The 68,943-nt window shown below is 58.3% G+C and overlaps 1 protein-coding gene and 1 long non-coding RNA gene across 5 annotated transcripts; one reads left to right on the top strand and one right to left on the bottom strand.

Moving 5' to 3' along the window:
- Positions 1-8,365: 8,365 nt before the first annotated feature.
- Positions 8,366-19,622, top strand: LOC136115878 (uncharacterized). 2 transcript variants are annotated; one of them, XM_071803282.1, is made up of 17 exons: positions 8,366-8,503; positions 14,043-14,122; positions 14,317-14,442; positions 14,560-14,639; positions 14,733-14,847; positions 15,172-15,261; positions 15,656-15,760; positions 16,207-16,356; positions 16,545-16,699; positions 17,008-17,152; positions 17,250-17,387; positions 17,567-17,743; positions 18,161-18,316; positions 18,483-18,584; positions 18,942-19,044; positions 19,281-19,340; positions 19,427-19,622. In XM_071803282.1, the coding sequence occupies exons 3-17, from the start codon at positions 14,344-14,346 to the stop codon at positions 19,558-19,560; spliced, it is 1,809 nt and encodes a 602-aa protein (XP_071659383.1). In that variant the 5' UTR covers positions 8,366-8,503; positions 14,043-14,122; positions 14,317-14,343; the 3' UTR covers positions 19,561-19,622. The 2 variants fall into 2 exon arrangements, with proteins under 2 accessions (XP_071659383.1, XP_065718165.1); XM_065862093.2 differs by lacking the exon at positions 8,366-8,503 and adding an exon at positions 13,216-13,554.
- Positions 19,623-27,664: 8,042 nt separating this feature from the next.
- On the bottom strand, positions 27,665-30,481 carry LOC139826896 (uncharacterized). 3 transcript variants are annotated; one of them, XR_011737005.1, is made up of 4 exons: positions 30,355-30,481; positions 29,815-29,936; positions 29,095-29,367; positions 28,490-28,746 (listed from the first exon to the last, which is right to left on the bottom strand). It is a non-coding gene; the product is annotated as an uncharacterized lncRNA (long non-coding RNA). The 3 variants fall into 3 exon arrangements; XR_011737006.1 differs by lacking the exons at positions 28,490-28,746; positions 30,355-30,481 and adding an exon at positions 27,665-27,732 and having other exon boundaries at positions 29,815-30,151; XR_011737004.1 differs by lacking the exon at positions 30,355-30,481 and having other exon boundaries at positions 29,815-30,150.
- Between the last annotated feature and the right edge of the window lie 38,462 nt (positions 30,482-68,943).

The raw sequence follows: 68,943 nt of genomic DNA, 5'->3' as shown, positions 1-68,943 counted from the left end.
GGATGTCACAATGAACCCTAGGGACAAAGGGGGTCCCCAGGATGTCACAATGGGCCCTGGGGATAAAGGGGACTCCCCAGGATGTCACAATAGGCCCTGGGGACAAAGGGGGTCCCCAGGATGTCACAACGGGCCCTGGGTACAAGGGGGGTCCCACCCTGTCACAATGAGCACTGGGGACAAAGGGGGTCCCCAGGATGTCACAATGGGCACTGGAGACAAAGGGGGGGTCTCCACGGTGCCACAATGGGCCCTGGGGACAAGAGGGTCCCCACGGTTTCACAATGGGCCCTGGGGACAAGGGGGATCCCCGCCCTGTCAAAATGGGCCCTGGGGCCAAAGGGATCCCCAGGATGTCACAATGGGCCCTGGGGACTGCGGGGGGTACTAGGATGTCACAATGGGTCTTGGGGACAAAGGGGGTACCCAGGATGTCACAATGGGCCCTGGGGACAATGGGGGGTCCCTTGAAGGTCACAATGGGCCCATGGGACAAAGAGGGTGCCCACGGTGTCACAGTGGGCCCTGGCGACAAAGGGGGATCCCCAGGATGTCACAGTGGGCCCCGGGGACAAAGTAAAATCCTGGAATGTCACAATGGTCCCCAGTGACAAAGGCGCTCCCCATGGTGCCACAATGGGCCCTGGGGACAAAGTGGGTCCCCAGGATTTCACAATGAGCACTGGGGACAAAGGGGGGTCCCAGGATGTCACAATGGGCCCTGGGGACAAGGGGGGGTTCCCATGGAGTCACAATGGGTCCTGGGGACAACGAGGCGTCCTGGGACGTCACAATGGGACTTGGGGACAAAGGGGGTCTTCCACAGTCTCACAATGGGCCCTAGAGACAAGGGGAGATCCCCAGGATGACACAATAGGCCCTGGGGACAAAGAGGAGTCCCCCTGAATGTCACAATGGGCCCTGGGGACAAGGGGGGACCCCATGGTATCACAATAAGCCCTGGGGACAAAGTGGGGTCCTGGGATGTCACAACTGGCCCCAGTGACAAAGGGTGTCCCCATGGTGCCACAATGGGCCCTGGGGACAAAGAGGGTCCCCAGGATGTCACAATGGGCTTTGGGGACAAGGCGGGGTCCCCAGGATGTCACAATGGGGTCTTGGGACAAAGGGGGTCCCCAGGATGTCACAATGGTCCCTGAGACAATGGGGGGTCCTGGGACGTCACAATGGGCCCTGGGAACAAAGGGGGTCCCAGGGTGTCACAATAAGCCATGGGGACAAGGGGGGTCCCCAGGATGTCACAATGGGCACTGGGGACAAAGGGGGGTCCCCACGGTGCCATGATGGGCCCTGGCGACAAGGGGGTCCCCAGGATGTCACAATGGGCCCATGGGACAAAGGGGGTACCCATGGTGTCACAATGGGCCCTGGGGACAACTTGGGGTCCTGGGATGTCACAATGGGCCCCGGTGACAAAGGGGGTCCCCGTGGTGCCACAACGTGCCCCTGGGACAAAGGGGGTCCCCAGAATGTCATAATGGGCACTGGGGACAAGGGGGGTCCCCAGGATGTCACAAGTGGCCCTGGGGATAAAGGGGGTCCCCATGGTGCCACAATGTGCCCCTGGGACAAAGGGGTCCCCAGGATGTCACAATAAGCCCTGGGGACAAGGGGGGTCCCCAGGATGTCAGAATGGGCCCTGGGGACAACGCGGGGTCCTGGGATGTCACAATGGGCCACGGAGACAAAGGCGATCCCCATGGTGTCACAATGGGCCCTGGGGACAAGGGGGTCCCCAGGATGTCACAATGGGCTCATGGGATAAAGGGGGTACCCACGGTGTCACTATAGGCCCTGGGGACAACGGGGGGTCCCCACGGTGCCACGATGGGCCCTGGGGACAAGGGGGTCCCCAGGATGTTCACAATGGGCCCTGGAGACAATGGGGTGTCCCCAGGATGTCACAATGGGCCCTGGGGACAAAGAGGGTCCCCAGGATGTCACAATCGGCCCTGGGCACAAAGGGGGGTGCACATGGTGTCAAAATGGGCCCTGGGGACAAAGGGCATCCCCAGGATGTCACAGTGGGCCCTGGGGACAAAGTGGTCCCCATGGTATCAGAATGGGCCCTGGGGACAAAGAGGGGTGCCCTGAATGTCACAATGGGCCCTGAGGACAAAGGGGGGTCCCCAGGATGTCGCAATGGGCCTTGGGGACAATGGGGGGTCCTAGGATGTCACAATGGGCCCGAGTGACAAATGGGGACTCCATGGTGTCACAATGGGCCCTGAGGACAATGGGGGTTCCTGGAACGTCACAATGGGCCCTGGGGAGAAAGGGAGGTCCCCAGGATGTCACAATGGGCCCTGGAGACAATTGGGGGTTTTGGGATGTCACGATGGGCTCTGACGACAAGGGGAGGTGCCCATGGTGTCACAATGGGTCCTCAGTGACAAGGGGGGTCCCTATAGTGTCACAATGGGCTCTGCAGACAATGGGGGGTCCTGGGATGTCACAATGGGCACCAGTGACAAAGGGGGTCCTCATGGTGCCACAATGGGCCCTGGGGAGTAAGTGGGGTCCTGGGATGTCACAATGGGTCCTGGGGACAAAGGGTGATCCTTTGATGTCACAAGGGGCCCTGGAGGCAAGGGGGTCCCCAGGATGTTACAATGGGCCCTGGGCACAAAGGGGGGTCCCCATAGTGTCACAATGGGTCCCCAGTGACAAGGGGGTCCCCACGGTGCCACGATGGGCCCTGGGGACAAGAGGGGGTCCCCATGGTGTCACAATGGACCCTGGGGTCAAAGGGGGTTCCCAGGACATCACAATGGGCTCTGGGGACAATGGGGATCCTGGGACATCACAATGAGCCCTGGGGACAAGGGGGGGTCCTGGGACGTCACAATGGGTCCTGGGGACAAAGCGGTTCCCCAGGATGTCACAATGGGCCCCGGGGACAAAGCAGGGTCCTGGGACGTCACAATGGGCCCTGGAGACAAAGGGATTCCCCAGGATGTCACAATGGGCCCTGGGGACAAAGGGGGTCCCCACAGTGTCACAATGGTCCCTGGGGACAAAGGAGATCCCCACAGTGTCACAATGGGCCCAGGGGACAAAAGGGGGACCCCAGGATGTCACAATGGGCCCAGGGGACAATGGGGGGTCCTGGGACGTTATAATGGGCCCTCGGGAAAAAGGGGGTCCACATGGTGCCACAATGGGCCCTGGGGACAACGGGGGTCCCAGGATGCCACAATGGACACTGGGGACAAGGGGGTCCCCAGGATGTCACAATGGGCCCTGGGGACAACGGTGGCTCCTGGGATGTCACAATGGGCCCTGGGGACACAGGTGGTCCCCAGGATGTCACAATGGGCCCTGGGGACAAAGTGGGGTCCTAAGATGTCACAATGGGCACTGGGGACAAAGGGGGTCCCCATGGTGCCACAATGGGCCTTGGGGACAATGGGGTCTCCCCAGGATGTCACAATGGGCCTTGGGGACAAAGGGGTGTCCCCTGAATGTGCATAATGGGCCCTGGGGACAAAGGGTGGTCGCCGGGATGTCTCAGTGGGCCCTGGGGACAATGGGGGGTCCTGGGATGTCACAATGGGCCCCAGTGACAAATGGGGTCTCCACGGTGTCACAATGGGCCCTGGGGATAAAGGGGGGTCTCCAGGATGTGACAATGGGCCCAAGTGATGAGTCCCCACAGTGCCACTATGGGCCCTGGAGACAAGGGGGGTCCCCAGGATGTCACGATGGGGCCTGGGGACAACGAGGGGTCCTGGGACGTCACAATGAGCCCTGGGGAAAAAGGGTGGTCCCCATGATGTCACAATGGGCACTGGAGACAGTGGGGGGTCCTGGGATGTCACAATGGGCCCTGGGGACAAAGTAAGGTCCTCGGCTCTCACAATGAGCCCTGAGGACAAGGGGGGTCCCCAGAATTTCACAATGAGCACTGGGGACAAAGTGGGGTCCTGGGATGTCAAAATGGGCCCTGGGGACAAAGGGGGTCCCTTTATTGTCACAATGGGCCCTGGGGACAAGGGGGGTCCCTTAATTGTCACAATGGGCCCTGGGGACAAAGTGGGGTCCTGGAATGTCACAATGGGCCCAGAGGACAAAGGGGGTCCCCATGGTGCCACAGTGGGCCCTGGGGACAAAGGGGGTCCTGAGACGTCACAATGGGCCCTGGGGAAAAGGCGGGGTCCCCACGGTGTCACAATGGGCCCTGGGGACAATGGGGGGTCCTGGGATGTCACAATGGGCCCCAGTGACAAAGGGGGTCCCCATGGTGCGACAACGAGCTCTGGGGATAAAGGGGGTCTCCAGGATGTCACAATGGGCCCTGGGGACAAAGGAAGTCCCCAGAATGCCACAATGGGTCCTGGAAAGAAGTGGGGTCCCCACCGTGTCACAATGGGCCTTGGGGACAAAGGGGGGTCCCCAGGATGTCACAATGGGCCCCGGGGACAAAGGGGTCCCCAGGATGTCACAATGGGTACTGGGGACAAAGGCGGGGTCCCCATGGTGTCACAATGGACCCAAGTGACAGGACGAGTCCCCACGGTACCACTATGGGCCCTGGAGACCAGGGGGTTCCCCGGATTTCACAATGGGCCCTGGGGACAAGGGGGGTCCCCAGGATGTCACAATGGGCACTGGGGACAACGAGGGGTCCTGGGACGTCACAATGGGCCCTGGGGACAAAGGGGGTGTCCATGGTGCCACAATGGGCCCTGGGGACTAGGGGGGGGGGGGTCCCCTCGGTGCCACGATGGGCCCTGGGGACAAGGGGGTTTCCAGGATGTCACAATGGGCCCTGAGGACAAATTGGGGTTCTGGGATGTCACAATGGGCCCTGGGGACAAAGGGGGTCCCCAGAATGTCACAATGGGCCCTGGGGACATTTGGGGTCCCCAGAATGTCACAATGGGCCCTGGGGACAATGGGGGATCCTGAGACGTCACAATGGGCCCTGGGGACAAAGTGGGTCCCCATGGTGTCACAACACCCTGGGGACAATGCAGGGTCCCCAGGATGTCACAATGGCCCCTGGGGACATTAGGGGTCCCCACAGTTTCACGATCTTAACCCTTGACACCCCCCAGCTACTGGGTCCTTAGGGTTACTCCCGGGTCCCTCCTGAACTGAATCCCCGCCCGAACTCCTGGGTCTGATAGAGGGCACGAACATTTTAAGGGTTAACAAAACATAATTGGGTGCCCACTAACGAGCCAACACTTTAGGGTTGAGCCACACGAGCCCTTAGTTCAGAGCTTTAGGTGAACTCATGGTAAGGAAACCAGAACCCAGCAGTGCCAGGATCAGGAGTTTTACGGCACCAGCTGTGAACTCGAGGGGACGAGAGAACCGAGATTTACAGCAAAAAGGGGGTGCCAGGCTGGGTTCAACCGACCTGGAGCTTGGGTCCCAGTCCATTCAACACAAGGAGCCAAACCTGAGGAAGCTGAAGGAGCCTTCATCCAAAGACCCCTCCTCCAGAGCACCAGGTGGCGCCGCGCAGGCGAACAGGGGGCGTCCAGGCGGAGACTACGGCAGTGATGAGCGGGAAAGGTTCTGGATGTGTGCGGGCGCTCTGGGGTCGTTGGGACACGAGCACCTCGCTGTATTTAAACGCAGCTCCTGCCGCTCGGAGCGGCGCACGAGGGGTGGAACCATCGCTCCCCTTGCGCCCGACGGCGAAACGAACGCAGCTGCTCTGGAGCCCTGCGGGGTGTGAAGGTTCATGGCTCCGGAGGCTGTAAAGTTGTTTCTGCGCCTCCGTTCCCCTCATGGCCCCCCCATTCCCTTCACACCGACCCTCAATCCACCCCCCACCCGACCCCCAGCTCCCCCCAAACCCCGACCCCCAGCTCCCCCCCACCGACCCCCAAATGCCCCCCCGACCCCCAATTCCTCCCCACACTCGCCCCCAATGCCCCCTCACACCGACCCCCAAGGCCGCCCCCGCACACCAACCCCCCAATTCCCCCCTCAAACACCGATCCCCAATGCCCCCCCCCCGGACCCTAATTCCCCCTCGCACCGACCCCCAACGCCCCCCACACCAATCCCTAATGCCCCTCACATCGACCCCCAAATCCTCCCCACACTGACCCCTCAAATCCTCCCCAGAACGAGCCCCAACTTTTCCCCCACACCGAGCCCCAATTCCCCCCACAATGACCCCCAATGCCCCCCCCACGCCAGACCCCAATTCCCCCCCACACCGACCCCCAATTCCCCCCACACTGATCCCCAATGCCCCCCCCCACACCGACCCTGATTCCTCCCCACACTGACCCCCAATGCCCCCTCACACCGACCCCCAAGGCCCCCCCTGCACTGATCCTCCCCACACCGACCCCCCAATTCCCCCCTCAATCATCGACCCCCAATCCCCCCCACTGGACCCTAATTCCCCCTTGCACCGACCCCCAACGCCCCCCACACACCGACCCCCAGTTCCTGCCCCCCACACCAACCCCTAATGCCCCTCACATCGACCCCCAAATCCTCCCCACACTGACCCCTCAAATCCTCCCCAGACCAACCCCCAACTTCCCCCCCCACCGACCCCCAATTCCCCCTCACACCGAGCCCCCAAGCCCCCCCCACCGACCCCCAATTCCCCCCACACTGACCCCCAATGTCCCGCTCACACCAACCCCCCGTTTCTCCCCCACAACAGACCCCAGTTCCTCCCCCACACCGCCCCCCAATTCCCCCTCACACACCGACCCCAAATCCCCACCCCCACACTGCCCCCCAAATCCCCCCCTCACACCAACACCCAATGCCCCCCCTCACACCGACCCCCAATGTCCCCCCCCCGATCCCCCGATGCCCCTCACACCGACCCCAATTCCTCCCCCCACACCGACCCCCAATGCCCCTCACGCCGACCCCCAGTTCCCCTCACAACCTCCACCAAAACGGCGGCGCCTCCCTCTCCTCCCTCCCGCCTTTTCCCGCCACACACTCCCGGCACGTGACGCCGGCGAGGGGGCGTGGCGGGGGAGGGGCGTGGCCGGTGGGGAGGGGCGTGGCCGGTGGGGATGGGGCGTGGCCGCGGCGCCGGCGGGCGGGAAGCGCCGTGGCGGGAAACGCCGGGTGAGGAGATCGCGTCCCCTCGGGTCCCTCGTGTCCCTTCATGTCCCCTCGTGTCCCATCGGGTCCCCTCGCGTCCCTCGGGTCCCCTCATCGTCCCCTCGTGTCCCCTCATCGTCCCCTCGTGTCCCCTCATCTCCTCAGCAGCCCCGCTGGAGCCCCCCCGTCCCTCCCCTCCAGGAGAGACCCCGGGGCTGGGGCGGATCCGCCATCAATCCCCCCACAGACTTTTTCCCTCTTTCCTCCCCCTTTTCCCTCTTTTCCCTCTTTCCCCCTTTATCCCTGTTTCCCCCCTTTTTCCCCTTTTTCCCTCTTCCCCCTCTTTTCCCCCTTTTTCTCCCTTTTTCCCTCTTTCCGCCCTTTTTCCCTCTTTCCCCCTTTATCCCTCTTTTCCCTCTTCCCCCCCTTTTCCCTCTTTCCCCTTTATCCCTCTTTGCCCCCTTTTTCCCCTCTTTTTCCTCTTTCCCCCTCTTTCCCTCTTTTCCCTCTTCCCCCTTTTTCCCTTTCCCCCCTTTTTCCCTCTTTTTCCTCTTTCCCCCCTTTTCTCCCCTTTTCCCTCTTCCCTCTTTTCCCTTCTTTCCCCCCTTTCCCTCTTCCCCCCTTTATCCCTGTTTCTCCCCTTTTTCCTCTTTCCTCGCTTTTTCCCCCTTTTCCCTCTTTCCCCCCTTTTCCCCTCTTTCCCCCGTTTTTCCCTCTTTTCCCTTTCCCCCCTTTTCCCTCTTCCCCGTTTCCCTCTCCCGTTTTCCCGTCCCTCCTCCCATTCCCGTGCAGCCCAACCCCTTCCCCCCTTTTCCCCAGAGCAGTTTTCATACAGATCCCCCCTTTCCCCCCAGCCCCGAACCCCCGGGGGTTTCTCAGCATCAGCAGCCACTTCACTCCCCCCAATTTAACTCTTTGTGTCCCTTTTCCAGGCTCTTTGGGAGCCCGGGTGTCCCGGGGCCGCTCTGGTTTTTGCTCCGGGGTGTTTGGAGCCCGGTGACCATGGACCTGTTTCCCTTGGGCGACGAGCTGCGTGGCTTTGCCCAGAGCCCCGGGCTGCTCTGCGGGGAAGCGCTGGACCTGAGCCTGGAGCCCAGTCTGAGCCTGGAGCCCGACCTGGAGCCCAACCTGAGCCTGGAGCCCGACCTGAGCCTGGAGCCCAACCTGAGCCTGGAGCCTGACCTGGAGCCCAAACTGAGCCTGGAGCCTGACCTGGAGCCCAACCTGAGCCTGGAGCCCGACCTGAGCCTGGAGCCCGACCTGGAGCCCAGCCTGAGCCTGGAGCCCGACCTGGAGCCCAACGTGAGCCTGGAGCCTGACCTGGAGCCCAACGTGAGCCTGGAGCCTGACCTGGAGCCCAACCTGAGCCTGGAGCCTGACCTGGAGCCCAACTTGAGCCTTGAGCTCAGTATTTGCTAATGATCAGTATTTACTAATGATGGTCAGTATTTATTAATGATGATCAGTATTTATTAATGGTGATCAGTAATTATTAATAACGGCTAGTATTTATTAGTGACGATCAGTATTTATTAATGATGGTCAGTATTTATTAATGATGATCAGTATTTATTAGTGGTGATCAGTAATTATTAATAACGGTCAGTATTTATTAATGACGATCAGAATTTATTAATGATGGTCAGTATTTATTAATGACAATCAGTATTTATTAATGATGGTCAGTATTTATTAAGGACAATCAGCATTTATTAATGATGGCCAGTATTTATTAATGATGATCAGCATTATTAATAAGGATCAATATTTATTAATGGTGATCAGTATTTGTTAATAACAATCAGTATTTATTAGTGATGGTCAGTATTTATTAATGGTGATCAGTATTTATTAATGATGGTCAGTATTTATTAAGGACGATCAGTATTTATTAATGGTGATCAGTAATTATTAATAACGGTCAGTATTTATTAATGACGATCAGTAGTTATTAATGATGGTCAGTATTTATTAAGGACAATCAGCATTATTAATGATGGTCAGTATTTATTCATGACAATCAGCATTATTAATAAGGATTGATATTTATTAATGGTGATCAGCATTTATTAATAACGATCAGTATTTATTAGTGATGGTCAGTATTTATTAATGGCGATCAGTATGTATTAATGGTGGTCAGTATTTATTAGTAATGATCGGTATTTATTAATGACAATCAGTATTTATTAATGACGGTCAGTATTTATTAATAACGATTGGTATTTATTAATGATGATCAGTATTTATTAATGATGGCCAGTATTTATTAATGATGATCAGCATTATGAATAAGGATCAATATTTATTAATGGTGATCAGCATTTATTAATAAGGATCAGTATTTATTAATGATGGTCAGTATTTATTAATGGCGATCAGTATTTATTAATGATGGCCAGTATTTATTAATGGCTGGAAGGACCATTCAGCCAGCCAGCCCCAGTCCAGGAGGTTCCTCCAGCGCATTGATGATCACTTCCTCATGCAGATGGTGGAGGAGCCGACCAGGAGAGGTGCACTGCTGGATCTCATCCTCACTAACAAAGAGGGTCTGGTCGAAGCAGTAAAGGTCGAGGGCTGCCTGGGTTGCAGTGACCACGAGATGGTGGAGTTCAGCATCTCGTGTGGCAGGAACAGAACAGCAAGTAGAATTGCAACCCTGGACTTTGGCAGGGCTAATTTCGGCCTTTCCAAGCAATTGCTGGGGGAAATCCCATGGGCAAGACTGCTTGAAGGAAAAGGGGCCCAAGAGAGCTGGATCGCATTCAGAGATTGCTTCTTCCATGCTCAGGATCAGAGCATCCCCACACGCAGGAAGTCGAGGAAGGGAGCCAGAAGGCCTGCGTGGTTGAGTAGGGATCTGTTGGGTATGCTCAAGCAGAAGAGGCGAGTTTACAGGTCATGGAAGCAGGGGCTGGCCACTTGGGAGGAATATAAGGCTGCTGTTAGAGGATGCAGGAGGGCAGCTAGGGTAGCCAAGGCCTCCTTAGAATTACAGCTGGCGAGAGGGGTCAAGGACAGCAAGAAGAACTTTTTCAAATACATAGCAGATAAAACTAATACCAGAGGCAATGTAGGCCCACTGATGAATGAGGTGGGTGCCCTGGTGGCAGAAGACACAGAGAAGGCAGAATTGCTGAATGCCGCCTTTGTCTCTGTCTACTCCGCTGGAGGCTGTCCTGGGGAGCCCTGTACCCCTGAGACCCCGGATGAAGCCAGGTCAATGGAGGAGTTTGCTTTAGTCGATGAGGACTGGGTTAGGGAACAATTAAATAGTCTGGACATCCATAAATCCCTGGGCCCAGATGGGATGCATCCGCGGGTGCTGAGGGAGCTGGCTGAAGTCATTGCTGGACCGCTCTCCATCATTTTTGCCAAGTCTTGGGAAACGGGAGAGGTGCCCGAGGATTGGAGGAAAGCAAATGTCACTGCAGGCTTCAAAAAGGGCAAGAAGGAGGACCCGGGTAATTATAGACCGGTCAGCCTCACCTCTGTCCCTGGGAAAGTAATGGAACAGCTTATCCTTGGTGCCATCTCAAGGCACATCAGGGATAAGAGGGTCATTAGGGGCAGTCAGCACGGCTTTACCAAGGGGAAGTCATGCTTGACCAACCTCATAGCCTTTTATGAGAATGTGACAAGGTGGATGGATGATGGCAGAGCGGTGGATGTGGTCTACCTTGACTTCAGTAAAGCCTTTGACACAGTCTGCACAGCATCCTCACAGCTAAACTGAGGAGGTGTGGTCTGGACAATAGAGTAGTGAGGTGGGTTGCAAACTGGCTTAAAGAGAGAAGCCAGAGAGTGGCGGTCAATGGTGCGGAGTCCAGTTGGAGGCCAGTATCTAGTGCAGTGCCTCAGGGGTCAGTACTGGGGCCAATATTATTCAATATATTCATTAACGATTTAGACGAGGGAATTGAGTGTACTATTGGCAAGTTTGCTGATGACACCAAGCTGGGAGGAGTGGCTGACACTGGAAGCTGTGCTGCCATCCAGAGACCTGGACAGGCTGGAGAGTTGGGCGGGGGATAACCTGATGGAATTTAACAAGGGAAAGTGTAGAGTCCTGCATCTGGGCAGGAACAACCCCAGGTTCCAGTATAGGTTGGGGAATGACCTATTAGAGAGCAGTGTAGGGGAAAGGGACCTGGGTGTCCTGGTGGACAACAGGATGACCATGAGCCAGCACTGGGCCCTTGTGGCCAGGAAGCCAATGGTACCTGGGGTGTATTAGAGGAGGGGTGGTCAGTAGGTCAGAGAGGTCCTCCATCCTCTCTACTCCACCCTGGTTAGACCACACCTGGAATATTGTGCCCAGTTGTGGTCCCTCAGTTCCAGAAGGACAGGGAACTGCTGGAGAGGGTCCAGCATAGGGCAACAAAGATGCTGAAGGGAGTGGAGCATCTCCCGTGTGAGGAAAGGCTGAGGGAGCTGGGGCTCTTTAGTTTGGAGAAGAGGAGACTGAGGGGTGACCTTATTAATGTTTATAAATATATAAAGGGTGAGTGCCACGAGGATGGAGCCAGGCTCTTCTCAGTGGCAAACAATGATAGGACAAGGGGCAATGGGATCAAGCTGGAACACAAGAGGTTCCACTTAAATTTGAGAAAGAACTTCTTCTCAGTGAGGGTAACAGAGCACTGGAACAGGCTGCCCAGGGAGGTTATGGAGTCTCCTTCCCTGCAGACATTCAAAGCCCGCCTGGACACCTTCCTGTGCGACCTCTCCTAGGCGTTCCTGCTCCAGCAGGGGGATTGGACTGGATGATCTTTTGAGGTCCCTTCCAATCCCAAACACACTGTGATACTGTGATACTGTGAATTCCGTGGCAGGTTCACTCTATCGTTCACTGAATGGGGGAAATACGCCAAGCCCAGTGCTGCTGACCTTCTCTGCAGGTGCCTGTACCCGTTCACGGAGCACACGGTCAGGATTCTTCTCTCCCTGATAACCGTTCGCCCTGCAGTCCCTGTTTAAAGCTCCAGTGGCAAACTTCTCTGATTCCACGTGGGCTTTGCTGTGTTGAGCTGTAGACGTTGTTTATTGTCCAGAGCCTTGCAGGTGCTGTTTTGCCTGGACGCAAATTCCTTTCTTCTCGGCGAAGTGCAATACGGGCCTTGTCTTGTAAGTGATCAGTGTAGTTTGGAGTTGCTTTTGGTAGATATGAGCAGAACTTCGCAGCCTAAAATTTTAGCAAATCCAGCTTACCAAGTAACAAAAGCAAAGAGTATATTAAAAATCATACCACCTTATGTCCCAAAAGAATTGATTATATTTAGTGTGCATCTACTTAAGGTAAATGATTAATATTAAACTTATCTCTGAGTAGCAAAACCATTGCCACACAGCTCACTTATTTAGCAGGGAGAGCTCACAGTGGGCTCATCCAGGCTGTCGTATTTATGGAGTGAAGTGATAGGCTCGCAGTCACGTTACGCACAGTAAGAAAAGTGTGTCTGAGACTCATGCGCTCACAAATCACCAGCGCTCATCTGCTCTTCTGCTTCCCCGTGGGTCTCCTGGCAGGAGTTCTTGGCCTGGTTACGGCTCAGCCCCTTCCCTCCTCTGGAGCCTGGACCAAACTGCTCTGGTTTGGCTGGGGGTGACTGGGGGCTCGAGTGCATCTGCCACCCCTGGCAGCCCAGAGAGAACTGAGCCAGCCAATGGGATCCTTTCCACAACATCCCCATAGGCACCTAGAGCAAGGAGCGTGGCATTGAGTGTGTCTGTGACACCCCCATCATGCACCAGCTGCTGGGAACATGGAGCGGTGCAGCAGACTGTTCAAGACTCTGCTCAGAGCAATGGGTGCTGGAGCTTTTAGAAACTGGGATGGAAACTCAGCAGCCAGGTGCCCAGGGCTGAGCTGGGCTGTGCCTCCCAGGGGACATCCTGACCCTCCCTGCCCTGGGTCACAGTGGGGCCCTTTGTGACGTCACCTGGTGACACCCATGCCCCGCATGTGCTCAGCGCCACTGTGTCCCCAGCCCACACTGTCCGGCAGGACGGTACGGGACAGGGTGCGAGCACGGAGCTGGCGAGAGCCCCGAGCGTAGCCCACGTCTGTCGATCGGAGAATCTTCTTGGTTGGAAGCGACCCTTGAGATCATCGAGCCCAACCACAACCCGGTTCTGCTGCCCCGGCAGACTCTGCTGCCCCGGCAGACTTGGAGCAGGGAGCTCCTGAGCTCAGCTCCCGTCTTTCCCCGACGAGGAGCACACGGGCGCATCCCACACCTTTCCCCGCTGCCTCTGGCAGAGCTGCAGCACCGAGGCGTTTGCCGAAGCGTCCGCCTTCCCCATCCTTAGTCCTTCCCTTTGACCGAAACATGGCGGAGAGACCCCCCCTCCGACCCAGGCTGGCCTGGCAGGAGAGACCCCCCAGCCGCCCCCGGGTGGCCTGGCAGGAGAAGGCTGGGGGTCCCCAGGAGGCCAGATCTCCAGCGCAGCCCAACCAGGTGGATGCGGCCCAGCCACCGCAGATGGGTGAGTGAGGGGCCCTGATTGCCTGGGCAGGGTGGGGCCCAGCGATCGCTCCCCGCTCCACACCAGGATCACGACTCCCCACACGCTGGCAGGGGGTTCCCATGGGTGGTGATGACGCTGCCTGAAGCCCAGGGCTGCTCCGAGCTGGGCGCCGGCCCCAGCGCAGCCCCTGCGGGCAGAGGGGACCCAGCTCCTGCTGCAGGGCACGGGCAGCGAGAGGCAGCTGGGCGGGCAGGAGGCACCGTGCTGCGGGACGGGGACCTTTCCTGCCCGTCTGAACCGAGTTCCTGACCCGCTGCACCGGGGGCTTTCCCCGTCCTGCCTGGCTCCAGCATCGCAGCCCCTCTGCCGGGCACCCTCCAGCCCCACACGCTCGGGGAGGCTGTGCCGGGGCAGCGGGTGTGGGGCTGGACGGGGGCAGAGCTCCTTCTGCCCTGTCCTGCCTGCAGACCCCCTGAGCAGCCCTCCCTGCTCCGCCCCTTTCTCAGATGCCGATTCGCTACGCGCGAATGGATTTCTACGGGGATACGTGGACTCCATCGTGTCCTTCCTCAGCAGCCCAGACAAGGTGACCGCAGCCGCTTTCAAGGCGGCTGAGCCGGCGTCTGCTGGCAGGGGCTGTGCTGCGGGTGCTGGAGGGAGCTGGCTGGGCAGAGCTGCTGCTCCCAGGTCTCTAATGGCGCTGCACCCCATGCTGCGGTGCCGCTGGCCACGTGTCCCCATCTCACGCTCCCTGTTTGCCTCTCTGCTCCCTGGCTCTAGGAGGAGAGCCACAAGATCGGGTTTCTCATGGACATCCGCGACCTGTGCGACACCAGCAGGCGCCACCGCTCGCCAAGGGGCCTGGATGTCTTCTGCCAGAGATACGAGCTGGCAGAGAAGATCGAGGTGAGGGGACACCCGGCGGCGCTGGGGAAGGGATTGAGGACTCTGGCACCTGTGACAACAGCGCTGGGCAGGGCCGGGGGCTGGTGGCGCTGGGTCCCATCCCGGCTGTGCTCTCAGGTGCTGCTGGCAGAGGAGCCCAGGGCCCAGCTGCGCACGGCGCTGCGGCAGATCGCCATGCGTGCCATTGCCGAGCTGAGGTACCTGCCCATCCCTCCCGGGGACGCCTGCGTGAGGCCTCGAGGCACCGCTCCAGGTTCCAGCGTGCGACGGGCTGCTCTCTCTCTTTGCAGCGCCGTGGAGAGGGTGCTGGAGGGCAAGGAGACCAGGCTGCTCCAAGCCTGCTTCTCCAGTGTCTTCTTGCTCCCACCAGAAGTGGAGGACGTGGACCGTTACCTCTACTTAGAAGTAAGAGCTGCGTGAGCTCCGGGAGCCCCCGGTCCCTCTGTCTGCTCCCCTACCGCCCCGTGCCGCGATGTGACCAGAGATCCAAGGCAGGGCAGGGTCTCAGCTCTTCTGTCCCACCCTCACCCCTTCGTCCCCTGCCTGTGGGCCTGGCCACGTCCAGTTCCGCAGGCTGCTCTGCCCATAGCGGGTTATTGTCCCCTGGGTCTCTCCCGGGCACAGCGCAGCAGCGCCGGAGTCGTCCCTCGGTGCTGGGAGCACACATCAGTCCCCTGGGAGGGAGAGGGGTGGCAGGAAACACGACCACAACCCGTTGTGTTCTTGCAGACCGTGCGGTCCATGGACAACATGCTGGAGGCGTTGCTTCTCAACTCCGGCGCCTCCAGAGCCAGCGAGCTGCTGCACAACATCTTCCAGGTCTGGGGGTGCCGAGTTTGGGCTTCACCAGGGCTGTTCCTCACCCTGGGGGACAGGGTGGCCACTCTGGAGGTGACAGTCCCACCCGTGCCGTGCAGAGAGCGCTGCCGGGAGGGCGCCCACCTCCCCGGGGAACCAGGGCTGCCCTCCAGGCTCTTCCGCAGCGCAGTGGCCGCAGAGGTGGCATCCGCCTTCCTGCCTGGGCACAGGGCTGGCCCGGGGCGTTTGTCCCAAGCCTGCCAGGGACCCCAGGGCGAGAACCTCACTGCAGGCTTTGCTGGAGCCCTGGGGAATCCTTAATGGAGCGGCCAGTCCAGCAGAGGAGTCGAGCGGTGCTGCTTCTGCTGGAGCGGTGGCTGCTCCCAGGGCTCACCAGCAGCTTCTCTCTCCCCAGATGCTCTTGACCTTCGGCAGCTCCGGGAGAGAACACGTGCGGCAGAGGGCCCTGGGGAGGATTGAGGAGCTGAGCTTCGTGTTGGCTGAGAGCCCCACGCTGGGGGTAAGGAGCCAGGCGCCCTCCGGCCAGCCCGTCTGCCCATCCCTGCAGCCCAGAGCAGCCTGCAGCTCTCCCCACGCGGGGCTGCTGCCCACCCAGCTGCTCTGGGAGCCGTGACCGGCACGGCCTGGAAAGCCCTGCCTGCCCACGGAGCCCTGCACACGCGCTTGGGTTCAGGGCTTTGGCACCGGCTGCCTGCCCTCAGCCCTCCTGCCGTTCGGTCTCCCTCGCCCAGGGCTGGTGCCGCTCTGGGACAGACACACACGGCCCTGAGAGCCATAGGGACACCCAGATCCCAGAGCTGGGGCAGCTGCCGGGGCATCTCCTGCTTTGCCGCAGCACCCACAGCACCGCCGGGCGTCCACGCGGGGCTGCGGGCACCGCCCGGCACGCAGCAGCACCAGGGCGCTCGGTGTGACTTGGCTGCGCTGCCTCCCTTCCTCCCTTAGCCCTTTGCAGAGCACCTCCAGCCTCCTGAGAGAACAGACCTGGTCCTGGTGTTGATCAAGGCGCTGACCGGCTCCAGCACCTTTGACAAGCAGGCGGCCACAAACCTGCTGGACATGGTGGAGAGAGACTGCGGGTTCTGGCTGGTGGATGTAAGTGGCCTTTGGCTGCACTGCTCTGCCCTTTGGCCCTGCCAGGCCTTGCTCTCCCTCCATCCATCTCTTCCTCCCAAATCCCGGTGAAGCGAAGCCACGTGAAGGCGACAGAGCGGGATGGGAAGGGCAGTGAGGAAACGGCTGCGCTCCAGTGGCAGCACCATCCCGACCTGTGTCCCCTCCAGGTGCCGAAGATCACGAGCTGCATCCACAAAACCCTGGGGTTCATCAGCACCGCGCCGGCCCGGCAGAGAGTGGCGTCCCTAATTGTCCCCATGGCTGACAAGTGCCCTGCGGAGGTGGTGTCCACGCTGCTGACAATCGCACCACCCGGAGACAGGTACTGGCCCCAAAAGCCGTGAGGGCTTGTTCCCTGTGGGGAGAGGGACGCAGAGCCAAGGGATCCTGCGGGACACCCCCGAGGAGCAGGACCCTCCATCCCACTGCGCTTCCCAGCGCCTGGGGTCACCAGGCCCGCAGCAGCCACAGCTGAGCGAGCCAGCCCAGAGCCCCCCACTGCGCTCCTGCCAGCCCCATAGAGCAGCAGCTCAGCCTCTGCTGCTGCCCGGGGCATCCCCAGCGTCCTGCAGCGCTGGCCCGGCCACGCTGCGCTGGCCCGGCTGCCCTGCTGACAGCGCTCTCCTGCAGCACTGCCCTGGCTCTGTGGGAGGTGATGTTCTCCGTGCCTCAGACCCTGCAGAACGTGTTGAAGGAGCTGCTCATCCAACTCCAGGACCGGCACCGTAGGGTCTTACATACATGCTGGGAGGACACGTCCATCCTCCGCTTGGCTGTGAGTCACTGGATAAAGCTCCCGGTGCCCCAGGAGCTGCACGGTGCAGGGAGCCCCACCAGCTCTGCCGGTCGCTCACTGCTGGCTTTGCTTTCAGATGCTGGCCAGCAGTGACCTGCAAGACGAGGAGTTTGCTGCAATGTACCTCGTCATGAGGTTTCTGAGGGAACAAAGTCCAAAGGTGCTCTCCCTGGTGCTCAGGGCCTTGATGACGCTGTCAGAGAGAGAAGAGATGGTGAGTAGGGTCATGCCAAGGGAGCCATGCTGGCAGCCAAGGGGCAGTGGGTTCGGGCTTGGCCTGGGCTGGCAGTGGCTGGGGTGCCTGCTCCAAGGGCCCTCCCTGCCATGGTGGGGCCTGGGGGGCTCTCCAGACATGGACCCGGTGCCAAGAGGGAAACTCTCTTCTTCATCCAGGCCAGAAAAATGAAGGTCATGCTGCCAGACCTGGCGTGGGTCCTGCAGTACGGCAATAACGTCATCAAGACCAAGGCTCTGGTGGTCTTCATAAACGTGATGGCTCAGCTGGAGAGGGAGGAGGCCAGCGCCATCGCCGTGCTGCTGGCAAACCTTCTCCTGCCCTTCTTTGATGACGTAAGGCTGATGTATAACCCTGAGCCTGGTGGGTGAGAACTGGGCAATGACAGCTGCCCTGCAGCCCGGCCACTGGAGCAGGGGCTTCTCCTCTGCTTTCCCCCCGGGGCTCTTGTGGGATGGGTTCTGGTTCTGCAGCCCAGCCCAGCTGCTCCCTGCCAGCTGCTCCCACAGCTCCTCCCCACCATGGCTGCTGGAGCTGGTGGGGATGCTGGGACGGCACTTTGAGGCACAGGCACTGCTGAACAAGTCTCTTGAGTGGCCCTTCATGCACCCAGGGCCGCAGATCTGGCCACAGCTGCAGTGTGCACAGTGCGCCCTGGAGCGTCCCCCCTCCCATCAGCCGTGCAGGAGCTCCTGCTCCCCGTGGGCAGGGAGCTGCTGGTGCTCAGGTCCTGCTGTGCTGCTCCCTCCCAGGAGCTGAGCCAGCTGAGAGAGAGCTCCATCGGCCTCTTCAGACACCTGATGAAGATGGTGGTGGGGAACGACAAGACAAAGATGAAGAACACGGTGCGACTTGGCCTGCTCCCTCTCTTCTTCCGCATGAGTGACCAAGTGCAGAGCGTGGCCAAGGTGCGGATTTCAAAGCTGAGCGGTGACGCAGGGAAGAGACCCCTGGGTGCTTGGGACCCCTGCTCCCTAAGGGCAGAATCACCCCGGGAGCAAAGCCCAGAGGAGGGGGACACCAGGTCTCCTTCCCCAACCGTGGTGCCATCTCCCAGCTTCTGCTGTCCCGTAGGTGGCCAGGGAAGCCCTCCTGGGTGCAGCAGAGCTCCTGAAATGGAAACAGCTCAGACACCTGGTACAGACTCAGCAGACATGGAGGATTGGAGAGAGCTTGGTGAGGACAACCCCCAAGGACCAGGGCCCAAGCTGGATGGGGGCTGCCCCACATGTCTGTGCTGTGGGCTCTGCAGAGGTGCCTCCCCTGCCCTCCTGCAGCCCCGAGCTGCGTCCTTGTTCCCTGAACTCAAGAACAGAGCCCCCAAGGGCTCTTCCCTCTGCCCCACACCCAGCAGGAGGGAGGGTGCTCAGCACCCCTGGGACCCCTCGGCCTGTGTCTCTCAGCCCCACAGGGCTCCTGGCTGGGACACGGGAATGGTCGGAGGGGAAGGGGAACGTGGGTTCCTGGGAGGAGGGGCTGGTCCGGCCAGCTGGGGAGGGACAGGAGGTGCTCACAGCCCTGTGCTCTCTCCAGCTGGAGCGGGACAGGAGCAGGGCTCAAGAGCTCTTGAGCCAGAGCCTGCCGTACCTGAGGGACGCTCAGCCCAGCCTGCGAGAGGCGGCCCTGAGGTTCATCGGTGAGTCCCAGCCCCCGGGTCCCTCCTTGGGCACCGCTGCCCTGGCACCAGGAGCAGCCCTGTGGCTCCAGAGCCCCGGCTGCCCCGGGCAGGCCCTTGGCCTCCCCTCCCAGCCCTGCCCACGCAGGTGGCCGCGGTGGCCGCCTCGCTCGGTCCCAGCATCTCGGCTCCTGCTGTCCCCTGGGGTGGGCGCTGCGGAGGGGAGGGAGCAGGGGCTGATGGAGCTCTGTGCCCAGGGCTGGCTGCGCGGCACCTGAGGGACCCAAGCGAGGAGGAGCTGGCTGAGATCTGCAGAGGTGAGCGGGGAGCGCGGTCGGAGGGGACGCCTGGGGGTCTCTGTAGACATGGGAGCTCATCTGGGCTCTGCTTCTTTCCCTTGCAGCCATTCAGCCCCTGGAGGGGGACAGCGACCCCTCCGTCTGCTCCCTGGCAGCTCAGACCGTTGGCATCGTGTGCTCTTCATGGAAGCGGCCGAGGTCTCGATGGAGCCTGCGAGCCCTGTGCTGCTGGCGCTGACCCGGGGCAGGAGCAGCTCTGCTGGGGAACACGGCTGGGGGGCACTAAAGAGCCCTTTGTGAAGCTGGGCTGGATGTCTGCCCTTCCCAAGGAGCCCAGAGCCGCTCTGAGGGCTCCGGTGTGGAGGGGTTGCTGGGAGATGGAGATTTGTTACCAAGAGACCCATAAGTGACCCACAGAGACCCATAAGTGACGCATAGAGACCGATAAGTAACACATAGACACCCATAAATGACCCACAGAGACCCATAAGTCACACAAAGAGACCCATAAGTGACCAACAGAGACCCATAAGTGACCCACAGAGACCCATAAGTGACACATAGAGACCCATAAGTGACACAGAGACCCATAAGTCACTCACACAGCCCCATAAGTGACTTAAAGAGACCCCTAAGTGCCCCATAGCGTCTCACCAGTGCCCCATAGAACCCCACAGGTTACTCATGGAGCCTCATAAGTGACTCTTAGTGACCCATAAGTGTCTGTCAGTGACCTCCAAGTGCCCCATAGTCACCCACAAGTTCCCCATACGTCCCCCAAAATTGACCCATAAAGCTCCATAAGTGACCCATAGAGACCCATAGGTGCCCCATAGCATCTCCCCAGTGCCCCATAGAGCCCCATAAGTGACACATATAGCCCCATAAGTGGCCTATAGCGACCCATACATGGCTTTGCGTGATTCACATTGAATCGGAGCGCCGAAGCCCCCCTAAAGACCACCAGAGGACACTGCGCGTGATCAAAGTCGTTCCAAGGTGTTGCAGTTGATGTTGCAATCAATGTTGAGTAACTATTTCATATCCTAACGATCCTAATGAATATATGAATATGTCTGTGAATGGACTGTATACATACTGTGCGACTCAAACTGACCGGGGAAGCTTTGGGTGCGAACCCCTGGTTTCCCAGCGCTGGAATAAAGCACCGCATGGCACTGCGCCCGTGGCTCCGGGTCCTGATCGCTGACACTAAGATGTTCAAGGTTTACAGACAGAACCAAATGAGGCACGGACTCTGAACCTGGAAAAGGGAAAAAGGTGGTTAAGTTCTGTGTAAAAAGTTATGAAACGTGTTTATGGAGTTATATTGACAGAGGCAACAAACATCTTAAGGGTTAAGCAACTACATAGTAAGGGCCTACTAACGAGCTAACATTCTAAGCCACATAATTAATATCTAGTTTAGAGCTGTATGTACCCAATCGTGCTAAACAAGCAGGACTGCGTCAAATGCCGAGATCAGAAGTTTTACGGCACCAGTTCCAACCTTGAGGAGACGAGATCGCCAAGATTTCCAGCACAAAGGGGGCGCCAGGCCGGGTTCAACCGCCTTGGCCGCTTGGGTCCCACCAGTTCCTCACAATGAGCCAAAGGGGCAAAGCCCACTGTGAGGAGGCTGAGGAGCCTTCACCCAAAGACCCCAAGGACCCCTCCTCAAATGCACCCAGTGCCACTGCGCAGGAGAACAGGGGGCTCAGGGCTGTGGAAACGGTTCTGAGATCACCTCATGAACATGCACAGTTCTGGGGTCATTATGAACACTTACTGTAATTAACACACTTCCTGTTGTTAAAGGTGTGCGTGTTGGGCCGAGCGAATCCCCCGCGCACCCAGCGCTGTTTCGCTTGTGCTCTCATGAACCCGCGTTTAAAGAACACAATTAAAGAATTGGATTAAACAGCAGCGAGAGCCCGCAAGGGGCCACGGCGCCATCGCGGGGCTGCGCGGGGGCTGCACTGCGCAGGCGCGGAGCCGTGTCGGGAAGGGGAGGGACTTCCCGCTGGAAGCGGCACAGCCAATGGGCATCAGGAGGCCGCCTCCAGGCCAATGGCGGCTCGGGACGGGTGCGAGGGACGGTGACGGGCCGGCTGTGTGGCCAATGGCGGTGCCGGGGGCGTGACCATGCAGCCCGCCCCGGGAGCAGCGGCCCGGCCGTGGCGGTTCGTCCCCTCCTGCCGCCGGAGCGCCGCTGCCACGGGCGGCTCCTGCGGCTGCAGCGGCTGCGGGGGCGGGCGGGGGGCCCGGGGATGCGGCCTCGCTGGCCGGGGCCGGGCGGTCGCCGTGTTGCCCCCGGGCGGTCGCCGTGTTGCCCCCGGGCGGTCGCCGTGTTGCCCCCGGACGGCAGTGGGGGGGTCCCGCTGGTCGCCCCCGCAGTTCCGCGGTTGAAAATCCTCCTCACACCGCGCTGGGACCGCGATCGCCGCCAGTTCCGTCCCGGGTGAGCGGCGGGGGCGGATTTGGTTGGTGCGGGGGTTGTGGGGGGCGCGGGGCGGGTCTGGGGGTGCAGGGGAGCTGTGGGGGTTGGGGTGCAGCCGGCAGGAGGGACCAGGTTTGGGGGGCCCTGAGTCCCTTTGCGGGGGAGGGGAGGCCCTGCTGACCCTGCCTCCCCCAGCAAATCCCCCTGCGGGGCTCCCCCCGCCCCCCCGATCGGTCCCCGCCCCCCGCGACTCCCTCAAGTCCCCCTGAACCTCAATCCCCCTTTTTGACCCCAAAACAGCCCCAAATGTGCCCCCCAATGTCCCTTTAACACACCCTCCCCCCAGTTCCCCCGCACCGAGGCCTCCAATGTATAAATTAAATGTGTAACATTAAACGCGACATTTGAACGTTAACTAAAAACCAACAAATGTTGAAGTTTCGTTGAGGTTTTTGTTGAATTTTGGTTTCACGGAAGGGAGCGTTGTTGGAAATTTACTGGGATTAATGTTTTGCTTTAAAAACTTTTTGTATCTCAGAAGTGACCTGAACAGTTTGCTAAAGAACATTTCAAATTAAATTAATTTCCCATTAAATTTCTTGGGATTAAACGTCCGTCAGAGGCAGTGGTGCTTAAACCCCACTGCATTGGTCCCTCTCCGCATTAAAAATCCATCATTAAACAGTTAAATATTTCCCGTAATTAAACCCCTGTGATCTACATTCTGTAGTTTAAAAATGCGGTGACTGAGCGGTTGAACAGCCGATATCGCTCTGAGCGCGTGGCTCAATCTCTTGATTTCGGGCTCAGCTCAGTTCATCCCCACCAACCCCGTCGCCGTTCATGGGAACGTACCCGGGTGGATGGAGGGGGCGGGCGGTGGGTGTGGGCTCCCTGGGCTTCAGCAAAGCCTCTGACACCGTCTGCACAGCATCCGCACAGCTGAGCTGGGGAGGGGTGCTCTGGGCAATGGGGAGAGGGGGGTGCAAACTGGCTGAGAGGGAGAAGCCAGAGAGTGGTGGTCAATGGGCAGAGTCCGGTTGAGGCCTGGATCCAGTGCAGGGCCTCAGGGGCCAATATTATTCAATATATTCGTTAACGATTCGGATGAGGGAATTGAGTGACTGTCAGCGAGTTTGCTGGGGACACCAAGCTGGGAGGAGTGGGTGACCCTGGAAGCTGTGCTGCCATCAGAGACCTGGACAGGCTGGAGAGCTGGGGGGGGATAACCTGGTGAGATTTAACAGAGTGCTGCACCTGGGCAGGAACAACCCCAGGGTCAGTATAGGCTGGGAATGAGCTGTTAGAGAGCAGGGTAGGGGAAAGGGACCTGGGGGTCCTGGGGACAGCAGGGTGAGCATGAGCCAGCACTGGGCCCTTGTGGCCAGGAAGCCAATGGGACCTGGGGTGGGTTAGAAGGGGGTGGTCAGTAGGTCAGAGAGGTTCTCCTGCCCCTCTGCTCTGCCCTGGGGAGACCACACCTGGAATATTGTGTCCAGTTGTGGCCCCTCAGCTCCAGAAGGACAGGGAACTGCTGGAGAGAGTCCAGCGCAGCCACCAAGATGCTGAAGGGAGTGGAGCATCTCCCGTGTGAGGAAAGGCTGAGGGAGCTGGGCTCTTTAGTTTGGAGAAGAGGAGACTGAGGGGTGACCTTATTAATGTTTATAAATATATAAAGGGTGAGTGCCAGGAGGATGGAGCCGGGCTCTTCTCAGTGGCAAACAATGATAGGACAAGGGGCAATGGGATCAAGCTGGAACACAAGAGGTTCCACTTAAATTTGAGAAAGAACTTCTTCCCAGTGAGGGTGGCAGAGCCCGGCCCAGGCTGCCCAGGGGGCTGTGGGGTCTCCTTCCCTGCAGATGTTCAAACCCCCCTGGACATGTTCCTGTGCGACCTCTCCTGGGCGTTCCTGCTCCAGCAGGGGATTGCACTGGATGAGCTTTCGAGGTCCCTTCCAGTCCCAAACATACTGTGATACTGTGATACTGTGATTTCTGTGCTAAATCCTTTCCTTTCCCCCCGTGCCAGTGGGGGGGACCCAGAGGACCCGCCCAGGCCCCCCCAGGTTTGTGGGAGCAGCACTGGGGAGGGGGCGCTTTTTCCCCCAGCTACGAATATAGAGACAATTTGTACAAAAGCTCTAAAGTGGGGGGGACGGCAACTCGGGGACCCCCAAACCACCACAGGGGGATCCACATCACCCCATGCGCCCCATCACTTTTGGGGTGTCAGAGCCCCCCCCCATGCAGCTGCCCCTCGGGGGTCCTGGGTGGGTTGTGAGGTCCCTGGGGGGCTGGAGGGGAGAAAGGGGGAAACCTGGGTTTGGGGGGGGTCCCAGGGGTTCTTGCGAGTGGGTCTGGGGGGGTCTCAGTGGTTTCTGGGATCCCTGGGGGGTCCCTGAGATCAAAAAGAATTTGGAGGCTGGCGGGGAACTTTGTGAGGGGAAGAGTGAAACATCCCTTTTCCCTCTGTTTCACAGCCCCAGCTTCTCTTCTCTGCCCTTCCTCCTCTCCCCTTCCTCCTCTCCCCTTCCTCCTCTCGCCTTCCTCCTCTCGCCTTCCTCCTCTCGCCTTCCTCCTCTCGCCTTCCTCCTCTCGCCTTCCTCCTCTCCCCTTCCTCCTCTCCCCTTCCTCCTCTCCCCTTCCTCCTCTCCCCTTCCTCCTCTCGCCTTCCTCCTCTCCCCTTCCTCCTCTCCCCTTCCTCCTCTCCCCTTCCTCCTCTCCCCTTCCTCCCCTCCCCTTCCCTCAGAACCCCATTCTGGTTTGGGATGAAGGGACCTCTGGAGATCCCCCAGTCCAACCCCCCTGCTCCCGCGGGGTCCCAGAGCAGATCACACAGGATCCCAGGGGTCTGAATGTCTCACAGAAGGAGACTCCACACCCGCTCTGGGCAGCCTGGGCCGGGCTCTGGCACCTCCCAGCAAGCAAGTTTCTCCTTACGTTCAGATGGAGCCTCCTGGGTTTCAGTCTGTGCCCGATGCCCCTCACCCTGGCGCTGGGCACCACTGAACAGAGTCTGCTCCATCCTGACACCCACCTGAGATATTGATCCCATTGATCACATCCCTCTCAGCTTCTCTTCTCCAGCTCAACAGCCCCATCTCTCTCAGTCTCTCCTGATCAGAATGATGCTCCAGACCCCTCAGCATCTCTGTGTCCCTCCACTGGACTCCCTCCAGTAACTCCTTGTCCTTCTTCAACTGGGGAGCCCAGAACTGGACCCAGAACTGCAGATGCAGCTTCCCCAGGGTGGAGCAGAGGGGGAGGATTCACCTCTCTCACCTGCTGCTCACACTCTTCTTAATAAATATCCCCCAGGTACCCTCGGCCTCGTGACCACAAGGACACATTGGTGACTTGTGGCCAACCTGATGTCACCCAGAACTCCCAAGTCCTTCTCGCAGAGCTGCTTTCCAGCGGGTCCACCCCCAAACCGTGCTGGTACTGGACCCCTGCTGCCCCAGGAGGGGCCGGTATCGCCCCGGTATCGCGATGGGTGGCACCAACAGCCCCGGTATCGCGATGGGTGGCACCGACGGCCCCAGTATCGCGATGGGTGGCACCGACGGCCCCGGTATCGCGATGGGTGGCACCGACAGCCCCGGTATCGCGATGGGTGGCACCAACAGCCCCGGTATCGCGATGGGTGGCACCGACGGCCCCGGTATCGCGATGGGTGGCACCGACGGCCCCGGTATCGCGATGGGTGGCACCGACAGCCCCGGTATCGCGATGGGTGGCACCGACAGCCCCGGTATCGTGACAGCAGCACCGACAGCCCCGGTATCACGGCGGGCAGCAGTGATGGAGCCAGTATCGTGACGGCAGCACCGACGGCCCTGATATTGTGATGGGCAGTGACCGGGGCCCTGGTATCGTGATGGGCAGAACCAACAGCTCCAGTATCATGACGGGCAGCACTGATGGTCCCAGTATCGCGACGGCAGCACTGACAGCCCCAGTATCGCGATGGGCAGCGACAACGGCCCCGGTATCGTGACAGCAATAAATCTCAAGACCTCCCAAAATAAATCCCCCTTCCGTCCCTCCTGGTGTGACAAGACCCTTAATTAACTTTTCATTAATCAAACAACTCAACCCCCCCGTTGTCACAAATCGCTGCATTAACGAACTTCAACTCATTCCAGAACCCAGTTTATTAAGCAAAGCAGAAAGCGCGTTAAATAGAAAGAAAAACACCAAACCCCCTGTTTCTCGGCTCAGATCGGGGCGCTTTACGGCACCATTTTGCCACCATTTCCCTTTCCGGTTCTTCCCACCGCGAGCAGCCGCTGCCCGTTGATCTCACAGCGGCGTTTTTTCCCAATCTCGCAGGATTTCAGCCCAATTCCGGCCCCGTTCCGTGCGCCCCCTGGTGCCGGAGATGACGATCGGGCGCCAGCTCTTCCCATCAAACCCGATGCCGAGAAACCAAACCCCCCGCGGTCGCTTCTTCAAACACACGCGCAGATTCACCCCTTTTCTCCCCAAAAACCCCCTCTGGATGCGCCGTCCGGTGGGAAAGCCGACGGTGGTTTCGGCGCGGGGGTTTCCTGAGGGCGCAAACCTACCCCGGGCGCTGCTCCGGCGCCGCGATCCCCATTTCGGCTGGTTCCTCGATTTTAAGGCGCTTCGGGGGCGGCTCGGTCCCGGCTTGCGGCTCCGGCATCGCCATTTCGGATGGTTTGTCCTCAATTCTCCAGCGTTTTGGGGGCTGCTTGGTCCCGGCCTGCGGCTCCAGCACCAGCGCTGCAATCACCATTTCAGCTGGTTTCTCCTCAATTTTAAAGCGCTTCAGGGGCGGCTTGGTCCCGGCCTGCGGCTCCAGCATCGCCATTTCGGTTGGTTTCTCCTCTATTTTCATGCATTTTGGTGGTGGCTCGGTCTCAGCCGGCGGTTCCGGCGTCACAATCGCCATTTCGGTTGGTTTCTCAATTTCCAAGTGCTTCAGGGGCGGCTCGGTCCCGGCCCGTGGCTCTGGTGCCGCAATCACCGTTTCGGCTGGTTCCTCCTCAATTTTCAGGTATTTTGGTGGTGGCTCGGTCCCGTCCTGCAGCTCCGGTGCCGCAATCACCGTTTCGGCTGGTTCCTCCTCAATTTTCAGGCGCTTTGGGGGCGGCTCCATCCCAGCTTGCAGCTCCGACTCCGGCATCGCCATTTCACCTGGTTTCTCCTTGATTTCAAAGCATTTTGGGGGCGGCTCGGTCCCCACCTGCAGCTCCAGTGCCACAATCACCATTTCAGCTGCTTTCTCCTCAATTTTAACGCATTTTGGGGGCGGCTCGGTCCCCGCCGGTGGCTCTGGTGCTGGCACCACAATCTCCATTTTAGCTGGTTTCTCCTCAATATTCAGGCACTTTGGTGGTGGCTCAGTCCCGGCCTGCGGCTCCGGCTCCGGCATCTCCATTTCAGCTGCTTTCTCCTCAATCTTCACACACACTCCCGAGGATGGCACTGGAGCTTCCGGGGACAGCACTGGAGCTCCCGGGGACAGCACTGGAGCTCCCGAGGATGGCACTGGAGCTTCCGGGGACGGCACTGGAGCTCCCGGGGACAGCACTGGAGCTCCCGAGGATGGCACTGGAGCTCCCGAGGATGGCACTGGAGCTCCCGAGGATGGCACTGGAGCTCCCGGGGACAGCACTGGAGCTCCCAGGAACAGCACTGGAGCTCCCAGGGATGGCACTGGAGCTCCCGGGGATGGCACTGGAGCTCCCAGGGATGGCACTGGAGCTCCCGGGGATGGCACTGGAGCTCCCGGGGATGGCGTTGGAGCTCCTGGGGATGGCGCTGGAGTTTCCAGGGATGGCACTGGAGCTCCCGAGGATGGCACTGGAGCTCCCAGGGACGGCACTGGAGCTCCCGGGGATGGCGTTGGAGCTCCTGGGGATGGCGCTGGAGCTCCCGGGGACGGTGCTGGAGCTCCCGGGGATGGGGCTGGAGCTTGCCATGGACAGCAGGGTCAACACTGCAACCGACACGGGGTGGGGGAAACGGGGTGATGGGACATGGGGATGTTGGGGTTCAGGGGGGAAATGGGGTGATATGAGGTGGGGATGTTGGGGTTTGGGGGGGAAAGGGGGATGTGACATGGGGGTGTTGGGGTTTGGGGAAAGGGGGATGTGACATGGGGGTGTTGGGGGAAAGGGGGATGTGACATGGGGGTGTTGGGGTTTGGGGAAAGGGGGATGTGACATGGGGGTGTTGGGGGAAAGGGGGATGTGACATGGGGGTGTTGGGGTTTGGGGAAAGGGGGATGTGACATGGGGGTGTTGGGGTTTGGGGAAAGGGGGATGTGACATGGGGGTGTTGGGGTTTGGGGAAAGGGGGATGTGACATGGGGGTGTTGGGGTTTGGGGGTGGAAATATGGGATCCAACAAGGAAAAGCTGGGGTTTTTCAAGGAAAAGCGTGATACGACAATGGGTACGATTCAAGGAAAAGTTGGAGTTGGTCAAGTAAAGATGCGATATGATAAAGGAAACGTTGGGTTTTGTCAAGAAAAGACACGATAGGACAAGCAAAAGTTGGGTTTATGTCAAGAAAAGACACGATAGGACAAGGAAAAGTTGGGTTTGTCAAGAAAAGGTGCAATAGGACAAGGAAAAGTTGGGTTTTGTTGAGAAAAGACGTGATAGGACAATGGAAATGTTGGGTTTATGTCAAGAAAAGACAATAGGACAAGGAAAAGTTGGGTTTTGTCAAGAAAAGACACGATAGGTCAAGGAAAAGTTGGAGTTGGTCAAGATAAGACGCAATAGGACAAGGAAAAGTTGGGTGTATGTCAAGAAAAGATGCAATAGGACAACAGAAACGTTGGGTTCTGTCAAGAAAAGATGTGAGAAGACAAGGAAAAGTTGGGTTTTGTTGAGAAAAGATGCGATAGGACAATGGAAACGTCAGGTTTCGTCAAGAAAAGGTGCGATACAACAATGGGTACGATACGAGAAGGAAAAGTTGGGTTTATGTCAAGAAAAGACGCGCTACAACAAGGAAAAGTTGGGTTTTGTCAAGAAAAGGTGCGATAGGACAATGGAAACGTTGGGGTTGGTCAAGAAAAGGTGCGATAGGACAATGGAAACGTTGGGGTTGGTCAAGAAAAGGTGCAACATGATAATGGGTACGATACGAGAAGGAAAAGTTGGGTTTTGGGGACAAAAGGCGCGATACAGGACAGCGGAAAACAAGCCAACCAGGTGGAGCGGAGAGCAAGAAACACACGGAAAAACGTCACTATTTCTACCCAAAAGGCAGCGTTGGGAGCCCCAAGAGCAGCGACGACCCCCCCGGGGCCCAGGTGGTGTGGGCCAGGCACCCAATGCGTGCGATACCTGGGTCGGGCGCCTGCGGGTCGGTGTCCATGTCCCCCCAGGGCTTCCAGACCACGTTGCCGGGGTTCCGCCGCGACATCAGCGCCGCCGGTGACATCAGCGCCTCGTGTTCCGTTCGGAATGGACGTCAATGGGTCCTGGTGGGCCAAACGAGGGGCAGGAAAAGCGCGACGCACCCGTTTTGCGCCCGTTTTTGGTGGTTTGGGGACTCACGGCCGGACGCTGATTTTGGGGGCGTCCTTCACCAGGCACAATCCCAAGTCGCCGTCCATTCTGCCTGCGGGATATTGAGAAATAGAGGGGAAAAGCAACGCTCAGGATCAAAATCATCGTGCCGAGACCGTTCCTCGGTGTCACAACCACAAATTGTCCCAATTCCCATCGTTTTGGTGAAATCGGTCGCTGATGGATCATCCCAATGGGGTTTTGCAGTCGATCGCAGCACTCGGGTGGTTTTTACACCCGATATCACAGCGAAACCCTGGGGGGGTTGTTTCCATCCCATATTCCACAAAATCACCCATTTTGGGGGTTTTTGGGGAGCACAAGCTCTGCGTTTGCCACCACAAACCAGCGAGGGGACGCCGAACCCAAACCGGGTTCACCGGGCGGTTTTACACCGGGATCGCTCGGCCCGGGTTGAGATAAACCCCCCGTAAACCACAACCATAAAGCGGGGTGTTCCCCCCAAAGCGCTACGTGGGGACATCCGCATCGCACCGAATTAACCCCGCGGGGCGGCCGAAAGCGCTTCAATCCCGGTGTCGGGATCACGAGGGGTTTCGGCCTCCGTCGCCTTTTTGCTGCGAGATCTTCCCATCCAGAGACTCATTTTCGGTGACCTGGGCAACATCGAACGAGAAAAGGGTTAAAGGTGGAAAACGCACAAAATCACACGGGCGTTTATCTGCTTTTCCTCCTTTTTTGGCTCAAAAGCAAGCGGCGAACCCCAAAATGAGGGGTCTGGGGACCCTCCGGTCCTGCTGATGCTTCCTCCCTTCCACCCAACTCGAGGCGATCGCCGGGTTCCGTATTTCGGATCAATAACCCAGCGGGAGCCTGGAGCCTCCCAGAGCCCGTCCCTGGGGTAGCGGCCGCCGAGCGCGTCCCCATAGCGTTATTTGGGTGTAATTTGGGGGGTTCTGGGGCACGTAGCACCCTTGGTTCAGCCAGGGACACACACACGGGTGCTCCGGCGAGCAACTCCGGCGCCGCCGGTTGCCGAATCATCGCACAACCATCCAAGTACTCCTCACCCACCTCGTTCCTTGTCACTGGAACCAACACCGGGATCACCAGGGGGGTTTTCGGACAGCGTCGGGGGTTCGGAGGCGCCGTTTCCATCTCCCAACGATGGTTTCGCGGTGTTTGCATCGCCCGCGTCGCGCACCTGAGCACAAACGGAACCGGGAGCGTCGGTGGCGCTGGAGGATATCAAAGCGCTTTGCAAACTGCTCTTCCCAATTATTTCTCCATTATATAACGAGGATAATAAAACCCGCTGCGCTAAACACGACCCGAACCGGGCGGGAGCGCGCAACGCGAATCTTTACACCGCAGCGATTCCCTATTTCTCGTTTTCTCACCCCGTCATCTCCACTCAATCGGCAGCGACGTTCACAAATCATCCAGTTACGCACAATTTGGTAACGACCCCCGCAAAGGGCTTCGACGGCACCGCCAACCCCCTCGCCGCCTTCGCTCAGATCCCCGCTCAATGAGCAGCACCCACGGGTGCCCGTTACCTGCCCCCTCTCGGCGTCCACCGACCACCCGTGGTTCCGGCACATGGAGATGCCGCCATCCTCAACCGGAGCAGCCGCCAAGTGGCTAAAGTGACAAAAATCAGGATAAATAGGTAAAAAAATCAACATGATAAAGCCGCGGCGCTTTTAGAACAGATGGCGTAGTCGGCACTGAAGCTCCAGGCAGGTGGAGCTTGCCCGGTGGAATCAATCGGCGTTCGGTCTCAAAGGTTTCAAGCCAAAAGGGTTAAATAACAAGGATTTAAGGCAAACGTGCCCTCGAGCTCCCACGGGTTCACTCACCGCCCGGCGCAGGCGTTTTCCTCCGCGCCGCGGTCAGCAGGCGGTAGATGTTCCCACCCTGCACGAGAGAAGCAACGGTGGCGGGCAGGGGTTGCTCTGCCGTTAATAAATGCTCATCATTAATAGATAGCGACCGTTAATCAATACCGATTGTTGATAAATACCAGCCACCGTTAATAAATACTGACCGTCATTAGTAAATACTGATCATCCTTAATAAATACTGATCGCCGTTAATAAATACCGACCATCATTAATAAATACTGATCATTATTAATAAATGCTGATCACCATTAATAAATATTGGTCTTTATTAATAATGCTGATTGTCATTAATAAATACTGATCATCATTAATGAATACTGATCATCATTAATACTGATCGTTATTAATAAATACTGATCGCCATTAATAAATACTGACCATCATTAATAAATACTGGTTATCATTAATACTGATCGTTATTAATACATACTGATCATTATTAATAAATGCTGATCACCATTAATAAATATTGATCCTTATTCATATTGCTGATCATCATTAATAAATACTGACCATCATTAATAAATACTGATCATCATTAATAAATACCAATCGTTATTAATAAATACTGACCATCATTAATAAATACTGATTGTCATTAATAAATACTGATCGCTATTAATAAATACTGACCATCATTAATAAATACTGATCGCCATTAATAAATACTGACCATCGCTAATAAATACTGATCGTTATTAATAAATGATCACCATTAATAAATATTGATCCTTATTAATAATGCCGATTGTCATTAATAAATACTGACCATCATTAATAAATACTGATCATCATTAATGCTGATCCTTATTAATAAATACTGATCCTTATTAATAAAAACTGACCATCATTAATAAATACTGATTGTCCTTAATAAATACTGACTATCATTAATAAATACTGACTGTCCTTAATAAATACTAACCACCATTCATAAATACTGACTGTCCTTAATAAATGCTGACTGTCACTAATAAATACTGATTGTTATTAATAAATACTGATCATCATTAATAAATAATGATCATCATTAATAATACTGATCGTCATTAATAAATACTGACCATCATTAATAAATAGTGATCGTCATTAATAAATACTGACTGTTATTAATAATTACTGATCACCATTAATAAATACTGATCATCATTAATAAATACTGACCATCATTAATAAATACTGATCACCATTAATAAATACTGATCGTCCTTAATAAATACTGACCATCATTAATAAATACTGATCACCATTAATAAATACTGACCATCACTAATAAACACTGGTTGTTATTAATAAATACTGATCACCATTAATAAATATTGATCCTTATTAATAATGCTGATCGTCATTAATAAATACTGACCATCATTAATAAATGCTGATTGTCCCTAATAAATACTGACCATCATTAATAAATACTGATCGTCATTAATAAATACCGTTATTAATAATTACTGATCACCACTAATACTGATCGTCATTAATAAATACTGACCATCATTAATAAATACTGAGCGTCATTAATAAATACTAGCTGTTATTAATAATTACTGATCACCATTAATAAATACTGATCATCATTAATAAATACTGACCATCATTACTAAATACTGATCAGTAGTAAATACTGAGCTCAAGGCTCAGGTTGGGCTCCAGGCTCAGGTTGGGCTCCAGGCTCAGGTCGGGCTCCAGGCTCAGGTTGGGCTCCAGGTCGGGCTCCAGGCTCAGACTGGGCTCCAGGTCGGGCTCCAGCGCTTCCCCGCAGAGCAGCCCGGGGCTCTGGGCAAAGCCACGCAGCTCGTCGCCCAAGGGAAACAGGTCCATGGTCACCGGGCTCCAAACACCCCGGAGCAAAAACCAGAGCGGCCCCAGGACACCCGGGCTCCCAAAGAGCCTGGAAAAGGGACACAAAGAGTTAAATTGGGGGGAGTGAAGTGGCTGCTGATGCTGAGAAACCCCCGGGGGTTCGGGGCTGGGGGGAAAGGGGGGATCTGTATGAAAACTGCTCTGGGGAAAAGGGGGGAAGGGGTTGGGCTGCATGGGAATGGGAGGAGGGACGGGAAAACGGGAGAGGGAAACGGGGAAGAGGGAAAAGGGGGGAAAGGGAAAGGGGGAAAGAGGGAAAAGGGGGAAAAAGGGAGGAAAGAGGGGAAGAGGGGGAAAGGGGGGAAAGAGGGAAAAAGGGGGGAAAAGGGGAAGAGGGGGGAAAGGGGGAAAGAGGAAAAAGAGGGGGAAAGGGGGGAAAGAGGGGAAGAGGGAAAAGGAGGGAAAGAAGGAAAAAAGGGGGAAAAGGGGGAAGAGGGAAAAAGGGGGGGAAAGGGGGGAAGAGGAAAAAGAGGGAAAAGGGGGGGGAAGGGGGGGAAGAGGAAAAAGAGGGAAAAGGGGGGAAAGAGGGGAAGAGGGAAAAAGGGAGGAAAGAGGGAAAAGGGGGGAAGAGGGGAAGAGGGGGGAAAAGGGGGGAAAGAGGAAAAAGAGGGAAAAGGGGGGAAAGAGGGGAAGAAGGAAAAAAGGGGGAAAGAGGGAAAAAGGGGGAAACAGGGATAAAGGGGGAAAGAGGAAAAATATGGAAAAAGGGGGGAAAGAGGGAAAAGGGGGAAAAGACGGAAAAGGGGGTGAAAGGGGGGGAAGGGAAAAAGAGGGGAAAGAGGGATAAAGGGGGGAAAAGAGGGGAAAGAGGGAAAAAGGGAAAGAGGGGAAAGAGGAAAAAGGGGGGAAAAGAGGGGAAAGAGGGAAAAAGAGGGGAAGAGGGATAAAGGGGGAAGAGAGAAAAGGGGGGCAAGAGGGGAAAGAGGAGAAAGGGGGGGAAAGAGGAAAAAGAGGGAAAAAGGGGGGGAAAGGGAAAAAGGGGGGAAAGAGGGATAAAGGGGGAAAAGGGGGCAAAAGAGGGAAGAGGGGGAGGAAAGAGGGAAAAAGTCTGTGGGGGGATTGATGGCGGATCTGCCCCAGCCCCGGGGTCTCTCCTGGAGGGGAGGGACGGGCGGGCTCCAGCGGGGGTGCTGAGGAGATGAGGGGACACGAGGGGACCCGAGGGACACGAGGGGACGATGAAGGGACCCGAGGGACGCGAGGGGACACGATGGGACATGAAGGGACACGAGGGACCCGAGGGGACGCGATGGGACATGAAGAGACACGAGGGACCCGAGGGGACGCGATCTCCTCACCCGGTGTTTCCCGCCCCGGCGCTTCCCGCCCGCCGGCGCCGCGGCCACGCCCCCTCGCCGCCGGCCACGCCCCCTCGCCGGCGTCACGTCCGGGAGTGTGTGGCGGGAAAAGGCGGGAGGGAGGAGAGGGAGGCGCCGCCGTTTTGGTGGAGGTTGTGAGGGGAGCTGGGGGTCGGCGTGAGGGGCATTGGGGGTCGGTGTGGGGGGAGGAATTGGGGTCGGCGTGAGGGGCATTGGGGGTCGGTGTGAGGGGGGGATTTGGGGGGCAGTGTGGTGGTGGGGATTTGGGGTCGGTGTGAGGGGGGAATTGGGGGGCGGTGTGGGGGAGGAACTGAGGGTCGGTGTGAGCGGGACATTGGGGGTCGGTGTGGGGAGGAATTGAGGATCGGTGGGGGGGGCTTGGGGGGTCGGTGTGAGGGGGAATTGGGGGTCGGTGTGGGGGAAGTTGGGGGTTGGTCTGGGGAGGATTTGAGGGGTCAGTGTGGGGAGGATTTGGGGGTCGATGTGAGGGGCATTAGGGGTTGGTGTGGGGGGCAGGAACTGGGGGTCGGTGTGTGGGGGGGCATTGGGGGTCGGTGCGAGGGGGAATTAGGGTCCAGTGGGGGGGCACTGGGGGTCGGTGTTTGAGGGGGGAATTGGGGCGTCGGTGTGGGGGGGTCAGTGCAGGGGGGGCCTTGGGGGTCGGTGTGAGGGGGCATTGGGGGTCAGTCTGGGGAGGAATTGGGGGTCGGTGTGTGGGGGGGCATTGGGGATCAGTGTGGGGGGGAATTGGGGGTCGGTGTGGGGGGGAATTGGGGTCTGGTGTGGGGGGGGGACATTGGGGGTCGGTGTGAGGGGGAATTGGGGGTCGGTGTGGGGGGGAAGTTGGGGGTTGGTCTGGGGAGGATTTGAGGGGTCAGTCTGGGGAGGATTTGGGGGTCGATGTGAGGGGCATTAGGGGTTGGTGTGGGGGGCGTTGGGGGTCAGTGCGAGGGGGAATTAGGGTCCGGGGGGGGATTGGGGGTCGGTGTTTGAGGGGGGAACTGGGGGGTTGGTGTGCGGGGGCGGCCTTGGGGGTTGGTGTGAGGGGGCATTGGGGGTCAGTCTGGGGAGGAATTGGGGGTCGGGGGGGCATTTGGGGGTCGGTGGGGGGGAGCTGGGGGTCGGGGTTTGGGGGGAGCTGGGGGTCGGGTGGGGGGTGGATTGGGGGTCGGTGTGAAGGGAATGGGGGGGCATGAGGGGAACGGAGGCGCAGAAACAACTTTACAGCCTCCGGAGCCATGAACCTCCACACCCCGCAGGGCTCCAGAGCAGCTGCGTTCGTTTCGCCGTCGGGCGCAAGGGGAGCGATGGTTCCACCCCTCGTGCGCCGCTCCGAGCGGCAGGAGCTGCGTTTAAATACAGCGAGGTGCTCGTGTCCCAACGACCCCGGAGCGCCCGCACACATCCAGAACCTTTCCCGCTCATCACTGCCGTAGTCTCCGCCTGGACGCCCCCTGTTCGCCTGCGCGGCGCCACCTGGTGCTCTGGAGGAGGGGTCTTTGGATGAAGGCTCCTTCAGCTTCCTCAGGTTTGGCTCCTTGTGTTGAATGGACTGGGACCCAAGCTCCAGGTCGGTTGAACCCAGCCTGGCGCCCCCTTTTTGCTGTAAATCTCGGTTCTCTCGTCCCCTCGCGTTCACAGCTGGTGCCGTAAAACTCCTGATCCTGGCACTGCTGGGTTCTGGTTTCCTTACCATGAGTTCACCTAAAGCTCTGAACTAAGGGCTCGTGTGGCTCAGCCCTAAAGTGTTGGCTCGTTAGTGGGCACCCAATTATGTTTTGTTAACCCTTAAAATGTTCGTGCCCTCTATCAGACCCAGGAGTTCGGGCGGGGATTCAGTTCAGGAGGGACCCGGGAGTAACCCTAAGGACCCAGTAGTTGGGGGGTGTCAAGGGTTAAGATCGTGAAACTGTGGGGACCCCTAATGTCCCCAGGGGCCATTGTGACATCCTGGGGACCCTGCATTGTCCCCAGGGTGTTGTGACACCATGGGGACCCACTTTGTCCCCAGGGCCCATTGTGACGTCTCAGGATCCCCCATTGTCCCCAGGGCCCATTGTGACATGCTGGGGACCCCAAATGTCCCCAGGGCCCATTGTGACATTCTGGGGACCCCCTTTGTCCCCAGGGCCCATTGTGACATCCCAGAACCCCAATTTGTCCTCAGGGCCCATTGTGACATCCTGGGGACCCCCTTGTCCCCAGGGCCCATCGTGGCACCAAGGGGACCCCCCCCCCCTAGTCCCCAGGGCCCATTGTGGCACCATGGACACCCCCTTTGTCCCCAGGGCCCATTGTGACATCCCAGGACCCCACCTTGTCCCCAGGGTCCCTTCTGACAGGGTGGGGACCCCCCTTTCTCCCCAGGGCTCATTGTGACGTCCCAGGACCCCTCGTTGTCCCCAGTGCCCATTGTGACATCCTGGGGACCCCCCTTGTCCCCAGGGCCCATTGTGAAATCCGGGGAACCCCCTGGTCTCCAGGGCCCATAGTGGTACCGTGGGGACTCGTCCTGTCACTTGGGTCCATTGTGACACCATGGGGACCCCGCCTTTGTCCCCAGTACCCATTGTGACATCCTGGGGACCCCTTTGTCCCCGGGGCCCATTGTGACATCCTGGGGACCCCCCTTTGTCCCCAAGGCCCATTGTGACACCGTGGGGACCCCACTTCTTTCCAGGACCCATTGTGGCATTCTGGGGACTTCCTTTGTCCCCAGGGCCCATTGTGACATCCTGGAGACCCCCTTTATCCCCAGAGCTCGTTGTCGCACCATGGGGACCCCCTTTGTCACTGGGGCCCATTGTGACATCCCAGGACCCCCCATTGTCCCCAGGGCCCATTGTGACACCGTGGGGACCCCGCCTTTTCCCCAGGGCCCATTGTGACGTCTCAGGACCCCCTTTGTCCCCAGGGCCCACTGTGGCACCATGGGGACCCCCTTTGCCCTCTGGGCCCATTGTGACATTCCAGGACCCCACTTTGTCCCCAGGGCCCATTGTGACAATTAAGGGACCCCCCTTGTCCCCAGGGCCCATTGTGACAATTAAGGGACCCCCTTTGTCCCCAGGGCCCATTTTGACATCCCAGGACCCCACTTTGTCCCCAGTGCTCATTGTGAAATTCTGGGGACCCCCCTTGTCCTCAGGGCTCATTGTGACAGCCGAGGACCTTACTTTGTCCCCAGGGCCCATTGTGACATCCCAGGACCCCCCACTGTCTCCAGTGCCCATTGTGACATCATGGGGACCACCCTTTTTCCCCAGGGCTCATTGTGACGTCCCAGGACCCCTCGTTGTCCCCAGGCCCCATCGTGACATCCTGGGGACCCCCCTTGTCTCCAGGGCCCATAGTGGCACTGTGGGGACTCATCACTTGGGCCCATTGTGACATCCTGGAGACCCCATTTGTCACTGGGGCCCATTGTGACATCCCAGGACACCCCATTGTCCCCAGGGCCCACTGAGACATCCCGGCGACCACCCTTTGTCCCCAGGGCCCATTATGCACATTCAGGGGACACCCCTTTGTCCCCAAGGCCCATTGTGACATCCTGGGGAGACCCCATTGTCCCCAAGGCCCATTGTGGCACCATGGGGACCTCCTTTGTCCCCAGTGCCCATTGTGACATCTTAGGACCCCACTTTGTCCCCAGGGCCCATTGTGACATCCTGGGGACCACCTGTGTCCCCAGGGCCCATTGTGACATCAGGAGCCACCGTTGTCCCCAGGGCCCATTGTGACATCCTGGGGACCCCCTTGTCCCCAGTGTCCATTGTGGCATCCATGTGGACCCCCGTTGTCCCCAGGGCCCATTGTGGCACCATGTGGACCCCCTTTTTCCCGAGGGCCCATTATAACGTCCCAGGACCCCCCATTGTCCCCTGGGCCCTTTGTGACATCCTGGGGTCCCCCTTTTGTCCCCTGGGCCCATTGTGACACTGTGGGGATCTCCTTTGTCCCCAGGGACCATTGTGACACTGTGGGGACCCCCTTTGTCCCCAGGGCCCATTGTGACATCCTGGGGAATCCCTTTGTCTCCAGGGCCCATTGTGACGTCCCAGGACCCTGCTTTGTCCCCGGGGCCCATTGTGACATCCTGGGGAACCGCTTTGTCCCCAGGGCCCATTGTGACGTCCCAGGACCCCCCCTTGTCCCCAGGGCTCATTGTGATGTCCCAGGATCCCCATTGTCCCCAGAGCCCATTGTGATGTCCTGGGAACCCCCTTTGACCCCAGGGTCCATTGTGACACCATGGGGACCCCCTCTTGTCCCCAGGGCCCATCGTGGCACCGTGGGGACCCCCTTGTCACTGGGGACCCATTGTGACACTATGGGGACCCCCCTTTGTGCCCAGGGCCCATTGTAACATCCTGGGGACCCCCTTGCCTCCAGGGCCCCTTGTGACATCAAAGGATCACCCTTTGTCCCCAGGACCCATTGTGACATCCCAGGACCCCACTTACTCCCCAGGGCCCATTGTGGCACCATGAGGACCCCCTTTGTCACTGGTGCCCATTGTGACATCCCAGGACCCCCCATTGTCTGCAGAGCCCATTGTGACACTATAGGGACCCCCCTTGTCACTGAGGACCCATTGTGACACCATGGGCACCTCCCCTTGTCGTCAGAGCCCATCGTGACATCCCAAAACCCCCAATTGTCTCCAGGGCCCATTGTGACATCCTGGGGACCTCCCTTTCTCCCCAGGGCCCATTGTGACGTTCCAGGAACCCCCATTGTCCTCAGGGCCCATTGTGACATTCAGGGGACCCCCTTTGTCTTCAGGGCCCATTGTGACACCATGGAGACCCCATTTGTCACTCGGGCCCATTGTGACATCCTAGGACCCCCCATTGTCCCCAAGGCCCATTGCGACATCCTGGGGACCCCCCTTTGTCCTCAGGGCCCATTGTGACATTCAGGGCACCCCTCTTTGTCCCCAGGGCCCATTCTGATACCATGGGGACCACTTTGTCCCCAGGGCCCACTGTGACATCCTGGGGACGCCCTTTGTCCCCAGGGCCCATTTTGACACCATGTGCACCCCCCTTTGTGCCCAGGGCCGATTGTGACATCCTGGGGACCCTCTTTGTCCCCAGGGCCCATTGTGACATCCTGGGGACACCCCATTGTCTCCAGGGCCCATTGTGAACATCCTGGGGACCCCCTTGTCCCCAGGGCCCATCGTGGCACCGTGGGGACCCCCCGTTGTCCCCAGGGCCTATAGTGACACCGTGGGTACCCCCTTTGTCCCCAGTGCCCATTGTGACATCCTGGGGACCCCCTTTGTCCCCAGTGCTCATTGTGACAGGGTGGGACGCCCCTTGTACCCAGGGCCCGTTGTGACATCCTGGGGACCCCCTTTGTCCCCAGGGCCTATTGTGACATCCTGGGGAGTCCCCTTTATCCCCAGGGCCCATTGTGACATCCTGGGGACCCCCTTTGTCCCTAGGGTTCATTGTGACATCCCAGGACCCCCTTTGTCCCCAGGGCCCATTGTGACATCCTGGGGAGTACCCTTTATCCCCAGGGCCCATTGTGACATCCTGGGGACCCCCTTTGTCCCTAGGGTTCATTGTGACATCCCAGGACCCCCATTGTCCCCAGGGCCCATTGTGAACAACCTGGGGACCCCCCTTTTTCCCCGGGCCCATTGTGGCGTCCCAGGATGCTTCGTTGTCCCCTGGGCCCATTGTGACATCCCGGGGACCCCTTTTGTCCCCAGGGTCCATTGTGACATCCTGGGGCCTCCCTTTGTCCCCAGGGCCCATTGTGACATCGCAGGAGCCCCCATTGTCCCAAGGGCACATTGTTACATCCTGGGGACCCCCTTGTCCCCAGGGCCCATCGTGGCACCGTGGGGACCCCCCCTTTGTCTCCAGTGCCCATTGTGACATCCTTGGGACCCCCCTTGTCCCCAGGACCCGTTGTGACATCTTGGGGACCCCTATGTCACCAGAGCCCATTGTGATATCCTGGGGAGCCCCCTTTGTCCCCAGGGCCCATTGTGCACATCCTGTGGACCCCTCTTTGTCCCCAGGGCCCATTGTGATATCCTGGGGAGCCCTCTTTTTCCCCAGGGCCTATTGTGACATCCTGGGGACCCCCTTTGTCCCCCGGGCCCATTGTGACATCCTGAAGACCCCCTTTGTCCCCAGGGCCTATTGTGACATCCCAGGACCCCCCATTGTCCCCAGGGCCCATTGTGACACCGTGGAGACCCTCCTTGTCCTCAGGGCCCATTATGACATTCAGGGGACTCCTCTTTGTCCCCAGGGCCTATTGTGACATCCTGGGGACCCCCCTTTACTCCAGGGCCCATTGTGACGTCCCAGGACCCCCTATTGTTCCCAGGGCCCATTGTGACATTCTGGGGACCCCAAATGTCCCCAGGGCCCATTGTGACATTCTGGGGACCCCTCTTTGTCCCCAGGGCCCATTGTGGCACCATGGGGACCCCCTTTGTCCCCAGGGCCCATTGTGACATCCCAGAACCCCAATTTGTCCTCAGGGCCCATTGTGACATCCTGGGGACCCCCCTTGTCCCCAGGGCCCATTGTGAAATCCGGGGAACCCCCTGGTCTCCAGGGCCCATAGTGGTACCGTGGGGACTCGTCCTGTCACTTGGGTCCATTGTGACACCATGGGGACCCCGCCTTTGTCCCCAGTACCCATTGTGACATCCTGGGGACCCCTTTGTCCCCGGGGCCCATTGTGACATCCTGGGGACCCCCCTTTGTCCCCAAGGCCCATTGTGACACCGTGGGGACCCCACTTCTTTCCAGGACCCATTGTGGCATTCTGGGGACTTCCTTTGTCCCCAGGGCCCATTGTGACATCCTGGAGACCCCCTTTATCCCCAGAGCTCGTTGTCGCACCATGGGGACCCCCTTTGTCACTGGGGCCCATTGTGACATCCCAGGACCCCCCATTGTCCCCAGGGCCCATTGTGACACCGTGGGGACCCCGCCTTTTCCCCAGGGCCCATTGTGACGTCTCAGGACCCCCTTTGTCCCCAGGGCCCACTGTGGCACCATGGGGACCCCCTTTGCCCTCTGGGCCCATTGTGACATTCCAGGACCCCACTTTGTCCCCAGGGCCCATTGTGACAATTAAGGGACCCCCCTTGTCCCCAGGGCCCATTGTGACAATTAAGGGACCCCCTTTGTCCCCAGGGCCCATTTTGACATCCCAGGACCCCACTTTGTCCCCAGTGCTCATTGTGAAATTCTGGGGACCCCCCTTGTCCTCAGGGCTCATTGTGACAGCCGAGGACCTTACTTTGTCCCCAGGGCCCATTGTGACATCCCAGGACCCCCCACTGTCTCCAGTGCCCATTGTGACATCATGGGGACCACCCTTTTTCCCCAGGGCTCATTGTGACGTCCCAGGACCCCTCGTTGTCCCCAGGCCCCATCGTGACATCCTGGGGACCCCCCTTGTCTCCAGGGCCCATAGTGGCACTGTGGGGACTCATCACTTGGGCCCATTGTGACATCCTGGAGACCCCATTTGTCACTGGGGCCCATTGTGACATCCCAGGACACCCCATTGTCCCCAGGGCCCACTGAGACATCCCGGCGACCACCCTTTGTCCCCAGGGCCCATTATGCACATTCAGGGGACACCCCTTTGTCCCCAAGGCCCATTGTGACATCCTGGGGAGACCCCATTGTCCCCAAGGCCCATTGTGGCACCATGGGGACCTCCTTTGTCCCCAGTGCCCATTGTGACATCTTAGGACCCCACTTTGTCCCCAGGGCCCATTGTGACATCCTGGGGACCACCTGTGTCCCCAGGGCCCATTGTGACATCAGGAGCCACCGTTGTCCCCAGGGCCCATTGTGACATCCTGGGGACCCCCTTGTCCCCAGTGTCCATTGTGGCATCCATGTGGACCCCCGTTGTCCCCAGGGCCCATTGTGGCACCATGTGGACCCCCTTTTTCCCGAGGGCCCATTATAACGTCCCAGGACCCCCCATTGTCCCCTGGGCCCTTTGTGACATCCTGGGGTCCCCCTTTTGTCCCCTGGGCCCATTGTGACACTGTGGGGATCTCCTTTGTCCCCAGGGACCATTGTGACACTGTGGGGACCCCCTTTGTCCCCAGGGCCCATTGTGACATCCTGGGGAATCCCTTTGTCTCCAGGGCCCATTGTGACGTCCCAGGACCCTGCTTTGTCCCCGGGGCCCATTGTGACATCCTGGGGAACCGCTTTGTCCCCAGGGCCCATTGTGACGTCCCAGGACCCCCCCTTGTCCCCAGGGCTCATTGTGATGTCCCAGGATCCCCATTGTCCCCAGAGCCCATTGTGATGTCCTGGGAACCCCCTTTGACCCCAGGGTCCATTGTGACACCATGGGGACCCCCTCTTGTCCCCAGGGCCCATCGTGGCACCGTGGGGACCCCCTTGTCACTGGGGACCCATTGTGACACTATGGGGACCCCCCTTTGTGCCCAGGGCCCATTGTAACATCCTGGGGACCCCCTTGCCTCCAGGGCCCCTTGTGACATCAAAGGATCACCCTTTGTCCCCAGGACCCATTGTGACATCCCAGGACCCCACTTACTCCCCAGGGCCCATTGTGGCACCATGAGGACCCCCTTTGTCACTGGTGCCCATTGTGACATCCCAGGACCCCCCATTGTCTGCAGAGCCCATTGTGACACTATAGGGACCCCCCTTGTCACTGAGGACCCATTGTGACACCATGGGCACCTCCCCTTGTCGTCAGAGCCCATCGTGACATCCCAAAACCCCCAATTGTCTCCAGGGCCCATTGTGACATCCTGGGGACCTCCCTTTCTCCCCAGGGCCCATTGTGACGTTCCAGGAACCCCCATTGTCCTCAGGGCCCATTGTGACATTCAGGGGACCCCCTTTGTCTTCAGGGCCCATTGTGACACCATGGAGACCCCATTTGTCACTCGGGCCCATTGTGACATCCTAGGACCCCCCATTGTCCCCAAGGCCCATTGCGACATCCTGGGGACCCCCCTTTGTCCTCAGGGCCCATTGTGACATTCAGGGCACCCCTCTTTGTCCCCAGGGCCCATTCTGATACCATGGGGACCACTTTGTCCCCAGGGCCCACTGTGACATCCTGGGGACGCCCTTTGTCCCCAGGGCCCATTTTGACACCATGTGCACCCCCCTTTGTGCCCAGGGCCGATTGTGACATCCTGGGGACCCTCTTTGTCCCCAGGGCCCATTGTGACATCCTGGGGACACCCCATTGTCTCCAGGGCCCATTGTGAACATCCTGGGGACCCCCTTGTCCCCAGGGCCCATCGTGGCACCGTGGGGACCCCCCGTTGTCCCCAGGGCCTATAGTGACACCGTGGGTACCCCCTTTGTCCCCAGTGCCCATTGTGACATCCTGGGGACCCCCTTTGTCCCCAGTGCTCATTGTGACAGGGTGGGACGCCCCTTGTACCCAGGGCCCGTTGTGACATCCTGGGGACCCCCTTTGTCCCCAGGGCCTATTGTGACATCCTGGGGAGTCCCCTTTATCCCCAGGGCCCATTGTGACATCCTGGGGACCCCCTTTGTCCCTAGGGTTCATTGTGACATCCCAGGACCCCCTTTGTCCCCAGGGCCCATTGTGACATCCTGGGGAGTACCCTTTATCCCCAGGGCCCATTGTGACATCCTGGGGACCCCCTTTGTCCCTAGGGTTCATTGTGACATCCCAGGACCCCCATTGTCCCCAGGGCCCATTGTGAACAACCTGGGGACCCCCCTTTTTCCCCGGGCCCATTGTGGCGTCCCAGGATGCTTCGTTGTCCCCTGGGCCCATTGTGACATCCCGGGGACCCCTTTTGTCCCCAGGGTCCATTGTGACATCCTGGGGCCTCCCTTTGTCCCCAGGGCCCATTGTGACATCGCAGGAGCCCCCATTGTCCCAAGGGCACATTGTTACATCCTGGGGACCCCCTTGTCCCCAGGGCCCATCGTGGCACCGTGGGGACCCCCCCTTTGTCTCCAGTGCCCATTGTGACATCCTTGGGACCCCCCTTGTCCCCAGGACCCGTTGTGACATCTTGGGGACCCCTATGTCACCAGAGCCCATTGTGATATCCTGGGGAGCCCCCTTTGTCCCCAGGGCCCATTGTGCACATCCTGTGGACCCCTCTTTGTCCCCAGGGCCCATTGTGATATCCTGGGGAGCCCTCTTTTTCCCCAGGGCCTATTGTGACATCCTGGGGACCCCCTTTGTCCCCCGGGCCCATTGTGACATCCTGAAGACCCCCTTTGTCCCCAGGGCCTATTGTGACATCCCAGGACCCCCCATTGTCCCCAGGGCCCATTGTGACACCGTGGAGACCCTCCTTGTCCTCAGGGCCCATTATGACATTCAGGGGACTCCTCTTTGTCCCCAGGGCCTATTGTGACATCCTGGGGACCCCCCTTTACTCCAGGGCCCATTGTGACGTCCCAGGACCCCCTATTGTTCCCAGGGCCCATTGTGACATTCTGGGGACCCCAAATGTCCCCAGGGCCCATTGTGACATTCTGGGGACCCCTCTTTGTCCCCAGGGCCCATTGTGGCACCATGGGGACCCCCTTTGTCCCCAGGGCCCATTGTGACATCCCAGAACCCCAATTTGTCCTCAGGGCCCATTGTGACATCCTGGGGACCCCCTAGTCCCCAGGGCCCATTGTGGCACCATGGACACCCCCTTTGTCCCCAGGGCCCATTGTGACATCCCAGGACCCCACCTTGTCCCCAGGGTCCCTTCTGACAGGGTGGGGACCCCCCTTTCTCCCGAGGGCTCATTGTGACGTCCCAGGACCCCTCGTTGTCCCCAGTGCCCATTGTGACATCCTGGGGACCCCCCTTGTCCCCAGGGCCCATTGTGAAATCCGGGGAACCCCCTGGTCTCCAGGGCCCATAGTGGTACCGTGGGGACTCGTCCTGTCACTTGGGTCCATTGTGACACCATGGGGACCCCGCCTTTGTCCCCAGTACCCATTGTGACATCCTGGGGACCCCTTTGTCCCCGGGGCCCATTCTGACATCCTGGGGATCCCCCTTTGTCCCCAAGGCCCATTGTGACACCGTGGGGACCCCACTTCTTTCCAGGACCCATTGTGGCATTCTGGGGACTTCCTTTGTCCCCAGGGCCCATTGTGACATCCTGGAGACCCCCTTTATCCCCAGAGCTCGTTGTCGCACCATGGGGACCCCCTTTGTCACTGGGGCCCATTGTGACATCCCAGGACCCCCCATTGTCCCCAGGGCCCATTGTGACACCGTGGGGACCCCGCCTTTTCCCCAGGGCCCATTGTGACGTCTCAGGACCCCCTTTGTCCCCAGGGCCCACTGTGGCACCATGGGGACCCCCTTTGTCCTCTGGGCCCATTGTGACATTCCAGGACCCCACTTTGTCCCCAGGGCCCATTGTGACACCGTGGGGACCCCCCTTGTCCCCAGGGCCCATTGTGACAATTAAGGGACCCCCTTTGTCCCCAGGGCCCATTTTGACATCCCAGGACCCCACTTTGTCCCCAGTGCTCATTGTGAAATTCTGGGGACCCCCCTTGTCCCCAGGGCCCATTGTGACAATTAAGGGACCCCCTTTGTCCCCAGGGCCCATTTTGACATCCCAGGACCCCACTTTGTCCCCAGTGCTCATTGTGAAATTCTGGGGACCCCCCTTGTCCTCAGGGCTCATTGTGACAGCCGAGGACCTTACTTTGTCCCCAGGGCCCATTGTGACATCCCAGGACCCCCCACTGTCTCCAGTGCCCATTGTGACATCATGGGGACCACCCTTTTTCCCCAGGGCTCATTGTGACGTCCCAGGACCCCTCGTTGTCCCCAGGCCCCATTGTGACATCCTGGGGACCCCCCTTGTCCCCAGGGCCCATTGTGACACAGTGGAGACCCCATTTGTCACTGGGGCCCATTGTGACATCCCAGGACACCCCATTGTCCCCAGGGCCCACTGAGACATCCTGGCGACCACCCTTTGTCCCCAGGGCCCATTATGCACATTCAGGGGACACCCCTTTGTCCCCAGGGCCCATTGTGACATCGCAGGAGCCCCCATTGTCCCAAGGGCACATTGTTACATCCTGGGGACCCCCTTGTCCCCAGGACCCGTTGTGACATCTTGGGGACCCCTATGTCACCAGAGCCCATTGTGATATCCTGGGGAGCCCCCTTTGTCCCCAGGGCCCATTGTGCACATCCTGTGGACCCCTCTTTGTCCCCAGGGCCCATTGTGATATCCTGGGGAGCCCTCTTTTTCCCCAGGGCCTATTGTGACATCCTGGGGACCCCCTTTGTCCCCCGGGCCCATTGTGACATCCTGGGGACCCCCTTGTCCCCAGTGTCCATTGTGACATCCTGGGACCCCCGTTGTCCCCAGGGCCCATTGTGGCACCATGTGGACCCCCTTTTTCCCGAGGGCCCATTATAACGTCCCAGGACCCCCCATTCTCCCCTGGGCCCATTGTGACATCCTGGGGTCCCCCTTTTGTCCCCTGGGCCCATTGTGACACTGTGGGGACCTCCTTTGTCCCCAGGGCCCATTGTGACACTGTGGGGACCCCCTTTGTCCCCAGGGCCCATTGTGACGTCCTGGGGAACCGCTTTGTCCCCAGGACCCATTGTGAGGTCCCAGGACCCCCCCTTGTCCCCATGGCTCATGTCCCAGGATCCCCATTGTCCCCAGAGCCCATTGTGATGTCCTGGGAACCCCCTTTGACCCCAGGGTCCATTGTGACACCATGGGGACCCCCTCTTGTCCCCAGGGCCCATCGTGGCACCGTGGGGACCCCCTTGTCACTGGGGACCCATTGTGACACTATGGGGACCCCCCTTTGTGCCCAGGGCCCATTGTAACATCCTGGGGACCCCCTTGCCTCCAGGGCCCCTTGTGACATCAAAGGATCACCCTTTGTCCCCAGGACCCATTGTGACATCCCAGGACCCCACTTACTCCCCAGGGCCCATTGTGGCACCATGAGGACCCCCTTTGTCACTGGTGCCCATTGTGACATCCCAGGACCCCCCATTGTCTGCAGAGCCCATTGTGACACTATAGGGACCCCCCTTGTCACTGAGGACCCATTGTGACACCATGGGCACCTCCCCTTGTCGTCAGAGCCCATCGTGACATCCCAAAACCCCCTATTGTCTCCAGGGCCCATTGTGACATCCTCGGGACCTCCCTTTCTCCCCAGGGCCCATTGTGACGTTCCAGGAACCCCCATTGTCCTCAGGGCCCATTGTGACATTCAGGGGACCCCCTTTGTCTTCAGGGCCCATTGTGACACCATGGAGACCCCATTTGTCACTCGGGCCCATTGTGACTCCTAGGACCCCCCATTGTCCCCAAGGCCCATTGCGACATCCTGGGGACCCTCCTTTGTCCTCAGGGCTTATTGTGACATCCTGGGGACCGCCTTTGTCCCCAGGGCCCATTGTGACATCCCAGGACCCCAAGTTGTCCCCAGGGACCATTGTGACACCGTGGGGACCCCCTTTGTCCCATGGGCCCATTGTGACATCCTGGGGACCCCCTTGTCCCCAGGGCCCATTGTGACACCATGGGGATCGCCTTTGTCCCCGTGGCCCATTGTGACATCCCAGGACCCCGCGTTGTCCCCAGGGCCCATTCTGACATCCCAGGACCCCAAGTTGTCCCCAGGGCCCATTGTGACACCATGGGTACCCCCTTTGTCCCATGGGCCCATTGTGACATCCTGGGGACCCCCTTGTCGCCAGGGCCCATCATGGCACCGTGGGGACCCCCCTTTGTCCCCAGTGCCCATTGTGACATCCTGGGGACCCCCCTTGTCCTCATGGCTTATTGTGACACCCTGGGACCCCCTTTGTCCCCAGGGCCCATTGTGACGTCCCAGGACCCCCCATTGTCCCCAGGGACCATTGTGACATCCTGGGGATCCCCCTTTGTCGCCAGGGCCCACTGTGACACCGTGGGCACCGTCTTTGTCCCATGGGCCCATTGTGACCTTCAAGGGACCCCCCATTGTCCCCAGGGCCCATTGTGACATCCTGGGTACCCCCTTTGTCCCCAAGACCCATTGTGACATCCTAGTACCCCCCGCAGTCCCCAGGGTCCATTGTGACATCCTGGGGATCCCCCATTGTCCCCAAGGCCCATTGCGACATCCTGGGGACCCCCCTTTGTCCTCAGGGCCCATCGTGGCACCGTGGAGACCCCCCTTTGTCTCCAGTGCCCATTGTGACATCCTGGGGACCCCCTTTGTCCCCAGTGCTCATTGTGACAGGGTGGGACCCCCCTTGTACCCAGGGCCCATTGTGACATCCTGGGGACCCCCTTTGTCCCCAGGGCCCATTGTGACATCCTGGGGACCCCCCTTGTACCCAGGGCCCATTGTGACACCCTGGGACCCACTTTGTCCCCAGGGCCCATTGTGACGTCCCAGGATGCCCCATTGTCCCCTGGGCCCATTGTGAAATCATGGGGACCCCCTTTATCCCCAGGGCCTGTTGTGACATCCCAGGACCCCCCATTGTCCCCAGGGCCCATTGTGACATCCCAGGACCCCCCATTGTCCCCAGGGCCCATTCTGACACCATGGGGACCCCCTTTGTCCCCAGGGCCCATTGTGATATCCTGGGGACTCCCTTTGTCCCCAGTGCCCATTGTGACACCGTGGAGACCCTCCTTGTCCTCAGGGCCCATTATGACATTCAGGGGACTCCTCTTTGTCCCCAGGGCCTATTGTGACATCCTGGGGACCCCCCTTTTCTCCAGGGCCCATTGTGACGTCCCAGGACCCCCTGTTGTTCCCCGGGCCCATTGTGAAATCCTGGGGACCCCCTCTTTTTCCCCAAGGCCCATTGTGACATCCCACGACCCCCCATTGTCCCCAGGCCCCATTATGCACATCCTGCGGTCCCCCTTTATCCCCCGTCCCCATTCTGACACTGTGGGGACCCCCGTTGTCCCCAGGACCCATTGTGACATCCTGGGGACCCCCTTTGTCCCCAGGGCCTATTGTGACATCCCAGAATCCCCCATTGTCCCCAGGGCTCATTGTGACACCGTGGGGAACCCCCTTTGTCCCCAGGGCCCATTGTGACATCCTGGGCAGCCCCCTTTGTCCTCAGGGCCCATTGTGACATCCCAGGACCCCCCTTGTCTCCAGACCCCATTGTGACATCCTGGGGACCCTGTTGTCACAAGGGCCCATTGTGACACCGTGGGGACCCCCTTTGTCACTGGGGCCCATTGTGGCATACCAGGACTCCACTTTGTCCCCAGGGCCCATTGTGACACCGTGGGGACCCCTTTGTCCCCAGGACCCATTGTGACATCCCATGACCCCCCCTTGTCCCCAGGGCCCATTGTGACATCCTGGGGACCCCTTTGTCCCCAGGGACCATTGTGACAGGGTGTGACACCCCTTGTCTCCAAGGCCCATTGTGACATCATGGGGACCCCCCTTTGTCCCCAGGGCCCATTGTGACATCCTGGGGATCCCGTTTGTCCCCAGGGCCCATTGTTACATCCTGGGGACCCCCTTTGTCCCCAGGGGCCATTGTGACATTCAGGGGACCCTCTCTTTGTCTCCAGGGCCGATTGTGACATCCTTGGGACCTCGTTTGTCCCCAGGGCCCATTGTTGTACCATGGGGACCCCCTTTGTCCCCAGGGCCCATTGTGGCACCATGGTGAACCCCTTTGTCACTGGGGCTCATTGTGACATCCCAGGACCCCCCGTTGTCCCCAGGGGCCATTGTGACATCCCAGGACCCCCCGGTGTCCCCAGGGCCCATTGTGACATCCTGGGTCCCCCTTTGTCCCTGTCGAGGGTTAAGATTGCGGGGTGACAATCAAACCCTGGCAGATGTGTTGTCAACCTCCTCTGCCCCCCACTTCCCCCTTTTGCCCCTCCCTCTCCCCCCTTCCCACTCAGCACAGGCGATCGGGAGGGGAAGAAGCACAGAGGGGAGAGAGTTGGAAAAGTTCAAGATGTTTTACTGATGCTACTGATGAGAACAGAGAAAATGATACAAATATACAAAACCCATCTTGTAAGTCTGAGCAACTGCAGAGCCAGCACCCAAAGTCCTGGATCAGACTCTGCAGCCACCGGAGCTGGATTCAGTCTCTCACTGGCCTCAGTTCGCAGGGACGACCAGCAAGGTCCTCTCCTGATGTCGGCCATGAGCAGAAGGGAAGGAAAAAGGCAAAAGGGAAGGAAAAGGGACGAGATTCTCGTGATCTCCCGCTTTTATATGAAGTATTCACGTGAACGGAATGTTATACACAGTTGCTCACCAGTTTCTCGTTGCCCCTCTCGCGAGATGTCCATCTGTGCTTGTCAATAAGTTTCCATTGCATTGCTGGGTTTGCCAAAACATGTGTCTGGTTCTCCAGGAAAATGCAGCTGACATGAAGGCTTTGGCTGACAGGTAAAATTCACTAAAAGAGAAACTTGTTTTTTACCAAAACCAGGACACCTGGGGACGCAGAGGCTGCTGAGACATGGAGATGGACTGGGACACGGGGGTGGGCTGGGACATAGAGATAGGCTGGGACATGGATGGCCTGGGTCACAGAGACTGCTGGGATGTGCAGACGGGCTGGGTCATGGGCACGAGTCAGAGCCAGCACAGGAGCAGGGAGGCTGGGGCAGCTCCATCCTGCAGACGTGCTTGTCCTGGCCATGCCAGCCATGGGATACGTGCCCCAGCACAGACACACACCCGTGGGACACACAGCTGGCCACAGGGACCCCAGAGACACACGCACGCCCCGTGCCATCATTCCAGTTTGTTGGTGGAGCCGTGGTGGTCACTGGTGTGGCGGTGGCGGTGGCCAAGGCTCTGCCGGTTCCGCAGACGCCAGTGCTGGGGTTGGCTCAGCGGCGGCGGCGCCGTGTCCCCCTGCGGCGGTGGCTGCTCCTGTACCGCCGGCGTCGGCTCCGCCCAGAGCGGCGGCCAGAGCGGCTCCGGTAGCGGCGCCGGCCGTGGCGGCGGCTGCGGCTGCGGCTGCGGCTCCTGCTTCGCCGGTACCGGGCCATGGTGGGGTGGCCGCCGCCCTGTGCTGCCAGAGGATGCCGCTCTGCACCCACGGCCCTGCTTTTATAGGGGTGCCTGGGCGGGGCCCTTGGTGACATCAGCAGTGACGTCACAATGCCCACTGTGGCAGTCGCACATCCCCCATGATCCGGAGCCTCCAACGGGGCAGTCGATGGCTCCTTAGCACCTTCTGTGCCCCACTGTGCCTGTCCCCACGTGCACACCGAGGGTGGCACCAAGGTGCTCACAGTCCAAACTGATCACTGTGTTTAAAAAGATAATCGAGGGGGAAGGGCAACCAAAGAGCCAGGAATCCATATTTCAAATAAATCAATAAGGTGAGAGGGTTGTTAATTAGATGAATGAGACAGGTAAACTGAGGCCAGCCCTGGGGAGTCTGTAACCCCTGCAGTGCCAAGCGCTGGGGAGCAGGGCAGGGAATGTGCAGCTGGGGTTGGTGGATGTGTAAGCGGGGGCTTTTTGTCCCATTCCCTGTGCTGTCTTTGGGTAGAACACCTGGTCTTGCCAAATCGTTTATAAAATACGCTTTGCTGAGAGATCCTGCCCGGGGCTGTTCTCTTGGCAAGGGGATTGTTTCCCACAGCAGGGTTTGGCAGCAGAAGGTGGGCAGGACAAGAGGGCCCATGAGGTCAGAAAGCACAGCAGAGCTGGAACGTGGGGTCACGGGCACCAAACCCAGCTCGGGTGGAGCCAAGAGGGTCCCCTTGTGTGCAGGGCCCAAAGCGCCATCTGTAGCATCTGCCCGTCCTTCTGAGCGCCCAGAGCCTCCCTCTTGGGGCCAAATCCTCATGTTTAGGGTCCCAACGCATCTTTCATCACCCACGGCCTTTGGTCAGGGTCCACAGCTTCATTTTCAGGTGGAGCCGCTGCCTGGCAACAACCGCCCGGAAGTCTGTGGACAGCCAGGGGATGAAATGCAGCCAATCACATTTGAGGAGGCGGGGCAAGTCATGTGATTGAAACGTAAGCAGCCAATCGAGCTTTGAGACCTGCAGGACAGTTGGCGACGGTTGAACAAACTGGGCAGCCCTCAGGGGCGGGCTGTGCTGGCTGCACCAATCACACCTGGTGGGAGTGCAGCACAGGGATGATTGACAAATGGTCTGACCAATCATTTGGTGGGGGGAGCCAGTGGGAAATCCCAGACAGCCAATCAGAGAAAAGAGCGGCTCAGGGAAGGCGGACACTGTGGGGGGAGTAACCCCTCAGGCCGCCAATCAGAGAGAGTATCACCTCAGGGCAGGGCGAGCCCCAAAGCAGGACAGAATCACTGCCCAGGCAGCCAATCAGCTGCAGGATCAGCTCAGGGGAGGAGACTGACAGCCCTCCCGACCAATGGTGGCGCAGCCCAGGCTGAGCAGGCGGTTGCTCTGCAGGCGGCCAGCGTGAGCTTTGCCATGGCGCCCGTGGAGCTGCCGGAGGCCAAGCAGCGCCCGGCCCAGCCCTGGGGCCCTTTTTCCTCCCTCTGGGGCCCTGGAGATGTCTTGCTGCCTCTGGCCCAGGTGTGTGTGGGCTGCTCTGGCCTTGTTCTGCTGGGCGGGGGAGGGGGCAGGGGGCACTTTCTGGAGAGGAGCTGCTGGGGCTGGAGCTGGAGAGAGCAGGAGAAGGGGAAGCAGCTGGAGGGTGAAGTGCAGGGGATCCCCACAGCTGCTGCTGCAGCTGCACCAGAGACAGCTGCCCCTCTGGGTGAGGAAGAGTCCCTGTGAGCAGCCTCAGCAGAGCAGATCACAAACGTGCACCGCAGGGCCTGTGTAAGTGGGGAAAATCACTGTCCGGCCGTATAGTGTGTGTGTGTGTGGGGTGCGTCTGGGGAGCCTCGTGCTGTGAGAGCTGTCAGACACCCATGTGTTCTCTTAGGTGCGGGATGGACAAACGGCTGGAGCTACAGAATAGGAGGGGAGGGAGAGACAGGCAGACAGAAGTGCCTGAACTGCACAGCTTGCCTGGCAGTGCAGAGAGCAGGAACTGTGGTGAGTGCTGGGCCCTTGGGCTCATTTCGTCCTGTTTTGTGCTCCCCTCCCTCCCTCCCTGCTCCCTCCTCTTTCCTACCGTGTCCTTCTCCCTCTTCATCTCTTCTCTCTCTGCCCCTCTCTGCTTCTTCCTCACCGTTTCCTCCACCCGTCTCCACCTCTGTGCAGGGTTTCTCGTATCTCCCTCTCTGTCTCCGCTGCTCTGTGCTTCTCATCATCCCTGGTTTCTCTTTGTCACCATTCTGCTCTGTTGCTGTGTCCTGCTCCCTGCCCCATCATTTCTCACTGTATCCCTCTGTCCTGCTCCCTGCACCTATTCCTGCCCCTCTTCTTTTTTACTCCCTCTCCATCTTGCTGCCCGCCCCAGGATTTTTTCCCCAATCTCTGTCCTGCCCCCAACCCTTGTTGTTCTTTCTCTCTCCTGCTCCCCTTCTGTCTTTCTGCCTGTCTTCCCTTTCCCTGCTGCTTCTTTCTCCAGCTCTGTCCAGATTACTGCCCGTCTTCCTTTTGATGTCTTTCTGTCCTGGTTTTCTTTCTGTCTCCCATCCCTGTTCCCAGTGCCATCCCTTCTCACTATATCACCCCTGTCCAGCTGGCTCTGCCTTTTCGTTGTCTTCTCTTCCTCTTTCCTGCTGCTCAGCCCTCTTTTCCTCTTTCTCCAGCTCCTTGTTGCATGTTTCCCCTTTCCAGTCTCTTCATTTGGATCCCCACTTTGCTTTATTTCTCACTCCCTTTGTTCTGTTCCCTGTCTTTCTTTTTGTCTCTCCATCTTGCATCCCCCTCCCTGTCTTTCTCCAGCCCCTTCCTGCTTCTCCTCCTCCCCCCTCCCCATCCCTCTGTCCTGCTCATCAGCCCTGCTGGTTCTTCCTCCCTGTCTCATCCCAGCTCATTGTGCCTTTTTGCCTTCATCTCTCCGTCCTTTTCCCTGTGTGTTTGTTTCTCTCTCAGCTCCTCTGTCTTCTCTCTTGTCTGATTTGTCTCTTGCTGGTCCTCTGTCCTTCTCCCCAGCAGCTTCAACTGAATGGCCAGGTGTCCCTGCACTCTGGTGGTTCCTCATCACTGCCCTGGGCTGTGTCTGTAGGGCTGGGGATCATTTAGGAGCTGCTCTCCTTCTGCAGACAGCAGAGCCTGGTGCAGCTACAGCAGAGGTTGTTCTCAGCTGCTGCTTATGCAGCTCGTTGGAAGAGCAGCTGTGGGCCTTCTTTGGAAGGGAGGTTTCTTGTTCTGTGCTTACTGCTCCTGGGGACCCTGCACAGGAGCGGTGTTGGGGTCTGCAGGGACGGGTGGGACCTGCTGTGATTCCTGGTGAACGTGAACTGAGCTTGTCCTGATGTACTCGAATGAAAACAGACTGACTGGAGATGGTTTGCTGCCCTGTTTCAGTTCCAAACTACATGTTTGGCACTGGAGAACATGAGACTTTGTGCTGCTTTCCAGATGTCAGCTGAGAACATCACTGCCTTTGGTACCAGGGCAGGTGGTCTGTGATCAGGGGTGCGGACTTGCATGGCACTGCTTTAATGAGCATTTTATGGTCTTGCCACTTCAAAGCCCTTCATTTTCCTAGAAATTTGAAGATGGCATTTCTCATTCGGAGGTTCAGACTTCGGTTGGACTTGATGTTGAATGGTCCATACAATGGGGTGCATAAAAGAAGAATCTCGCTTCCTTGTTGTTGTTGTTTTCTAACGCTGTCTGAATTTGGTAAGCAAGAGGAAGAGTGGCTTGCAGTGTCTGCTTTTGAGAGGAACGTATTCCTGACTGTCTCCATCTCTGTATGGTGAAGCTTTCTGCCTGCACTATGATTTTGCTGGGCTGTGAGGCTGTGTTGGAGCAGCAGAGCTCAGAAGTGGTGGCTTTAAAGGCATTGAAGCTGTGGTCAAACTAGCAGGAAAAGCTGGTTTCTTCCCAGAGAGCTGCCTGACAAATATAGCTACAAGTAAAGACCCTTGAAGTTGGCTTTTTTAATTTAAATTTACTATTAATATGTAGCTTTTGGGATTGATTGATTGATTGATTGATTTCTGGGAAGCAAGAAGTGAGAGCCTGTGCACTCCCACAGGCAGAGCTGCCTCCCAAAATAGGTGCCCCCTTCTCCACTTCTGTTCCTTCCATGCTGGTGTAGCACAAGGCCATGCAGCAGTGTGCAGATGTGGTGATTCCAATGTGACTGTGAGGTCAGAGCCCCTCGGTGACGTGCTGTGCTGTGTCTTGGCAGCAGCAGCATCATGGGGCGAGCGTGGGGGCCATGGTCCTCACCCTGTTCCTCCTCCTGGTGCCCCTGCCAGCCCGGGACGCCCAGGCTGCTCCAGCCGAGCGCAGGGAGCAGGTGGGCGAGCAGGGGCAGCACCCAGCCCCGAGCAGCTCAGCAGGGCAGCAGTGGGGCCAGGGCTGGGGCTGGGGCCGGGAGAGCAGCCGGGCTGGGCCGGGCAGGGCGAGCCAGGCAGCACCAGGGTGTGGGCAGGGGGCAGACACCCGCAGGGAGGGGAGAGGGGCTGCGGCTGCTTCAGGGGCAGGTTCTGGGCAAGCAGGGGCTGGGAGTGCTGGCACAGGGCAGAAACCAGCACTGAGTCCCTGTGGGGCCCTCCCTGCCCCCCAGCCTCGTGCCACACGGCCCCATCCCAGGGCGCGCTTTGAGCCTTTGGGCCCGTTGCAAATCAAAGCTGGGATTGCTTTGGCACTTTGGGCCACTTTAGAGCTAAACCTGGGCACATTTGTGCCCTTTGGGATCGTTTCTGCCTGTATCTGGGAGTTCTTTGGTTTTCCAGTTTTGTTTATACCCAAATCTGGGGGTGTTTGGGCCATTTTTGGCCATTTTTTTACCCAAATCTGGGCATACTTTGACTCTTTGGTCCAGTTTCACCCTGAATCTGGGGATGTTATACCCCTTTTTGGCCAGTTTTGCTCAAATCTAGTGGTGCTTTGGTTTTTTCTGCCTCTCTTGACCCGATATACTCAGGTGCTTTTGCCCATTTTTTCCCCTGATATGGGCACTGTGATCCCAAATATGGGATGTTTTCATGTTTGCCGACAGCTTTGCACCCAAGTGTGGATGTTTTTGCCTCTTTGGGCCACTTTTTGCCCAAATACTCAGATTGTTTTGCCTGTATTGACCAATTTAGCCCCCAAATATTTGGAATATTTTGTCGTTTTGCCAGTTTTTTCCCCAAATACGGCTATTTTTCTGCAAGATATGGGCACTGTTGTCCTAAATATGTTGTGTTGTGTTTTGTTTTTTCTCTCTTGTCTATGTCCTCTTTTACCTGGAATGCAGGAGTGTTGCTCGGTGAGCCTGGAAACCTCTCTGATCTGTGCTTGACTCCAGGACATGGCCTTGGCAGAGTTGATCGAGCTTCTCAGCTGGGTCCTGGTTAGGAGCCTTGGGCTGTCCCAGAGGTGAGTTGTCACTGTCTGTCTGCTTGAGCGAATAAACACTCGTGTTTTAATAGGTTATTCATGTGTGATTGTACCCAAGATCCTCTCAGAGGCTTTCCAAAAGCTTTTTGTGCCTTGGTGGTATTACACAGACAAGTCATGAATGTTCAATTTGCCTGAAAACCTGCTAGGTCTCAGCAAAAAGGTCACCCGTGCTCTGTTTCTAGCTGTGGGAACACACACCTCTGTATGTGTCTCGTGTCATTATCTCAGCCTCTCCCATCACAGCAGGTGACTGAGGAAGCAGGAGATCACAACGTGCCATGGAAGCTCCCACCCGTGTTTGACTCCCTGTTTGGTTCCTGCAGTCCATGCTGATCAAGCCTCTTGGTGTAATCCTGTTCCTGAGCCTGAGGGGAATCGCAGGGGTAAGTGTTCAGTGTTCATTGGTTACTGGCCTTTTGCGTTTGTTAGTATTTGGTTTATTATTTGTGAACGTTTTCTTGCAATAGTTGAGCCTTGCAGTAGCCAGCAGGCTCTGATTTAGGAGAAACATGGATGATCATTTTTTGCCCTGGTGCTCCATGCTCCCACGTTAGTGTGGGTTTCCTTTTGTGTGTGTGAGAGGTCTCCTGGTCAGAAGGCCCTGAGAGGCCCCGTGTTGGTCCATCTGGTCCTTGAGGGGTGTTGCGTGTGGCCTGGACACAGTAGTTTGGAAGCTGCCAGGTCCCAGACAAGGGGTCTGCAGCCCCTCTGCAGCTTTGGCAATTTCAGCATGCGTCTGGGTCCCGTGTTGTTGCCTGACCCCCGTCCAGGCGCTGCAGGTCATTTCACAACGTGAAATGGAAACGCTTTTCCTTTCTGCTCGATTCCAGCCGTCCCTGTAGGCAGCGGCTCCTTGACTGCTTCACCTGAGTGTGTCCGTGAGCCTCGGGGCGATCCCACAGGTACGACCTGGGAACAAATGAGCGTTTCCATGTTACTTTTCCGTTCCTGTGAAATTTAGCTTGCTGCTTTCTTGGCTGACGCTCGGTCACGCAGAGGGGAAGTGGGTCCAGCTCAGTGCTGTGCCCCAGAGGGCTCTGCCTTGCAAAGCTCTTTGCCAGCTGCTCCATCTCTGCGCCGCTCGCAGTGCCGGCTGCCGAGGCAGCAGCAGGTTGGGGCTGAGTTTAGAGCTGGGTGAGCTCCAGGGAGTCCTTTCTCCTGACAGCTCCAGGCCTGCTTAGTGGCCACTGAGTTTGGGTTTGGGTTAGGGTTAGGCTTAGGTTTTGGAGTTTGGGTTAGGGTTAGGCTTAGGAGTTTGGGTTAGGCTTAGTCTTAAGCTTAGGAGTTTGGTTTAGGCTTAGACTTAGGGTTAGGAGTTTGAGTTAGGATTTAGGGTTAGTCTTAAGGCTAGGAGTTTGGGTTAGGGTTAGGAGTTTCCGTTAGGGTTAGGCTTAGTGTTAGGAGTTTGGCTTAGGCGTCTGGGTTGGGCTTAGGCGTCTGGGTTGGGCTTAGGCGTCTGGGTTGGGCTTAGGCTTAGAGTTAGGAGTTTGGGTTAGGGTTAAGGGATTGGGATAAGGGTTAAGAGATTGGGTTAGGGTTAAGGGATTGGGTTAGGATTGGGTTTAGGGTTAGGAATTAGGCTTAGGTTTAGGATTAGGATTAGCGTTATGGTCTGGGTTAGGAGTTGGGGTTAGGAGTTGGGGTTAGGAATCTTAACCCTCGACAGGGACAAAGGGGGTCCCCAGGATGTCACAATGGGCCCTGGGGACAACATGGGGCCCTGGGAATTCACAATGGGCCCTGGGGACAAAGAGGGGTCCTCTGAATGTCACAATGGGCCCTGGGGACAAATGGGGGTCCCGATGGTGTCACAATGGGCCCTGGGGACAAAGTAAGGTCCTGGAATGTCACAATGGGACCCAGTAACAAAGGGGGTCCCCATGGTGCGAAAATGGGCCCTGGGGACAAAGGGGAGTCATGGGACGTCCAATGGGCCCTGGGGACAAAGGGGGTCCCTAGGATGTCACAATGGGCTCTGGGGACAATGGGGGGTGTCCAGGATGTCACAATGGGCCCTGAGGACAAGGCGGGGTCCCCATGGTGTCACAAAACACCGTCCTCAGGGATATGGGTCAGTGCCAGGGGTAGGTTATGCTTGGCCTCCATGACCTCGAGGGTCTTTTCCAACCAAAATGAGTTCTTAGGGTTTATCCCAAATGATGGGAACCCCCGCTTCCAGCTCTGCTCTTCACCAAACACCTTTTAGAGGATGAAGAGGAAGGAGACGCAACACCTCAGCATACGGAGGGTCTTCCCCAAAGGGGTGGTCTGGGGTATCCAAAACACAAGGGGTGGTGTGGGCATCCAAAGCACAAGGGGTGGTCTGGGGTATCCAAAACACAAGGGGTGGTGTGGGCATCCGAAGCACAAGGGGTGGTCTGGGGCATCCAAAACACAAGGGGTGGTGTGGGCATCCGAAGCACAAGGGGTGGTCTGGGGCATCCAAAACACAAGGGGTGGTGTGGGCATCCGAAGCACAAGGGGTGGTCTGGGCCATCCAAAGCTCTCCTGGAGCGACTGCTGCTTCTTCTTGCTTTCCATCAGCTTCTTGATGTCTTCCCGCATGGGGCCGCGCTCGTCATCTTCGTCATCTTCATCATCTTCGTCATCTTCGTCATCTTCGTCATCTTCGTCATCTTCGTCATCTTCATCATCTTTGTCATGTTCATCATCTTCATCATCTTCATCATCTTCCTGCCCAGCATCCCAGGCCCATCCGCAGCTGCTGGAGCTTCCATGAAAGGCCTGGAGCCACGCACCGCTCCAGCTTCATCCAAAAGAGGTGGTGAGCTCCAAAAAGGAAGGAAGGAGGGAAGGAAGGAAGGAGGGAAGGAAGGAAGGAAGGAGGGAAGGAAGGAGGGAAGGAAGGAGGGAAGGAAGGAGGGAAGGAAGGAAGGAGGGAAGGAAGGAAGGAGGAAAGGAAGGAGGGAAGGAAGGAAGGAAGGAAGGAGGGAAGGAAGGAGGGAAGGAAGGAGGGAAGGAAGGAAGGAGGGAAGGAAGGAGGGAGGGAAGGAAGGAGGGAAGGAAGGAAGGAGGGAAGGAAGGAGGGAGGGAAGGAAGGAGGGAGGGAAGGAAGGAGGGAGGGAAGGAAGGAAGGAGGGAAGGAAGGAGGGAGGGAAGGAAGGAAGGAAGGAAGGAGGGAAGGAAGGAAGGAAGGAAGGAGGGAAGGAAGGAGGGAAGGAAGGAGAGAGGGAAGGAAGGAGGGAAGGAAGGAGGGAAGGAAGGAGGGAAGGAAGGAGGGAAGGAAGGAAGGAAGGAGGGAAGGAAGGAAGGAAGGAAGGAGGGAAGGAAGGAACCGGGGGTTCCCATCATTTGGGATAAACCCTAAAAACTCATTAATCACTTTGGTTGGAAAAAAGCACCCACCTCCATAGGACCCCATAGGGACCCATAGAGACCATAGAGGCCCATAGGGAGCCACAGAGCCCCATGGAACCCCATAGAGACCCATACGGACCGTAGAGCCTGTAGAGACCCATAGGGACCCATAGAGACCCATAGGGACCCATAGAGACCCAAAGGGACCCATAGAGAGGGAGGGTTTTAGGACCCTGGGGGTTCCATAGAGACCCATAGAGCATCAAGGAGCCCCATAAGGACCCATAGACACCCATAGGGACCCATAGAGCCCCATAGAGGCCCATAGGAAACCACAGAGCCCCATGGAACCCCATAGGGACCCATAGAGCTCCATAGGGACCCATAGAGACCCACAGGGACCCATAGAGAGGGAGGGTTTTAGGACCCCGGGGGTTCCATAGGGACCCACAGAGCCCCATTGGGACCCACAGAGACCCATAGGGACCCAAGGAACCCCATAGCGATCCTAGAGACCCATAGGGACCGTAGAGCCTGTAGAGACCCATAGGGACCCATAGAGACCCATAGAGCTCCATAGGACCCCATAGGGACCCATAGAGGCCCATAGGGAGCCACAGAGCCCCATGGAACCCCATAGAGACCCATAGGGACCCATAGAGACCCATAGGGAGCCACAGAGCCCCATGGAACCCCATAGAGCTCCATAGGGACCCATAGAGACCCATAGGGACCCATAGAGAGGGAGGGTTTTAGGACCCTGGGGGTTCCATAGAGACCCATAGAGCATCAAGGAGCCCCATAGGGACCCATAGAGCCCCAAAGAGCCCCATAGGGACCCACAGACACCCAAGGAGCCCCATAAGGACCCATAGGGACCCATAGGGACCCATAAAGGCCCATAGAGGCCCATAGGAAATCACAGAGCCCCATGGAACCCCATAGGGACCTATAGAGACCCATAGGACCCCATAGAGATCCAAGGAGCCCCATAGAGCTCCATAGGGACCCATAGAGAGGGAGGGTTTTAGGACCCCGGGGGTTCCTGCTGGGCTCAACTATGGCAAGAAAACCTTAATGAATAATTAACCGAATATTAATGAATGCAAAAGGCCAGGAACCAATGAGGAGTGAGCACTGAGCCCTGGGACAACCTGGGACAGCGGGGACAGGGACAGCGGGAATGTGACCCTGGGACCCATTGACCCCATTGACCCCCATTGACTCCCATTGACCCCATTGACCCCCATTGACCCCCATTGACCCCCATTGACCCCCATTGACCCCATTGATCCCCATTGACCCCATTGATCCCCATTGACCCCCATTGATCCCCATTGACCCATTGATCCCCATTGACCCCCATTGACCCCATTGGCCCCCATTGCCCCCCATTGATCCCCATTGACCCCATTGACCCATTGATCCCCATTGACCCCCATTGACCCCCATTGATCCCATTGACCCATTGACCCCATTGACTCCCATTGACCCATTGATCCCCATTGACCCCATTGACCCCCATTGACCCCATTGACTCCCATTGACCCATTGATCCCCATTGACCCATTGACCCCATTGACTCCCATTGCCCCATTGACTCCCATTGCCCCATTGACCCCATTGACCCCATTGCCCCATTGACCCCCATTGCCACATTGACCCCCATTGCCCCCCATTGATCCCCATTGACCCCATTGACCCCCATTGACCCCATTGACTCCCACTGACCCATTGATCCCCATTGACCCATTGACCCCATTGACCCCATTGCCCCATTGACCCCCATTGATCCCATTGACCCCATTGATCCCCATTGACCCCATTGACCCCGCTGACTCCCATTGACCCCCATTGACCCATTGATCCCCATTGACCCCATTGACCCCCATTGATCCCATTGACCCCATTGACTCCCATTGACCCCCATTGACTCCCATTGATCCCATTGACCCCATTGACCCCCATTGACCCCATTGACCCCATTGACCCATTGACCCCCATTGACCCCGTTGACTCATTGCCCCCCATTGCCCCCCATTGCCCCCCATTGACCCCCATTGACCCCATTGACCCCCATTGACACCCATTGACCCCATTGACCCCCATTGATCCCGTTGACCCATTGACCCCATTGACCCCATTGACCCATTGATCCCCATTGACCCCATTGACCCCCATTGACCCCATTGACTCCCATTGACCCATTGATCCCCATTGACCCATTGACCCCATTGACTCCCATTGCCCCTATTGCCCCATTGACCCCCATTGACCCATTGATCCCCATTGACCCCATTGACCCCCATTGATCCCATTGACCCATTGACCCCATTGACTCCCATTGACCCATTGACCCCATTGACCCATTGATCCCCATTGACCCCCATTGACCCCATTGACCCCATTGTCTCCCATTGACCCATTGATCCCCATTGACCCATTGACCCCATTGACCCCCATTGATCCCATTGACCCCATTGACCCCGCTGACTCCCATTGACCCCCATTGATCCCCATTGACCCCATTGACCCCCATTGATCCTATTGACCCATTGACCCCATTGACTCCCATTGACCCCATTGACCCCATTGATCCCCATTGACCCATTGATCCCCATTGACCCCCATTGACCCCCATTGACCCCCATTGACCCCCATTGACCCCATTGACCCCCATTGACCCCCATTGATCCCCATTGATCCCCATTGATCCCATTGACCCATTGACCCCCATTGACCCCCATTGACCCCATTGACCCCATTGACCCATTGACCCCATTGACTCCCATTGACCCCCATTGACCCATTGACCCCATTGACCCCATTGACCCATTGATCCCCATTGCCCCCCATTGATCCCCATTGACCCATTGATCCCCTTTGACCCCATTGACCCATTGACTCATTGATCCCCATTGACCCCATTGAGCCATTGAGTCATTGACTTCATTGACCCCCCATTGACCCCCATTGCCCCCCATTGACTCCCATTGCCCCCATTGACCCCGTTGACCCATTGATCCCCATTGCCCCCCATTGACTCCCATTGACCCCATTGACCCATTGACTCCCATTGCCCCCCATTGACCCCATTGCCCCCCATTGACTCCCATTGCCCCCCATTGCCCCCATTGCCCCCATTGTCCCATTTCAGGTAAAAGAGGACATAAACAAGAGAGAAAAAACAAAACACAACACATTTGGGCACTCCTGGGTCCTTTGGGGCACTCCTGGGTCCTTTGGGGCACTCCTGGGTCCCTCCTGAACTCCTGGGTCCTTTGGGGCACTCCTGGGTCCCTCCTGAACTCCCCGTAGACCCCCATAATTTCCCCCTTAGGGACCCAGGAGTGCCCCATAGTGACCCATAAGTGACTCATGGAGCCCCCTAAGTGCGTTCGGGTCCCCTCGGGTCCTTCGGGTGAGTTCGGGCCCCACTCGGGTCCCTTCGGGTCCCTTCGGGTGTGTTCGGGTCCCCTCGGGTCCCTTCGGGTGCGTTCGGTTCCCTTCGGGTGCGTTCGGGTGCGTTCGGGCCCCACTCGGGTCCCTTCGGGTGCGTTCGGGTCCCTTCGGGTGCGTTCGGGTCCCTTCGGGTGCCTTAGGGTCCCCTCGGGTGCGTTCGGGCCCCACTCGGGTCCCTTCGGGTGCGTTCGGGTCCCTTCGGGTGCGTTCGGGTCCCTTCGGCTCCCTTCGTGTATCTTCGGCTCCTCTCGGAGCCGCCTCTGCGCACGCCACGCACAGTGGGCGTGGCCACGCACCCCCCCGCTGCTTCCCATTGGCCGCCTCCTGAGGAAGGGGGCGTGGCCTCGCTCGCAGCCGCCGCCGCGGCGGGAAACGATCGTGAGGCGGGAAAAGGGGGAGAAAGTGGGGGGAGGGGGGGGGGCGGGGAGGAAGAGGAGGGGCCGGGGGGGGGAGCGGAACACGGGTTTTGGGGTAAAAAGGGGGGGATTTGGGAGTTTGGCGCCTTTTGGGGCACTTTCGGGTGGGTTCGGGTCCCTTCGGGGAGACTTCGGGTCCCTTCGGGGAGACTTCGGGCCCCTTCGGGTGGGTGCGGGTCCACTCAGGTGGGTTCGGGCCCCTTCGGGTGGGTTCGGGCCCCTTCGGGTGGGTTCGGGTCCACTCGGGTGGGTTCGGGTCCACTCGGGTGGGTTCGGGTCCCTTCGGGTGGGTTCGGGTCCACTCGGGTGGGTTCGGGTCCCTTCGGGTGCGTTCGGCTCCACTCGGACCCCTTCGGGAAGACTTCGGGTGCGTTCGGCCCCGGCCGGGACTCGGGCGCCGTTCGGCTCCGCTCGGGCGCCGTTCGGCTCCGCTCGGGCCCATTCGGCTCCGCTCGGGCGCCGTTCGGCTCCGCTCGGGCCCATTCGGCTCCGCTCGGGCCCGTTCGGCTCCGCTCGGCTCTTTCCGTCTCCGCTCGTTTTCCCGCGCTTTCCCTCAGAGCGCGAAACGAAGCGCGGGGACCCCCGGGGCCGCTTTTTTCGCGCTTTTCCCGAGGTGACAACAGCGGGGGCTTTGGGGACACAGCTCGGGGAGCATCACCGGGAGGGTTTTGGGTTGAAAAAGCGCTATTTTGGGTCAATTTTGAGGTGGTTTGTGGCCCTCCCGGCGGGGCAAGATGGCGGTTGCGGACATCGAGGGGCTGCTGGGTGAGTAATGAGGGGGAATTAGGGGTGATTAGCGCGAATTAGGGGGTAATTAGGGGGCAGCGGGGATATGGGGGGGTGGGGGGGGGTGTTAATTAGCGCTGCTGAGGGTGTTAATTGTTAATGAATGCAGAGGAGGAGCCGTTGCAGCAGCTGCACCCCGGGCTGGCCCCGCTGAGGGGGATTGGGGGGGTGGGAGCGGAGCTGGACAGGGAGGTGAGGCAGGTAAGGGGGCATTGGGGACAATGGGGACAATGGGGGTGGTGGGGACATTGGGGGTAATGGGGATCAATGGGGTCAATGGGACATTGGGGTCAATGGGGTGAATGGGACATTGGGGGTAATGGGACATTGGGGTCAATGGGACATTGGGGTCAATGGGGTGAATGGGACATGGGGGTGAATGGGACATTGGGGTCAATGGGGACATTGGGGGGAATGGGACATGGGGGTGAATGGGGACAATGGGGGGACACTGGGGTCAATGGGGTGAATGGGACATTGGGGTCAATGGGACATTGGGGGCAATGGGGTGAATGGGACATTGGGGTCAGTGGGGACAATGGGGGGACATTGGGGTCAATGGGGTAAATGGGACATTGGGGGTAATGGGGATCAATGGGGTCAGTGGGGTGAATGGGACATTGGGGTCAATGGGGGTGGTGGGGACATTGGGGCCAATGGGGTGAATGGGACATTGGGGTCAGTGGGGACATTGGGGCCAATGGGGTGAATGGGACATTGGGGTCAATGGGGGGACATTGGGGTCAATGGGCTCAATAGGACATTGAGGTCAATGGGACATTGGGGGTGAATGGAGATCAATGGGGGTCAATGGGACATTGGGGACAATGGGGGGACATTGGGGGCAATGGGGGGACATTGGGGTGAATGGGGATATTGGGGTATTGGGGATATTGGGGTCAATGGGGGGACATTGGGGCCAATGGGGTGAATGGGACAATGGGGGCCAATGGGGTCAATGGGACATTGGGGCCAATGGGGTCAATGGGACATTGAGGTCAATGAGGACAATGGGAGGACATTGGGGTGAATGGGGATATTGGGGTGATGGGGACATTGGGGTCAATGGGGTCAATGAGGGGCAATGGGGATCAATGGGGCCAATAGGGGTCAATGGGACATTGGGGTCAATGGGGGTAATGGGGACATTTGGGACAATGGGGACATTGGGGATGTTGGGGAAAATTGGGGTCAATGGGGGCATTGGGGTCAATGGGGACAATGGGGTGAATGGGACATTGGGGCCAATGGGGGGCAATGGGGACCAATGGGGGCAATGGGGTGAATGGGACATTGGGGTCAATGGGACATTGGGGACAATGGGGGTGGTGGGGACATTGGGGTCAATGGGGTGAATGGGACATTGGGGTGAATGGGACATTGGGGTCAATGGGGACAATGGGGGGACATTGGGGTCAATGTGACATTGGGGTGAATGGGGATATTGGGGTAATGGGGTCAATAGGGGTCAATGGGACATTGGGGTCAATGGGGGTAATGGGGACATTTGGGACAATGGGGACATTGGGGATGTTGGGGGAAAATTGGGGTCAGTGGGGGCATTGGGGTCAATGGGGACAATGGGGGGACATTGGGGTCAATGGGGTGAATGGGATATTGGGGTCAATGGGACATTGGGGACAATGGGGGGACATTGGGGTCAATGGGGTGAATGGGACATTGGGGTCAATGGGGACAATGGGGGGACATTGGGGTCAATGGGGTGAATAGGACATTGGGGTCAATGGGACATTGGGGACAATGGGGGGACATTGGGGTCAATGGGACATTGGGGTCAATGGGGACAATGGGGGGACATTGGGGTGAATGGGGATATTGGGGTAATGGGGTCAATGGGGGGACATTGGGGTCAATGGGACATTGGGGTCAATGGGGATATTGGGGTCAATGGGACATTGGGGTCAATGGGGGGACATTGGGGTCAATTGGGGCATTGGGGTCAATTGGGACATTGGGGTGAATGGGGGACATTGGGGGCAATGGGGACATTGGGGTCAATGGGATGAATGGGACATTGGGGTCAATGGGGACATTGGGGCCAATGGGGTGAATGGGACATTGGGGGCAATGGGGGTCAATGGGGGGACATTGGGGTCAATGGGGGGACATTGGGATCAATGGGGACATGGGGGTCAATGGGGGAACATTGGGGCCAATGGGGTGAATGGGACATTGGGGGGCAATGGGGGTCAATGGGACATTGGGGTCAATGGGGTGAATGGGACATTGGGGTCAATGCGAAATTGGGGGGAAATTGGGGGTCAATGGAACATTGAGGGTATTGGGGACATTGGGGATCAATGGGAGTCAGTGGGGACATTGGGATCAATGGGGTCAATGGGACATTGGGGGCTCAGGGTGACCCCGCTGACCTCTGGTGACCCCCAGGCATGGGCGGGGCTGGCGCTGGCCCGCAGCCAATGGCTGCGCTGGGAGGGGCTGTGGGCGGGGCTTCAGGAGCTGCTGCGCCAGGACCCGGTGGTGAGTGCCCCAAACCCCCAAAATCATGCCCCCCTGAAACGCTGCACTTCAAAACCCTGCACCCCTAAATCCTTCCCCCAAAACCCTGCCCCCCCAAACCCTACACCCCAAGGTCCTTCCCCCACCTCCTGGAACCCCAAACCCTGCACCCCAAAGAATTCCCTCCCAAACCTTGCACCTCAAAGGCCTGGAAACCCAAGCCCTTCAACCCCATCCCTGCAACACCAAATCCTGTACCCCAAACCCAGCACCCCAGAATCCTGCACCCCAAATCCTGCCTACCAAACCTTTCACTGCAAACCCCTGCACCCCGAGGTTGTGCTGCCCTAAACACTGAACCCCCAAATCCTGCAGCCCCAGATCCTTGCCTCCCAAAACTCTGCACCTCCAAATCCTGCACCCCAAATCTCTCACCCCCAAATCCTCCCCCCACCACCCTGCAGCCTCAAATCCTTCACCCCCATCCCCTGCACCCCAAAACTCCACACCTCCAAATCCTGAACCCTGAAACCCCGCACCCCCAAATCCTGAGCCCCAGTCCTGTGAACCCCACACTCTGCAACCTTAAATTTCCCCCCAAGCCCCTGCACCCCAAACGCTGCACTCTTAGACCTGACTTCTAAACCCTGCACCCCCAAACAGTGCACCCCCAAATCCTGCACCCCTAATCCTCCACCCTCTTAACACTGCACCCCCAAAACCTGAACCACCAAATCTTTCACCCCCAAAACCTCCCTCCTCCAAACCCTGCACTTCAAAATGCTGCACCCCCAAATCCTTCTCCCCAACATCCTGCACCCCCAGATCCTGACCCCAAAACCCTGCACCCCAAATCCTGTACCCCAAAGCCCTGCACTCTCAAATCATACATGCCCAGAACGTGCACCCTAAACTGTGCACCCCAAAATCCTAAACCCCTTAACCCTGCACCCCCAAATCCTCCAGACCCATGTGCCGAACCCAGCACCCCAAAATCTACCCCCCAAAACCTACATCCCCAAATCCTGCACCCCCAGGTCCTGAACAGCCAAAATCTGCACCCCCAATTCTGCCTCCCCAAGACCTGCACCCCCAATTCTGCCTCCACAAGACCTTCACCCCCAGTCCCTGCTCCACTAAATCCTACACCCCAAACCCTGCACCCCCCACCTCCTGTACCCCAAATCCTGCCCCCACAAGTTGCACCCCAAAACCCTGCTACCTCACATCTTGTACCCCCAGATCCTTCCCCCAACACCCTGCAATCCCAAACCCTGCACCCCCAATTCTGGCGCTAAACCCTGCACCCCCAGAACCCTGCACCACTGAACCTTGCACCCCAAAACCCTGCTCCCCCAATCCTCCCCCCCAAAACCCTGCACCCCACAAGTTGCACCCTAAAATCCCTGCACCCCAAAATCCCTGCACCCCCAAATCCTCCAGCCCTCAAGTCCTGCACCCCCAGGTGCTGAACACCTGAACCCCTCACCCCAGACCCCTCACCCCAAAGCCCTGCACCCCAAATCCTGCCTGTAAACGCTGAACTACAAGGTTCTGTACCCCAACAGCCTGCTCACCCAGATCCTGCACCCCAGAACCCTGCACCCCCATATTCGGATCCCTGCAGCCTGCACCCCCAGCTCCTGCACCCCCAAAACCTGTAC

This window comes from Patagioenas fasciata, unplaced genomic scaffold, assembly GCF_037038585.1.
Source record: "Patagioenas fasciata isolate bPatFas1 unplaced genomic scaffold, bPatFas1.hap1 Unplaced_6, whole genome shotgun sequence".
NCBI lineage: Eukaryota > Metazoa > Chordata > Aves > Columbiformes > Columbidae > Patagioenas > Patagioenas fasciata.
Note: the sequence above shows the minus strand (reverse complement) of the source record. Positions and strands in the feature narration are given on the sequence as shown.

What these genes read in the sequence shown, in the direction of transcription:
- LOC136115878 (XM_065862093.2), top strand. Translation starts at nt 13,398, where the DNA reads ATGGCGGAGAGACCCCCCCTCCGACCCAGGCTGGCCTGGCAGGAGAGA. An exon ending in GGAGGATTGGAGAGAGCTTG is followed by an intron (nt 18,585 to 18,941) that starts GTGAGGACAACC and finishes TGCTCTCTCCAG; the next exon opens with CTGGAGCGGGACAGGAGCAG. An exon ending in GCTGGCTGAGATCTGCAGAG is followed by an intron (nt 19,341 to 19,426) that starts GTGAGCGGGGAG and finishes TTTCCCTTGCAG; the next exon opens with CCATTCAGCCCCTGGAGGGG.